We start from the raw sequence: 71,493 nt of genomic DNA, 5'->3' as shown, positions 1-71,493 counted from the left end.
TGGGCAGTGTATTGCAAATATCCAAGCAGCTGTTCTATAGAGATCACTTCTGCCATCTGGTTTATGTTGTTGTTAATTTGTTTGTTTGTTTTGTTTTTCTCTTGGGAGGAAGAGGTGGGGAGAGAGAGAATGGGTGCACCAGGGCATTCAGCCACTGCAAACAAACTCCAGATGCATGTGCTACCCATCTGGTTTTAATGGTCATATTTGTCTAGGTTGCTTTTCAGGGACTTGAGAGACACTTTGACCCTTGACTTGCTCCTTTAGACATCTACTGGGTGACTGTGGTGGGGGGTTGGAGACCTAGGAGGGATTAGATCTCTATAAAGATGCAAGAGACCCCCAGGCCCATGAACTCCAACTTCAGACGCTTGTCCAAGTTATCAAAGAATTGAAAATGCAGACTCAGTGAATTGTGAGTGTTTTTTTTTTTTCAAGGTAGTCTTAATCTAGCTCAGGCTGACCTCGAACTCTCAGTGATCCTCTTACCTCTGCCTCTCAAGTGCTGGGATTAAAGGCATGCACCACCATGCCTGGCAGTGAGATTTATTTTAGGGAGAGTTTGGAGGGAAAGCAAAGCAGGAAAGCCCCAATCAAAAGGAATTTCCCTCTTGTTATACAGGAGGGGAGACTGAGAGCCACCTCACATAGTCAGAGAGAGAGAGAGAGAGAGAGAGAGAGAGAGAGAGAGAGAGAGAGAGAGAGAGAGGGAGAGGTAAGGGGGCTGGAGGGTCAGAGGAGGCAAGTGCTTATCAAAAGGACCAAAAGCTAAGAAGCTTACATAGTTTCAGGTCCATTTATGAGTCAAAAATCCAATTAGAGTGAGCCTTGTCTTCAGACTCAGGTGTATGAGGGAGGGACCTTATTGGTTGGTGAACTCAAGAGGCAGAATTGAGAAGCCCATAGGTGTGCTGAGCCCAGGAAAAGCTGAGGAAGAAAACAGGAAGCTGTTGTTGAAGAGTTGTTTGTAGCCGCCTTGACTCAATGAGACAAGTTCTAGCCCTGCCAGGGCAGGCAAGGTGGCATCCATGTTACCGTGGGCCAGTCCCCAGCTAACTACCCACCAGATGAAAGCTATCTTGTTCCTTACCTGTACCAAGTGCAGTGGGAGGAAAGCTTGGCAACTTGTCTTCATGCTGTGTGTGTCTCCTCCACTCAGCCTCAATGTAGATGTGTTGATCATTTGAGAAATGTTGTGTCTGGAATTATAATGCAGGGTTAATTTAGACCCCTAATCTCTCTTGGCCACTCCAAGGCTAAAGATATCAAGGAGCTGCTCTGAGCAGCAAACACAGACCATGAAAGGAATGAAAGAGGCAGAACCAGACTTCCTGGAAGATCCCCACGTATTCCCAGAAAAAGCCTGATTTCTTTTTCTCCCCTTGGTTTGCCTGTTGCCCTCTCCTAACATTCTCACCCTGTGTCTGTGACTTCTCAACACCATGTTGACGTTGAAAAGCTGCTCTGCAAGCCACTCTCTCTTCCCTGTCACCTCTCTCTTGAGTCATTGACCTTTGCAGGTGGCAGAAGAGACCCTTCCCCAGTTATAATTTATAAGTGACATTCTACAAGTAAAAACTGTAGACATCTGAGAATAAAAACTACATTTTCAGCTGGGCATGATGGTGCACACCTTTAACCCCAGCACTCAGGACGCAGAAGTAGGAGGATCGCTGAAAGTCTGAGGCCACCCTAAGACTACATAAGTGAATCCCATGTCAGCCTGGGCCAGAGCAAGAACCTACCTTGAAAAAAAAAAAAAAACTTACATTTTCACCATGTCATTTGAAACAGCTTGCCCAGTGTCATCAAATCATGAGGATTTATTTGAGATGGTCCAACCTGAAAAATGGATTGTACAGATGAGACACTCCCTTTAAACCAGGGGGAACCCCTGAGGCATACCATTGTCACTAGAGTTGCTAGAACTGGCAAGGAACTGCCCAGGGTCCTTGGCATGGGCATCAAATGCAAAATTTGAATACCACAGGGACACTGGAGTTTAGAGGTGTTGATTTGGGTCCAACCACCTCATGTCCTGGGAGTCTTATTTTTTTAATTTTTTTTTGTTTATTTTTATTTATTTGAAAGTGACGGACAGAGAGAGAGAAAGAGGCAGATAGAGAGAGAGACAGAATGGGCACGCCAAGGCCTCCGGCCACTGCAAACGAACTCCAGATGCGTGCGCCCCCTTGGGCATCTGGCTAACGTGTGTTCTGGAGAATTGAGCCTTGAACTGGGATCCTTAGGCTTCACAGGCAAGTGCTTAACCACTAAGCCATCTCTCCAGCCCCTGGGAGTCTTTTTGAAGCCACTAGTAGGAGAGTTGCTATTGCAGATGTCCTGGGAAGCAGATGGGAAAGATGAAAGTGGAAGCTGTATCAGTAACTCGCTTCAGTGAGCTATTATGACAGCATGAAGCTTCTTATTTCACCACGTGTGGCCCTACACACCCTCAATCCCAGCACGTGGACGATGGATCAGGAGAATCAACAGTTCAAGGCCAGCCAAGTCACTTGGTGAGCCCAGTCCTCCAAAACTTGTTTATTTCTATTACCTTCCTTGATAATGGTAGTGTTCTTTTTGGCCAGGCTACAGCTCAATAAAATTTGGAAGTAAGTTTAACTCAGTCTCTCCAAGTCTCTTTATTGTTACTGTTGTTTTCAGAAATGAGACAAATTATCACATCTCTATTGTTCCTCTTTCTGTTTTAAGCTTTCTCTAAAAATTGCTTGTTCCAAGGGAGTGTCTCGCATTTTACATAAGAATAAAGTATGAAGGCCACTTTCTAAGTCTAGGACTATAGACCAAAAAGGGTAATTTTTTTAAAGCTTCCAACAATGTGTGAAAATATAAGCCAACAAAGTACAATAGTGGCATAATTTTTACAATGGCAACCTTCACATAATGGGAAATTTGTTGTAGAAAAAAATGCTAAGTTTTATTAGTTGTTTTTAGTCACTGATGGGAGACAGGGGCATCTTCCCTGGCTGACCCAGGAGGAGCAGCAGCCGGCCGGCCACCAGGCCGCTTTCCAGCCACCCTCATCTCACCTTACACTTGGAGACAGCCCAGGAAGTAAAAGGCTGGGAACCAGAGCGGCTAGTCAAACATCAGACACTGGACTCAAAGAGTGTGACCAGCGAAAGAGGCTCAAAGAGAATTAAGTAAAATTGGGTTAATAGACACATCAATGAGATTTGAACTGGACTCTACCTGAGAATAAGAGCTTTACTATTCACGTGACTTGTGTGTGTGTGTGTGTGTGTGTGTGTGTGTGTGTGTGTGTGTGTGTGTGTAACTGTCCCGTCTTGTAACAATGTAACAATGACTAACAAGGACCATACCACTGCCCCTTCCTGTAAGAGTCAAACAAGCAGGCCTGCCAATCACCTGGACAGGGAAAAGGTCCCAAGAACACCTGGCTGATGTAGAGACTTTAGAAACCCTGTGAAAGGCGCCTCGGATGTAGACTGGAACTTCCACTCTCACTCTTCAGTCTGTGCTCAACTTACAGTAACTTTTACTCATCTTCTACACTCTGCTCTGCGTCTCCTCTGAATTCTTCCAGCAGATGCCAGGAACAGAGGAACTGAGGAGGGCTAGGACCAGACGCTGCACGACACAATACGCCTGCTCCTTACGTGGTGATAACTACCTCTGATGGAGACCGGGGCTGCCCCAGAAGCAGGAGCTATGATCGTGATGGGACCAAACTGCCTCTCAAATGATGATGAGTTCTAGGTAGGCATGTTACAAGTCAAATTTAGTGTTGAGTTCTCTGAAACGTCTGGACTTCTGTTTTGATGAGTTTTGAGTGACCAAAGTGTCTGTTGCCATTCCCCTGGAGCAGGTGGAGGAGAGGGATGGGGGGAATTCCCCATTAGTCTCTACACACACGCTGATGACCTTCATTTCTTGCAGATCACCTCATTATGGCTTTTCTTTTCCCTTCTTTCATCACTTTACCTCCATTCTTTTCTAACGTGTAGCAGGTTTCCCACCTACCCCCAAAGCAAAATTACACACACAGTGTGTATCTGGGCTGTACCCAGCTCACATGGATGGTCAGACAAAGATGGGCACATGATAATGTTACTTGGGAGTAACAGCTTGGGAGGTGCCACATGCTAACTAAAGAGATATGGAGTGGCAATGGATTGTAATGGAGTAGCAATGGAGCAGGAATGGATTGCAATGGAGTAGCGATAGAGCAGGAATGGATTGCAATGGAGCAGGAATGGATTGCAATGGAGTAGCAATGGAGCAGGAATGGATTGCAATGGAGTAGCAATGGAGCAGGAGTGGATTATAATGAAATAGCAATGGAGCAGGAATGGATTGTAATGAAATAGCAATGGAGCAGGAGTGGATTATAATGAAATAGTAATGGAGCAGGAATGGAGTGGCAATGGAGTAGCAATGCAGCAGAGCAAAGAAAGGAAAGTTAAGTAATGCGACCTCCCACATTGAGAAGAGGACCAGATACAAGACTCCCATGACTCCAAGTCCTTCTTCAGGGCACCCGACAGTATCTGTTGGTTTAAACAGAGGAAGAATTGGGGCAGAGGGCAAGCAGTGTGACTAATTAAGGATCCTGGTCAAGATGTAATCTGGTTGATTGTCATCTCTGCTCTAGACCTGAAAGGTGGTTCGAAGATGTCTCTATTGCTTTGGGTGGGGGGTGGTGGGCAATGGCTTCTGCTCCAGGTTGCAGGCTCACCATTGATGAAAGTCCTTAGTTGGGGGTAGTCTGTCTTGTGAGGCTCACTATTGCTTGGAGGTAGTTTTGATCCCTTGTCATCAAGATATTTATTTATTGATCCTGTTGTTTCTGGAATCCAAGGTGACTTCAAGCTTGGAACAATGACTAGGAACCTTAAAATGCCTTTTGAAATTGTTAAACAGGGTATTGTAAAACTGACAGATGGTACCCAAACAAGACAGGCCCAAAACGAAGAGAGAGGGGCCAAGATTTTATGTGCCATTAGTTATCTTGTAGGCACACGGAATCAATTTGTAAGAGTAAATAAAGAGAAAATCAATTTATAAGAGTAACTCTCTCCCCGCTAGGGCTCTGGACACTTGTGTCCTTCACAGGGAGACCCCTGACAGGATTACAGTTGATAAGGTAAAATTCTAGATCACAGGGAGGATAACTTCCCTGTATATGACTGCCCTTGTTTGTGAGCTTTACAGAAACATGTTCAGTGAAGGAGTAAGGCCATACTTGAAGGTAATATACACCTAGGCCTTAAGCATGGTCCATTGCTCAAATATCTGACAGGAAGCAATTTAGGAAAAGAAAGAATTTATTCAGTCTCAGAGAGATGTAGTCCATTACGGTGGTGAAGGTGTGGGAGCAGGCGTGGGAGGCTGGCTCGCAAGTTAAGTTCAGAGTTAGGAAGCAGAGAACAAGCAGGGGGCGGGGCCAGGCTATAGGACCTCAAAGCGTCATGCAGGAGCTTGTGGTGCTGTTGACAGTGATCAGGCCTTTCTTTTTCTTTCCTTTTTTTTTTTTTTTTTTTTTTTTTTGAGGTAGGGTCTCACTCTAGCCCAGACTGACCTGGAATTCACTATGTATTCTCAGGGTGGCCTTGAACTCACAGCATCCTCCTGCCTCTGCCTCCAGAGTGCTGGGATTAAAGGTGTGCGCCACCATGCCCGGCAATAGGGACTTTCTTGGCTCTTGGTTGAGCCATAACCAGGAATTAGGGTGCAGGACATTCACAGTCACATAAAACTTACTGAGTCAGTGGCCTCCAGGTTCTTGTCTTATGTATTTAATGAATAAAATTGAGCATAGAGGGTGTAGTTTTAGAAAGATTTCATTACATAGCTCAAGGGAAGGAAGAAAGGCAGAGCTCCAGTTATTAGGCAGGAAGGCGTCTTTATGGGGGGTTTGTTAGATGGGGGCCAACTTAGTCCAGCCCCTATGCTAGGTGTTCAGGCACTTCTTGGAAGGCCATGGTTTTCTAGGAATTATTCCAGGAAAGAGAATACATCACATTTTGGGAAGGGGTGATTTTCCCTTCAAAAAAAAAGGAAATTCCTTTAGGGAAGAAGCAATAAGAAAAGTCCAACCCTTCTGACACATCTGGCCTCCAACAAGGTATAGGCTGTGAGGACTCCTTTAGGGAGAAAGAGATTAGGAAAAATCAGATTCCCCTCTACAGGGTGGGGGTATTTCTTATCTTCAGCCACTGCAGTTTACTTTCGGGGGCCCTGTTAACCCTAAGCCATCTTGCAGAGACCCACTTCCTCTAGGAAGTTTAAACCTTCTAAAAGTTCTACAACCTTACCAAACAGCACTTACAGCTGGAGACCGCAGCACTGTTCTAACATAAAATACCTTTATATAAAAGTAATGTTGGGCTGGAGAGATGGCTTAGCGGTTAAGTGCTTGCCTGTGAAGCCTAAGGACCCCAGTTCGAGGCTTGGTTCCCCAGGTCCCACGTTAGCCAGATGCACAAGCGGGGAGCACGCGTCTGGAGTTCGTTTGCAGAGGCTGGAAGCCCTGGCGTGCCCATTCTCTCTCTTTCCCTCTATCTGTCTTTCTCTCTGTGTCTGTCGCTTCAAATAAATAAATAAAAAATTTAAAAAAAAAGTAATGTTATCTGTGTCAGCAACCTCCATAGCAAAATGTTAATGTTATGACTTGTGCTGAAATTCTTGGCTCTCAAGAGACTTCAACCAGCCTCCAAGGTGAGGGGCTCATGATGGCCCTGAAGGTCCTGTTACCTCGTGGACTGCCCTGGGCCTCTCTGGCCAGGGGGAAGAGGCTGGGGAGCCTGTCAGCCTGTCAAGAGAAGCTCAGCTCCATGCCTTTGTCCTCAGAAACCTGAGAAATTTCTTAACCTTGTAGGGACCTCAGGTAAAACCAGATCCTTTGCCCAGACACAGTGAAGAATTTCCAGCTTCTACTAAAACAGGAAGATACAGCTTGATGGAAGAAATAGCTTTATTCAAATCTGGGCTTGGGAAAATAGGGAAGAGACTCTACCTCACAGAAATCCCCCATTTTCAGTAGAGGAAGTAGTTTTGGGGAGAGATGCTATAGGGCAATAGGTGGAATATTTCCATATTTGGAGACGTTTTTTCTCCAGTGAGTTATTTGAAGAGTGAAGACCAGCTCAATCCTTTAATTCTTCAAGCTAGACAACCCGCATCCCTGTCAAGGTACTAATTTTGTAAGTAAAAACATAAATTAATTAAAAACAGTGATTAAAAAAAAAAGGAAGAGGAACTTAGAGCAGCAATGAGACTATTAGTTTGGCAAGTGATAATGGTGATGGGCCAGAGAGGAGGAGGTGTTACTGAATGTCTTCTGGACCTTGCAATCAGGAGTTCGATTTGCATATCAATGCCCAGAAAAGTAAATGCTATTTCTTCCTGGTAAGGCACAGCTCCTTCTATAAAGTCATTTTTTATATGTCTCGAATTCTCAGTCTATTCTGTTGCATTTTTTCCCCACTGTCAGCTCCGCATTCCATACCCAAGGAATTTGGACAGTCACTCATCCTGTGGCTACTTCCTGCTGAGTGGGAATGATGGAGTTTTTGAATAGAAGGTTCTGACATGGTGAGAGACGTCACTTTTGTTCCTCTTGGGGTGGTGAGTCAAACCCAGAAGCTTCTTGCTGACTAAGAGACTTGTCGTAAAATTTCTGGATGATGAAGCAGTATAGGGCAGCAGTGTCTCCTGAAAGTCAAATTGAGTAAGGGAAAGCTGGTTCCTCCTTTTCTCCTTCTCCATTGCTTGCAAAGCCTGGCAGTCCTGGTTCAAATCCCTAGTATCCACATAAAGCCAGATACACAAAGTGGTGCATGTGTCTGGAGTTCATTTGTAGTTGCAAGAAACTCTGGTATGCCTGTTCTCTCTCTCTCTCTCTCTCTCTTTCTTCCTTCCTTCCTCTCTGTCTCTCTCATACTCCCTTTCTCCTTTAAAATAAATAATTAAAAAAACTTGAAATAGCAAATTATCCATTCCAGGAAGCATCTGGATATCTGGTATTGAGACTGGACTGTCCAGCTCAGCCCCATCCAGTACATGTCCATAAATGACTCTAACCAGGGTCACCAGGCAGGCTTTTCTATTTCCAGGGACCCCACCCTGCCTTACAGCAGGAGCTCTGTCTTCTTTTTTGCTCTTACACTGTATAAGAAAATTGTTCTAAACTTTACCCTTTGCAGCCTGTGGATTTCATTCATCATATTCGTAAGACAAGAGACTGGAGGCTACTGACTCAGTGGAAGTTTTGTGTGGTTATGAATGTCTGGCACCCTAACTTCTGACTTACAACCCAAACAAGAGGTAAGAAAAGCTTTATTACTCTCAAAGACACCCCAGATTCACATGTACTAACCTTATTTATAATAGCTTAAATCTTAAACAGGCTCATACCATTACCATTAAGAGCTTCCCAAGACTAAAATTCCTTTAAGAATGGACTTAATATGGGAATTTAGGGGTGCTTGTGAAGTTAGAGCCTTATCTTGGCTCTTAGGTGAGCAATAACCCAAGAGTTAGGGTGCTGGGAAATTCAATTGTCATGCAAAACTTCTACTAAGTCAGTGGCCTCTGGATTCTTCTCTTATGAATTCAAAGAAATGAAATCCATTGACCAGAGGGGAAAGTTCAGAAGGATTTTCATAAATTATAGGTAAAATTTGGGAGAAGAAAGACAGGTCTCTTGCTTCAGGAAGGAAGAAGGGGTTTCCAGATATAGGGAAGCCCACCCTCAGACCTTTGAGAGTGTCTTTTATGTGAGTCCCCTGGATGGGTAGCTGTGAGCCCCTAGCCCAGACCAATCAACTCTCACTGTGCCTCACCTGAGCCAGAAGGTAAAGCCCGCTACAGTAAGATTATAAATATGTTTACGAGGGGAGGGCAAGCTCTCTGGGCTGCCTGATCACTCATGAACCTTCAAGTTCTGGTGAGAACTAGGCTGAGACAAGGAGAGAACCCCCTGACCGCTACTTCCTGATGGGCTTTCTACCTGCTCCTGCCCTCCATATGGCAGGAGCTCTTGTGCTTTCTTTTCTCTCCTCTCTCTTTTTTTACGATTTTCCAGGCCCACCATGGGCTCTCAGACCACATGGTGGGCCTAGAAAACCTTCCGTTGGTTCTATACTTCCCTCAATAAATATAATAATTTAATAATTATCCCTCTCAATTCTTTGCTTAAATGCAAATGTGAACCCAGGGTTTGGGCTTCAAGGTCTTTCCTGAATCACCGGCACCCCGTTTCAGCTGGTCTAGTCAGCCCAGTCCTGACATCAGATGTCTGTGTATGGTGAGGATTTCTGAGCAAGGATGATCTTCCCCAAAATCTTAATTCTCCAGGAAGGACGGAAGCTTAATCCTCTACAGATCTTTCCTGGAGGCTGTAATTTTCCTGGGAAGAAAGAACTAAGAGAGAGGGTCTTCTTGCAGGCTCAATGACACTTTCCACATTTAGTCAAGGAGAAAGCTGGTCACCTGGGGTCCTGGTACCCTAAGCTGCCAAAATTACTATCTCCTATTCTTCAATACCAAATACTGTATTACAGGGTTCACTTGGAAAACAGTGTTTAATTCTTGGTTTATAACAGACTGCATTCTCAACCACCTGAGAATGGGGAAGGGCCAGATACAGTGCATGTAAGCCAATCAATCTTGGTTGAAGAAGTTTGTAATTTCTCAGAACAGTATCTAGCCAGCTATGTGTCAAAGAAAGAAAGGCATAGAGTTAGGAGCAAAGGTACAATTTAAGAGGGTTAATGCTTTTACAGTTACTCAAGAGCCCAGTGTTTGAATAGATGAGTAAGGTCTTCTCTATCAGTGTGCAAGTCCCGGCAGGAGGGCTTAGAAGTGATTTCCTGTGTGTGTCAGTGTTTGTTTTGTTTTGGAACCAGGGCTTTATTCTAACTGTGAGTCTCGGTGAGCACAGGGCTCCTCAGGCTCTTTGGTTTTTCAGTAACCCTTTGTCTCCAGGGGAGAAAAGGTCAAACACGTATATGAACTTGGAAGGAGAAAACTGATACAACGTGGTTAATATCTGACTCAGTTGCTGAACATACTGTTTAATCCTAAATTCGTTTTCCTCTAATTTAAAATGTGAGGTGCTTATCTTAAAGGTGTGGAAGGTGTCAGGTAGAGTTCTGGGGTTCTAGCGGAAGAATCTCCCATACACAATTTCAAAAGGACTGTTTGCTTCAAAGTGTCACCCTCACTTGAAGTAAGGCAACAGGCAAAACCTTATCTCACTTTTTAAAAAATTTTTATTACAACTTCCATGATTATAAAAAAATCCCATGGTAATTCCTCCCTCCCCCCCCCCCTTCCCCTTTGAAACTCCATTCTCCATCATACTGAAGGACCCAGAAACTAAACGATGCCATGACAGGCTCCAGTAGAGCGCTGCCCTGGTTAGGCCTAAGTTACAAGTTTTAGCTTAAACAGAGAAACAAAGGGGCAGCTGCCCTGTCCCCTGCCCAGGACACCTGAGACTGGCCAAAGACTTGTCCCTCCTCCCTCCCTCTCGGCCATTCAAAGTACATACAAATGTTATTTACTGCTTGTTACTTAGTTACCTAGCTCCCGCCCGCCAACCTTGCCTAAGAAATCAACCAATCATGTACCCATTCCCTACTTCTTTGTTCAAATCCCTATAAAAACCCTGCCCCCCTGTTCCTCGGGGTTCTTGTACAGACCCGCTGAGTTGGTGAAGACAAGAGACCGAGCTTAAGCCTGAAAATAAAGCTCCTTGTCCTTGCATACGCATTTGGTTCTCCTTGGTGGTCACTGGGGGTGCCGAGAACTGGGCGTAACAATATCCCCTTCCCATCTCAGTCAGTCTCTCTTTTATTTTGATGTCATGATCTTTTCCTCCTCTTATGATGGTCTTGTGTAGGTAGTGTCAGACACTGTGAGGTCATGGATGTCCAGGCCATTTTGTATCTGGAGGGAGCACGTTGTAAGGAGTCCTACCCTTCCTTTGGCTCTAACATTCTTTCTGCCACCTCTTCTGCATTAGACCCTGAACTTTGGAAGGTGTGATAGAGATATTGCAGTACTGAGCACTCCTGTCACTTCTTTCCAGCACCCCGAAGCCTTCTGAGTCATCCCACGGTCACTGCCATCTGAAAAGAGAAGATTCTCTACCAAAAGTGAGAGTAGCATTAATATAATGGTATAAACATTAAGAGGAGTGCTTACTTGGCCCTTAAGAGGAGTGCTTAGCCCACTTTTTGAGAAATTATTAGTTATTTATTTGGCAGGCAGGGAGAGAGAATGGGTACAGCAGGACCTGTCACTATTAAAAGATTTTATTTTATTAAAAGATATTAAAAGAATATCATATATTTAATGTTTCTAGCTTATATTTGTTTAGATGGGATATAATCAGTGTATCTATAAGAAATGTCAATGTACCCAGGACTACCAGTAAAGTGACAGATGTTGCACTTCCCTCCTCCGATACTGCAGCAGGGGATATTCCTCTGGTGGTAGCTGACGAGAATTCCGTGACTCTGAGCCTGACCCCTTTGGACAATATATAACCACCTGTGATGGTTTGATTTAGGTGTCCCCTATAAACTTAGGTGTTCTGAATGCTAGGCTCCCAGCTGATGGAGATTTGGGAATTACCATCTCCTGGAGGCAGTGTGTTGTTGGGGGCAGCCTTATGGGTGTTATAGCCAGTGTCCCCTTGCCAGTGTTTGGCACACTCTCCTGTTGCTGTTAGCCAGGGGTGATGTCTGCCCTCTGCCCATGCCATCATTTTCCCATGCCATGATGGAGCTTCCCCCTGAGTCTGTAAGCCAAAATTAACCCTTTTTTCCCAAAAGCTGCTCTTGGTCGGGTGATTTCTGCCAGCAATGCAAATCTGACTCAACACCACCTTATCTAAGGAGACAGCTGCCTGTATTTCATCTTGTTTGACAGAGCCCTGCCCTCACAGACGTAAATCTCTCCTCTCTAAACGCGGGAGAATTCAAAGAACTGTAAAAGTACATAGGTCCAGCACAGTCGGAGTCCAGGGCCTCTGTCAGGGTGTTTGTTTGTTTGGCATTAACCAGCGGTGGTCCATGCATGAATAAAGGCTCTCTCCCTCTCTCTGAAGTGGATTTTGCCCGCTTATTCTCATTGGCTCATTAATTCCTATAACATCACCACTGCAAATAAACTCCAGATGCATATGCCACTTTCTGTATCTGGCTTTACATGGGTACTAGGGAATCGAACTTGAGTTGACAGGATTTGCAAGCAAGGGCCTCTAAACACTGTACCACCTCTCCAGTCCCCTATCCAACTTTATTGTTAACATTTTTGTTTGTCTGTTTATTTTTATTTATTTGAGAGTGACAGAGAGAGAGAGAGAGAGAGAAAGAGGCACATAGAGAGAGAGAATGGGCGCGCCAGGGCCTCCAGCCACTGCAAACCGAACTCCAGACGCGTGCGCCCCCTTGTGCATCTGGCTAACGTGGGTCCTGGAGAATCAAGCCACGAACCGGGGTCCTCAGGCTTCATAGGCAAGCGCTTAACCGCTAAGCCATCTCTCCAGCCCCTTTATCCAACTTTAAATGGGTTTCCAGACAGTCTAGCCATGTTTTTTTCAAGGTATGGTTTGTCTTGTTTTACATGCAGATTGGGATCTCCCTGATGAACAGAGCTTCCAGATACTTGCAAAGCATTACTCGCTTTTGGAATGATCCCAGTAACAAAAGCCTATTGTCATTCTGAATAGAGCCAGCTCCTCAGTCCTAAGATGAGAATAATTTCCTTGAATACATTGGTTTCTTTCTCATTGCTATGAACAAATACCTGACCAAAAGCAAGTTAAGGCAAGAGGGGGGGTTATTTTGGCTTATAGTTCCAGGAAGATACATTCCTCCATGGCAAGGAGGGCATGATGGCAGGGATGCTGAACTGGTGACATATGTCAGGAAGCTGAAGGGGAAGCAGGAAACAAGTCTGACAGACAAGCCAGGGTTGCTAGGAAACCTCAAGGCCCACCTCCTCCAGCAAGATTCCACCTCCTAAAAGTTCCACGACCCTCCCAAGCAGCACCACCAGCTGGGCACCAAGTGTCCAAGCACAAGAGCTATAAGGAGTATTTCACAAACCATAATATTAAAAAAATTCTAATTACCTGTGTTTTACTCTCAGTCTTAAAAGGGTGTGCTTATACACAGCCTGGAACCTTATCCACAAAAACTGATAAAAATTCAAGGCTGGGGCGTGGCTCAGCAGCACCTTACTTTGCTCCTTCGTGTGTTTTAAGTCTGGAGACACTGGCGCTTCAGAGAGGCAATACATCATTAAGTTTCTGAAATGAGTCGGAGCCATCTTGCTCCGTGCAATGAGGTTGCATTTTAGCCAAGTCCAAGTGGGGTATCCAAGCCCCATTGAGTTGTTTTTCCCTGGCAGCTTGTCCTGCAGCTCTGTGGTTCCCTTTGCCACATGCAAGCCAGTCTTTTGGTGACGTGGGCAGTACCTCAGGGCTACTTGCTCTCAGGTTTGGGGTTCAAGATAGAGGCTCCAAGACAAACCATTTCTTGAGTCCAAGACAGTTTTGTATCACCAGGAGAGGCTGGTGGGGTCTGAAGCCATAGGGGAGCAGAGACAGAGAGAGAAGGGAGTGGAGAAAGAGAGAGAAGATTTTAAGGATTATTGGAAGAGGAGGCAGGAAACTGCCCTGTAAGGGAGTGGCCTTGGTGTCAGGCAGCAGAGCAGCGAGGCTGTCCTTCCAGGAGGCCACTCCCCCAGTGAGAAGCTTCAAGTCTGGTTGGAAAAATCTGGCCTGCAGGAATAAACCGGAGCCATTTCTAAGCAGTTATGTTCCAATTCAGAGTCAGTTTCTGCTGTCTGGAGTTGGGTAGCTGTGTCCATGGTTGCGGTCACTTGTGAGACATTGGCATTGTCAAGTAAAATAGTTTGGTATTTGCCCTTTTGTTCTGCCGTCATCCAGTGTCCTCTTTCTTATTCCAATAGAGTTAGCTCCTAGTAAGGCAAAAATACCACAACTCACCATCCCAGAGAAAACTTTCCTGCCTCTTGGACTGTATCACGAGGGGCTTCAACTGCTTAAGGGCAGGGCAGCAGCCTTTGGTAGTAAGTGCCAAGCATTTAGAGAAATCAGCTATAGATAAAAGAAATTCTCCAAGTCTCTGAGTAAGTACCTTAAAGCACTGCTTTGCTTCTCATGGATGCAATTTGAAGAGCTTTTGAGGGTTAGGCAGCCCCAAGGCTGGTGTTGATGTTCACTTCTCCCTAAAAGGACTGAGTGTGTTGACATTCTCTAGTCCAAATTAAGTGGCTTGCATCTAGCTTCATAAAGGGATTTCAGTGAGTCTAAAGTTGGTACCTATGTTCTGCAAACTGCAGCCACGCCTAAACACCCCCATAGCTGCTTGTCGTTACGGGCCTTTGATGTTTGCGAATGCCTGTTTTCAGCTAGCCATCACACTGCATTACCCTGGCTTTAGTTGAAATCCAAGGTAGTTTACTCTCCACTTGTAAATCTAAGCTTTGTTCCAGATAATTTAACACCATAATAGTGCTAAGTAAATATTTTCCATAATCAGAGTTGGCTACCAACATATCATAGCAAGACCTCTTCTTGCCGTCACAGGTCATAAAGTCTTTGGCTACAATTTCACCAAAGATGGTGGGAGAGTTTTTGAATCCTTGAGGCAACACACTCTAGCAACATTGGGATGTGGTTTTTGATATTGGATTTTGCCATTCAAAGGCAAATAATAATTGTGTTTCTTCTGAAGGGCTTCCCCAATGGAACGCTCTGCCTAAACAAGTGTTTCCCAAGGGTGAGCACATAGACGCTAATGTGACTGTGGTCCAAGGGGTCCAGACTCCACTCCAAGCTGGCAGCAGAATGTGGCAGTATTGTTCATGTGTTACAGGTTTTGTGAACATGAAAGATGCAAGATTGCAATGCAGTCTTCCACCATGGCTCTAGAGAGCGGTGGGATCCCTTTGCAGGATCCCTGCAAAGAAGCCCTGAGCAGCCACTGTGAGCAGCTGTGAGGTGACTTCCAAGGTGCAGTGAAGACGCCAGGTTATCTGAACAACCAGGGCCATGCCACATCCGCTGAGGAAAGCTACAGGCAAGAATGGAGCCTGCCCAGGAGAGAGGCAGCAGAGCCGGAGGGCCGCGGCCACCCAAGCCACTGGAGCCCAGATGGCACCGTGAAGACCCAGACATTGGACGTGGAGCTGCAGGATCTATGCTTGCCTTGCTGGGCTTCGGTCTGGCAATTGTCTGATGTTGTCTTGCTCTGCCTCTGTTTTTCCCTTTTGGAATAAGAATGTTTGTTTTGTTCCACTGTATATTGGAAGTGTATAATTTGTTTTTTGGTGTTATAAGGGCTCACAGTGAAGAGATTGCCTTCAGTCTCAGATGAACCCCATATCTTCAACCCCCATGACTCTGCTGCTCAGCCTCCAGGAAAACATGGAAGAGCACCCAGGAACTGGCCATGGATGCAGACAGGGGTCACCCTCGCCGTGTCTGGGCTGTGGTGCAGCCTCGCTCTTCAAACGTCCTCATCCCACAGAATCATAAACCTCAGCTGTCTGGACCTCTAACCTGTCACTGGAACTACAGACCTTCCCAGTCTCTGCACTGTTGGGCATCTCAGGAAACTCGGCTAAGCCCCTTCCTTCCCTTCCTTCCTTTCTTCCTTCTTTGCCTTCCTCCCTCCCTCCCTCCTTCCCTCTTTCCTTCCTTCCTTCCTTCTTTCCTTCCTCCCTCCCTCCCTTCCTTCCTTCCTTCCTTCCTTCCTTCCTTCCTTCCTTCCTTCCTTCCTTCCTTCCTTCCTTCCTTCCTTCCTTCCTTCCTTCCTTCCTTCCTTCCTTCTTTCCTTCCAAAACTAAGTCCTGTTGAAACACTGTAGGAAACAGCGTTCTGGTTTAGAAGGAGGAGGAAAAGAGCCCTTGACAATATAAGATGGTGGGGGGGGGGCAGTGACTCCTTCTTCCTGGCCTGGACAAATGCCCCCCACCCCCACCCCAGGCTTCTTTAGGCAGACCAGGCAGAGCAGGGGAGAGGCGCCACAAAGAGACGTCTGGGAGGGAGAACACAGGGTCACCACCTGTGCCAGACCTCATAGGCCACCAGGTGAGGTCGTCTGTGCTTATCCACTAAGGTGTGTATGTACACACGGATGTTTTTTTAAGGAACAGGCTCATGAGACTGGGGGCTGGCAGACTGCAGGGCACACTGGCAACCCAGGGAAGAGTTCACATGACAGCTCAAGTCCAAAAGCCACCTAGAGGCAGAAAATGTTCTGAAGACTATGTTTTTGTTTTGTTTTGTTTTTCAAGGTAGGGTCTCACTCTAGCCCAGGCTGACCTGGAATTCACTCTGTAGTCTCAGAGTAGCCTCAAACTCATGGCGATCCTCCTACCTCTGCCTCCCCTGAACTGGGATTAAAGGCGTGCGCCACCACTCTCGGCTTGAAGACTTTTTCTTCCTTTTTTTTTTTTTTTTTTTTTTTTTTGTTTTTCAAGGTAGGGTCTTGCTCTAGCCCAGGCCGACCTGGAATTCACTAGGGTAGTCTCAGGGAAGCCTTGAACTCATGGCAATCCTCCTACTTCTGCCTCCCGAGTGCTGGGATGAAAAGTGTGCGCCACCACTCTCGGTTTGAAGACTTTTTACTTTCTTTTTTTTTTTTTGGTTTTTCAAGGTAGGGTCTTGCTGGCCTGGGTTGACCTGGAACTCACTGGGTAGTCTCAGGGAAGCCTTGAACTCACAGTGATCCTCCTACCTCTGCCTCCCAAGTGCTGGGATTAAAGGTTTGCGCCACCACGCTGGGCTTGAAGACTTTTTTTTTTTTTTTTTTTTTTTTTTAGTAGCTTTAGTTTCACAGTAATATTGATCAGAGTACAGAGGTTCCCCACATGCCCCACTCCTGGACATGCCCCTTATCAACATCCCCACAAGAGTGGTTCCTGGGTTACAGTCAAGGAACCTAACTGTCATGTCTTCACAGCCCAGAGTCTACAGTTTACATTATGGCTCAAGCCTGGTGTTGGACAGTTTACAGATCTGAACATGGGTGTGGTGACACCCTCACCCTGAAGTAGTGTTGCAGAACTTTTCTGAAAAGATCACTACAACTCCAGCATGAGTGAAAGGAGAAGAGTTTATTTCCCAGGGACCGAAGTTGGGATCGCTCCCCAAAGTAACTTCGGTGTTGAGCTGAGATTCTACTTCATTTTATAGTGTTCATAGCTGAGGGCAGGGCAGGGGGAGCGAGCTCGCAGATAGCTGGTTTGCAGAAGCAGGACGTGACAGCTACCTTGTGCAGTCTATGTGATTAGAAACAAGTTTTTAAAACATACCTGTGAATCAACACGCATATGGATCATGTAGTCGGGTCACCCTAACCATGAGCTCTGTCTTACTCTATTGTAGCCTACACTGTCCTTCCCTCTTACCATCCCTCTGGGCCCCCTAGACAGTCCTCTTCTTGAGATTCCTTTAGCTACCGACAGGGATAAGTTCGGCTCCTCTGCAGTTGACTCTCACAGTGACTGAGGGCATCCGTCCAGCTTTCAGTCCTTCCCCACTAAGGAGCACACAGAAAGGGTCACTACTCGAAAGTCCCACCCACCCAGCCCTGGCCAACCACGGATCTCTTTGCTGTCTCTCTAGTGTTGTCTTTTTTAGAATGTCATTTCCTTTGACTTAGACAGGTCCACTCACTTGCTTAGTGGTGTGCCCATTTGGTTCCTTGAGGTCTTTCTGTGGCGTCATTTTTAGGTCATGAGTAATGTTCCACTACCTGGTTGCAGACCTCAGTCTTTTCTTCTTAAAGCCTCTACTGACATGATAAGGCCCAGTCGTATGAAGAGGAATAATCTAGTCACATACATTTTAATCATACCTACAAACACCTTTGCTGAAACATACACACCAGTGTTTGTCCAAAGAGCCGGGTATGAGAATCTAGCTGATCGATCAGTCATTGCACACGGGTTTCTCTTTCTCACGTGGTCTGCGGGGCCTCATTCAGGCATTACATGGGGGAACACCATCATCTCTGTGTCTTGGAAAGGTTCTCTGGCCACATTATGAAATGTGCATTGTGGGAGACTGCTGTCATGGAATGGTGAGGAGGAAAGGTGGTATCTGAGGTCAGGCCAAGGCAGGTGGAATACGCAGGCCTCACCCACCAGGGGTTTCCCAGTCACCTGATGGAGTTGTGGGCTCTGAGACTGAGTCTTGGAAACCACCCCCAATTTCGTGGTCACTATTCACAGCTCTGCAACTGATGCTTGGGGCGATCTGTGTCAAAGATAAAGCCAGATACCAGCTGAGGAAGTGAGGAAAGAGCTTCATTGTCGAAATGAAGAGAGGGTCTGGCATTAATGACGCAGAACTTTGCGCAGAAATGGACAGGTGCTATCAAGGGAGAGGAAGGAGGGAGGCAGCACAGGGACAGGCAGTCCGGGAACTGAAATCTACAAGGTGAAAGTTCAACTAGACCAGCTGTGTCCTAATGTCCTCATGTCAGGTGTCTGGGATCAGGGTTTCTCAAAAAGGACAATCTTGGTAGGAAGGATCCCTGTGAGTTCGAGGCCACCCCGAGACTTCATAGTGAATTCCAGGTCAGCCTGGGCTAGAGTGAGAACCTACCTCAAAAAAAAAAAAAAAAAAAAAAAAGGGACAACCTTTCCAGAAATCTTAATTTTCTAGTAAGGACTTTCTCAGAAGGGAGTGGAAGGACTCCCTCGGGGAAAGAGATAAGGAGAGACCAGACCTTTCTTCCCATACAGGTGGAGGACAATTCCCATGGGGTCCTGTCACCCTAAGCTGCTGAGCCAATTTCTATCGCCTCTAAAACCCTTATATGTAAATTATGTTCAAATGCACAGAAAAGCCACAACACCTACATTCAGTATTCATTTCCTTTGACAGCTCTCATGCTTTAGAGAAGCCACATGTTCCCAGAATGCCCCTTGTCAGGCTGCAGCACGCACCGTGGTGTGCAGCCAGGGCTGGAGTGGAGTGGGGGGAGTGGAGGTCCTGATCACGAAACCAGAGGAAGTCAGTGACATCTCAGCACGGAGTTAAGAGGCTCTACGTTTTTCTGTTGTCTGTCTGTTTGTTTACTTATTTATTTATGAGAGAGAGAGGGAGGCAGAGAGAGAGAACGGGCATGCCAGGGCCTCCAGCCACTGCAAATGAACTCCAGACACATGTACCACCTTGTGCATCTGCCTTACATGGTCCTGAGGAATTGAACCAGGGTCCTTCGACTTTGTAGGCAAATTCCTTAACTGCTAAGCCATCTCTCCAGCCCTGTCTGTTTTAAGAAAAGGTAAATTTTATTTAGAGACATTCAGTGTTTTCAACTTTTCTGATGTAGAAATTCTCTGGAAAGATCACTCCAATGCCAGAATGAGTGAAAGTAGGGGAGCTTATTACCCAGGGCACCAGGAAGTTTGAGGTCATCCTCCAAGGAAGCTCTGGCCCTGAGCAGAGATTTTATTTCCATTTTATGGTTTTCATAGCCAAAGGGGGAGGGGTAAGTGAACAAACAAGATGTAACAATTTGCTTATCAGTCATTTCTATAGTCAGGCCACCTTATCAATGGACTCCTTTTTACTTTGTTTTAGCCTAAACTGTCTTTTCTTTTTATCATCCCTTTGGGCCCTTTCTGGACAGTTCCTTCTTTGGGATTTCTCCATCTGCTCACACAGATAACTTTTAGCTACTCAGCAATTAACTCTTACGGTAACTCAGTGAATCAGTTCAACTTTTAGTATGAGAAGAATATTTACTCAAAATGTCCACAGATGGAAAAACAGCCATGATAGAAATGATGTCTGTCTAAAACAGTTACTTTAAGCAAGTATGGTAGTGTGTGCCTGGAATCTTGGCATTTGGGAGGCAGAGGCAGAAGAGAGTTTAAGAAAAGAAAGGAGGAAGGAAGAGAGGGAGGAAGGGAAGGGAAGGAAGAGAAAATTAGCATATTAAAGAATGGCATGTTGCCTGGCTGATTAAGGAAATTAAAACCTGGGGCTGGAGAGATGGTTTGGCACTTAAATATGCTTGCTTGCAAAAGCCTACCAGTATGGATTTGATTTCTCAGTACTTACTAAGCCAGACACACAAAGTGGTGAATGCATCTGGAGTTTGTTTGCAGTGGCAAGAGGTCCTGGTATGACCATTCTCTGTCATTTTCCCTCTCTCTCTAATAAATAAATGAAAGAAAAATTATTGATCAATGGATTTACAGGGGTTAAAAGTGTAGTTCAACCAAACCAGAGACCCAAAGACACAGAGGCTCCCAAGATCTCATCACTGAAGTAGACATAAAACAAACCCATCGTGGCTCAGGGAAATCTGTGGAAGAGGGGGCGGAGAGATTGTTAGAGCCACACGAGTCATTATGCACAGAGACTGCCTCTTCCCCATCACTGATGGTAACCCCACAATGCACAACCCACAGGCCCCAACGAGGAGGGTCCCTGCGGAGGGGGTAAGACAGGGAGGAGGCTAACGATGGTACCAACATGGCTGTATACACACTGTGTACATAACTAATAAAAAATGGAAAAAAAATTAGTGTAGTTCCGTGGTAGAACACATGCTTCGTGTGTAGGACCCTCGGTTCAATCCCTAGCACCAAATCAGTTAATTCAGTAAGTGGGTCTATTGTGTCTATCGCTGCCAGGTTCTTCCTTAGGCTGAGGTAACTAGTTCTGCATGTGACCACACGACTCGTGCTTTTATTCTGTATATAGGATAGATGACACTAATTTTGCCATACTGTATAGTTTGTATTCCTCGTACAAACCTTCCGAGGAAGCCGCGGATTGGTTGTCAAGACTGTGCTAACCACATGCAGGTATACTTGTCAGCTTTCTGAAAACACAACAGAATGTCACAGATAGTCAAGTTATAAAAGAAGGGTTTATTTTGGCTCATGGTCTTAGAGGTTTCAGTCCAAGGGCAGTTGGCCCCATCGCTTTGGGCCTGTAATAAGATAGCACAGCTGTCTGGAGGGAGCATAGCTCACCTTCTCCTTCAAGAACATGGGTCCCTAATAATCTAACTGCCTTTGACTAGGCCCTACCTCTTATTAGGGCCTCCTGAAGGCTCCACCACCTCCCACAGGGCCACAGGTTTTAGACTAAGCCTTTAACAATATATGGGCCTTTCAGGAACATTCCAGAACCAAGCCATAACAGTAAAAAAAGAAGTGTTACTTCTTTCTTTTCATTCTGTGCACGTGATTGGAGTGATTTGTTCCTTGACTGCCATACTCAGTATTTATGTGGAATTCTGAGCCTGAGTTCCGCCTACTGCTAGGGTTGCTGTCTCCCACATGCAAGCAACTTCAGTGGGGGAACCAGTGAAAACTGAGTGCATCCTATGCAATATAATTGGGCTTGTCATGATTCCATCCTTCTCTCCCCAGCCTAACCACTGCAGCTTCAGGAAGAATAATGCATTGCTATTGTCATGCCACCCACTATGGGGCCCTTACTAGAGCTGGCAGAAGCTGGGACCACTTAGGCTTCCAAAACCTTGAGCTAAACAAACATTTTGTGTAAAGCATCCAGATTCACATACTTCTTTGTGACAGGGTTTTGTGTAGTCCACTTTGGCCTCAAACTTGCTATGTAGCTGAGGCTGGCCTTGAGCTGTGACCTTTCTTATCTGCACCTCCCAGGTGCAGTGATTAAAGGTGTGCACCACCATGCTTGACCCCCAGTTCTGGCCTGTCACCACAGCATGGTGAAACGAGTGAAGTCACAAGGAACCCCAGATAGTAACTGCAAATAGGCCAGAAGAAGGCCTGCCCTCCATCCCTTGGAATTCTAACATGACTCCCACAAGCATTTCCAGCAAGTGACACAAGGGGCCAAAGAAACCTTAATCATCTTTTCGTTTGTAATACTTGTCATGAAATAGCAGGTCACCAGGTGTTCAATCATGCAGTTTAGTCAACTACATTCCCATGAACGTTGTATCTCTGACCTCTGGGAACAAGTGGGCCATGTGCTTCTGAAGAGACACGTGACCCACCCATGCCTAGGAAGCAGAGGCACATGGGAAAGGGAAGCTGTTGCTCACTGGTCTGACACCCTGCTCACCCGGCCCCTGTGCCCACAAATTTTAATTTTATTTATTAACTGATGTGCGTGTATGTGTATGCGTATGCACTTGTCTGTGAAGGAGTTATCTGTGCTCCACCCTGAGACAGGGTCTCTTGCCACTGCCAACAAGTCCGGCCCACAAGTAGCTTTTTGCATGGGGACTAGGAAGTTGAACCCTGGCTGGAAGGCTTCCCAAGCACCTTAACTGCTAAGCCATCTCCTCCGGCCCTGCTTCTGCCTCTGACACTATGCTTCCTGCAGAGGGTGTCTGAGGTCAGAACACCGTTCTCTCCCAGGAGGGGTGCCCTGTACAGACTTGGAGAAGCACGACCCCAGACCCTAGAGGACACCGCACATGCAGACACACACAGAAAGATGAGCTTCCAGCTGGGCCTTTATTTCTGAACTGTCACTGTATTTACTGATAAGGACACTTGGGTCACATTGCAGTGACGGGAAGAGTGTGGGTCACTGGATGAAGGGCTCGGCCACTTCCTCAAGGAGAGGACAACCGGCCACAGAACATGATCACCTTGGTCTTGCTATGCTGGATGAAGAACAGGAAGGGGCGATTGGCAATGAAGCAGGGTGTGTACCTGGCACACCTCAGCATAATGATGGCAGCCGTGGCGGCCGCGGCCTCCGTGCCCTCCTCGTTGACCTCCACAAAAGACTTGTGCACAACCTGGGAAAGATACAAGCCTCCACCGGATGCCATTCCAGAGAAGTTGGCCTTGGTTGCATCAAAGGCATCTTTCATGCCCCGACTATGAAGGACTTCATTCATGTTGTAATTCTCTTCCAGTTTAAACCGAGGCAGGTAAACCTCCACCTCCTCTTCATCCATCATGTCCGGCCTCGTCCACTCCATGAACTTCTCGTAAGTTAGCTCCTTTTCCACCTAGGAGAGAACAGGAGACTGTACACCCTAGACCGTGCAGTCCCAAGGGGCCTCCTGCGGGGATGGGGGGACTCTGCTGCATCGCCTGGGCCAGCTGGCCGTGGCCACAAGTGCTAAAGGAGGAGGGGGCTTCCACTCGGTGGTGAAGTATTTGCCTAGCATGCTCCACGCCCTGAGTTCCACCCCAGCACCACACACAAATAAATGAGAAGTAAAAACATTTGCTAATGGGTGGGGGGGAGAGACAGCTTAGTGGTTAAGGTGCTTGCCTGCAAAGCCTAAGGACCCAGGTTCGATTCTCTAGTATCCATGTAAGCCAGATGCACAAGGTAGCAGATGGGTCTGGAGTTTGTTTGCAGTGGCGAGGCCCTGGCATGTCCATTCTCTCCCTCCCTACCTTCCTCTGTCTCTCTTTCTCTCTCTCCCAAAGTAAATAAATAAAATGAAAACACAGGCTATGGGCTTGTTACCGTTCCTAAGTCCACATGCTCATCGGGAAGCAGGATAATCATGTTCAGCTCCTTGCCGACATAAGGGAGCACAAGAATCTTTGTGAATATCTCTCCTATGTAGGTCATATGAAAAGTACCACGCTTGTGCATCATTGGCACGGGTTTCTCCACATCCTGTAAAGAAAATTAATACATTCTAAATTGGAACAAGATTCGGTGACACTTTGGGCAAACTCAACAGGAGTGCACATGTCTGGAGTTCCTCTGCAGTGGCTGGACGCCCTAGTGCACCCATTCTCTCTCTCCCTCTTTCTCTGTCAAATAAAGAAAGAAAGAAATAAACAAATAAAATATTAATAAAATAAATAAATCGATAAAAATAAACACCTAATAAATTAATTAATAAAAGAATAATAAAAAACCAAGGCAAGACAACTCCTCCAAAAGTTACTCATCCCACATTGGGTGCAGTGGCGCGTGTCTTTAACCGACCTGTCCAGAAGCTAAGATGGAGAAGTGCAATGAGAAGGCCAGTCTGGGCTGCAGAGTGAGTTCCAGGTCAGCTTCCGCTACTCTGAGACCCCTCCTCAGGGAAAGAAGAAATTACTAATCCCATAGTAATGGCATCCAGTGAAAATGAATTAGACAGAAATTCCCAAGGCTGGAGAGATGGCTTAGCAGTTAAGGCACTTACCTGAAAAGTCAAAGGACATCAGTTTAATGCCCCACGACACATGTAAGGCAGATGAACAAGGTGGCGCACACGTTTGGAGTTTGTTTGCAGTGGCTGGAGGCCCTGGCGTGCCCATTCTCTCCTTCCCCCCCTCTCTTTCTCTCTCTCAAATTAATAAATAAAGCAAAACAAATCAAATTAAAAAAAATCCCCTGGTATATTTGAAATCAAAGACTGATTATAACTTTGTTCAAAAAAGTCAAAGAAAACAAAAGCCACTTGAGTGAATCCCAAAAACCCACCCACAAATAAAAACATGTTAATGGACTAAAGAGGTCAATACAAGATAGGAAAGGGTGGTAAGGAAAAATAGACTGAGGGCTGGAGAGATGGCTTAGTGGTTAAAGCCCTTTCCCTCTGAAGCCTAAGGACCTAGGTTCAACTCCCCAGAGCCCATGCAAACCAAATGTACAAGGTCATACATGAGCACAAGGCGGCACATGTGTGAAGTTCAACTGCAGTGGCTAGAGGCCCTGGCATGCCAATTCTCTGCCTCTCCCTCTCCCTCTCTCTCTCTCTCTCATAAAATAATAAAAATGTTGGGCTGGAGAGGTGGCTTAAGCGATTGCCTATGAAGCCTAAGAACACCGGTTTGAGGCTCGATTCACCAGGACCCACGTTAGCCAGATGCACAAGGGGGCACATGTGTCTGGAGTTCGTTTACAGTGGCTGGAAGCCCTGGCATGCCCATTCTCTCTCTCTCTCTCTCTCTCTCTCTCTCTCTCTCTCTCTCTATATATATATATATATATATATATATATCTCCTTCCTTCTCTCTGTTGCTCTCAAATAAACAAAAAGTTAAAAAAAATAAAAGTGTAATAAAAAAACTGAACCACTGGAAATGAAAACCATAGTAACTTAAACAAAAAAACTCTGGCAAGCCTCACTAAGAGAGCAGATCAAGAGAGGCCAGTATAGCTCGACTTGAAAACAAGGTGGGGAACTTGGAACACTCCGGTCAGGACACAGAGAATTCTTAAGCAGATAGGAGTAGGACTTTCAAGACACTGGGAACACTATGAAGAGAGCAAGTCTAAGAATTACAGGTACAGGAAGGAGAATTTCAGTCTAAAAGTAAGCATTTTCAATGAAATCACAGAAGAAAATTTCCCAAAATTAGGGAGAGAGGCCAGTACAGATACACCAAGCACATAAAGACTATAGAAGAACTTACTGCATCATATTGCACATAACCTAAACCAAAGCTCAGAGCACATGAGAAGCACTAAGCCACTCATGAAGGCAGGCCCATGGGAATCACGACAGATTCCCAGCAGAGATTAGAATGACATAACTCAAGTCCTGAGAAACAACTGCCGACCCAGACTACCATACCAATCAAAGCTGTCATTAAAAAGGAAAAAGAATGCTCCATGAAAAACACAGACTGAAGGAATGCATGAGCAGTATCCTTCTGAGGAAAGAGGACGAGCCCCCATGAGAATGCATGAGTATTATCCTTCTGAGGAAAGAGGACGAGCCCCCCATGAGAATGCATGAGTATTATCCTTCTGAGGAAAGAGGATGAGCCCCCCATGAGAATGCATGAGCAGTATCCTTCTGAGGAAAGAGGACGAGCCCCCATGAGAATGCATGAGTATTATCCTTCTGAGGAAAGAGGATGAGCCCCCCATGAGAATACATGAGCATTATCCTTCTGAGGAAAGAGGACGAGCCCCCATGAGAATGCATGAGTATTATCCTTCTGAGGAAAGAGGACGAGCCCCCATGAGAATGCATGAGCACGATCCTTCTGAGGAAAGAGGACGAGCCCCCATGAGAATACATGAGCAGTATCCTTCTGAGGAAAGAGGACAAGCCCCCATGAGAATGCATGAGCACTATCCTTCTGAGGAAAGAGGACAAGCCCCCATGAGAATGCATGAGCACGATCCTTCTGAGGAAAGAGGACAAGCCCCCATGAGAATGCATGAGCACTATCCTTCTGAGGAAAGAGGACGAGCCCCCATGAGAATGCATGAGCATTATCCTTCTGAGGAAAGAGGACGAGCCCCCATGAGAATGCATGAGCACGATCCTTCTGAGGAAAGAGGACGAGCCCCCATGAGAATGCATGAGCACTATCCTTCTGAGGAAAGAGGACAAGCCCCCATGAGAATGCATGAGCACGATCCTTCTGAGGAAAGAGGACAAGCCCCCATGAGAATGCATGAGCACTATCCTTCTGAGGAAAGAGGACGAGCCCCCATGAGAATGCATGAGCATTATCCTTCTGAGGAAAGAGGACGAGCCCCCATGAGAATGCATGAGCACGATCCTTCTGAGGAAAGAGGACGAGCCCCCATGAGAATACATGAGCAGTATCCTTCTGAGGAAAGAGGATGAGCTCCCACATGAGGCCACAGGAAAGAAGCCTTGCTGGAACTATATGAGCCACAGAGGAACACAAAACCACCACACTCTCAAACCAACAAGAACGACAGCCAGTGACACTCCTTTTAATACTTCCAAATATTAATGGTCTCAATTCCCCAATGCAAAGACACAGACTAATTGAATGGACTAAACTACAGGGCTCTCCTGGTGGTCGTCTCCAAGAAACAGACCTCACCTTCAGACAGTTATTAACTTAGGGTGATGGATGGAAAGTGGTATTTCAAGCAATCGGGGCTAAGTAAGCAAGCGGGTTTCACGGTTTAGGAAAAAAGGTCACATGTAGGCTATCCTGCTCAGGGGACAATCCATCAAAGATATTATATACCAGTGCTGCTCTCATCTTTGGCCAGAGAAGCTTTCTGTGCTGGACAGTGGTGACTGTGGAGACTCAACGCTGGTCAATTGCTGAGAGTAGTGACCACTGAATACTCAGCCCTCGATGGGTGTCTACGTCACCCCTCCCAAGCCAGAGGGTGCATGATGGAAGGAGACAGAAAGAATGGAAGAGCCAGGGCATGCGGAGGAGCGCTGTCTTCTGGACTCGGCGTGGCCTCTGCCCTCACGAGCTCACGGCAGCGGTGTTCATGTGCACCAGACCCGCCCATGACCGAGCTCCACAGCCGCCCATTGCGCCCCTTCATGGGGAGCTCCTGGCTGCCACTGTTTGCCAGAAGAGGGAAGACACTTGCTTCAGTGACACCAGACACTGGAAAGTCACTCATGCTTGAGTAAGTAACTCCTCACTCATTCCTACAAGTCACCAAACAAAACCCTTTATCTACAAAAACAGCTATGGGTTGGCATTGACCAATGTCCAGCCATCACCATGACCTCTGCTTTAGGCACTTTGCCCCCATACTCTGCCAGGGACCTAAAGCCACTAATCATATAGTAGAAAAGAATTCAATCTTATTAGTTTACTGACTCACTAAATTTTGTGTCTAAATTGAAATAAAGAACTAAAATTGAAGTCCATATCACCTCAAATTTTGTGCCTTTCAAGGCACTGCCACATACACCCCAAGGTGGCAATTGACCCTCACTGCAGACATAGTCCTGTCTTTCTCTACTGCAGAGGCAAGACATCAAGACAGTGTCTCACCACCCCTGCACCTAGCGGAAGCCATTGGACAAAAGAATTTTGTTCTCCACCTTCTGTCCTTCCCCGAGGATATGACAGGCATCATGTGTCTATGAGAAAGAAGGCCTGCACTGAGGATGGCAGACCAGGAAAGCTCTCAAAGACACAGCCCTGCGCCACGGCAGCTTGAGGCTCCAAGCACTTTCAGTCCTTCCTGGTGGAAATGAATTTGTGAGTTAAACTAAAGTGATCTGGGGTTTCCGGTGCTGGTGGCTGAATGAACCCCTAACATCTTTGTTTTGTGTTTTGAAGTGGAGTCCCACTCTACTCCAAGCTAACCTAGAACTCACTCTGTAGCCCAGACAGGCCTCAAACTCACAACAGTACTCCTACCTCAGCCTTCTGAATGCTGGAATTATAGGTATGAGTCAGCATGCTGACATCTAACATATATTTTGTCAACAAGAAATAATTTTGTCAGGGGAAACTAGAAAGTTCATTTCAGGATGAATAAAGCTTGAAATAAAGTGTACTTCTTAACAAACTGAAGGGTCAGCTGGTGTGGTGGTGCACACCTTTAATGCCAGCACTCAAGAATCTGAAGTAGGAGGACCACTGTGAGAATGAGGCCAGCCTTTGACTACAGAGTGAATTCCAGGTCAGCCTGGGCTTGAGAGATATACTACCTTAGGAAAACCAAGAAAGAAGAAGAAGAAGGTAAAGAAGATGAAGAAAAGAAGACAAAGACGAAGACGAAAAAGAGGAAGAAAGAAAGAAATAAACTAACTAACTAAAGGTTCAAATTCACATTGGCCTGGAAGGTCTATGGTATGGGTTATGACCAATGATCCAGAACATTTAATTAATCTGTTCTCTTTGTGTAGGGGTTAAACTTGGGGTCTATTGGGTGTACACATCCCTTTGCTTGTTTATAACAAATCAGTGGAGATCATTCATGGGTTCAGTGTTCACTGAACGACAGCCACATGCCAGACACTTACAAGCATGCCTTCACCCGGTTTCAGCGGGGCAAAAGAGGCTGTCTTATGCACTCCCAGCTGCAGAGCTGCCCATAGCCATATGAAGCACAGGCTACCTGAGGAAGGGTTCTTGTGTGCTTCAGACACCAGTAAGGACACGGGGCCGTTCCCAGGGATCTCTGTGTTCCTGCGTGACATTTACCTTGCTGACTTTGAATGGCATCTCCTGGGTGTCTTCTTTGACAAATGGCTTCTCCCACCTCCCTTTGAAGTAGATGGCATTCACAAGAACTAGAATACTGGCTTCAGTCAATAACCCGGGGGTCAGCAACTCTGTAATTTTATCTGAAAGGAAAAGTTAAAGAGCTAGTTAGCTAAAAGAGTTGGCCAATGCATACCTCCAATGCACAGGGGCCATCTCTTCGTAGGTCAGATATGTGGATAAGGGGTTTCATCACTGTATCCTAGAAACAGAGGATATAGAAAGGTATTTGTCCTTAAGGCAGCAGCCCCCAGCACCACAAAAAAACTTGAATAAACATAAAATGTATGTACAGATGCTAATATGTGCTGCAGGAATTAAAAACACAAAAAGTAGAGACAACTGGTACCTACAACTTAGAGAAAGACATTTAAAGAACTGTTTTAAAAATGGACTAATAGGGCTGGAGGGATGGTTTAGCTGTTAAGGCATTTGCCTGCAAAGCCAAAGGACCCAGGTTCGATTCCCCAGGACCCACATTAGCCAGATGCATAAGGGGCACACGTGTCTGGAGTTTGTTTGCAGTGGCTGAAGGCCCTGGCATGCCCATTCTCACTCTCTCTCTCTCTCTCTCAACTTCTTTCTCTGTCAAATACATAAATAAACAAAATTTTTAAAAAAACTTAATGGACTAATAAAAAATAATTTTTTGAAAGGGATAGGGCAGGATTAGGATACCATCCAGTGAGTTGTTGGCCAGGAAGGTCCCTGTTGCCCCCAAAACATTACAGGCCATTGCCAAGGCCCTTGGTTTTCCACCAGGAGTAGATGGTAAGACCCTATTGCTGAAGACTCCACATGCTTGGGCTGCAAGGTCACTGAGGAACCTTGCTAGAGCTGAACTGAAAACCTCCTGCCTATAGACCAGCTGACAGAAAGCTGGAAGAAGCCATTCTGCATGCAGTTCAATGGCAGAGAGGAAATCACCAGTGGAGATACTCAATAGTGGACACTGCAAGCCTTAAATTTGGCCAGCCAGGCCAAATGAGCTAACAGGTACAATAGTGGCATGTCTGTTATGAAGGAAACCAACTGCTTTCTAATTGGACTGAAGGCCCACTCCATGGGAGGGAATATATCCCTGATAATGAGAACCTAAACAGGGGTAGTTATGAGCCTTAGGAGTGTAATATCTGCTTATGTCTGGCTAACTGTATATACTGTGCTCACCAAAATGCCCAGTAAGCACTTCTCTTAATGTTCATACCTATATATTAATGCTACTCTCATTTTTGGTTAAAGAAGCTTCTCTTTTCAGATGGCAGCAGCCTTGGGAAGAGTAAGAAGGCACCATGGTGCCGAAAAGAAGTGACAGAGGAGTGCTCAGCACTGAAATATCTCTATCACAACCTCCAGGGCTCATGGTCCATTGAGGAAGAGGTGGCGGAAAGAATGTAAGAGCCAAAGGAAGGATAGGACTCCTTACAATGAAACTGTCCAGACAGAAATTGGCCTCGATATCCACGACCTCACAGTGCCTAGCAATACATTCACAAGACCCTCATAAGAGGAGGAAAAGACAAAGACTTTAAAATAAAAGAGACTAAAAGGAGGGGATATGATGGAGTGAAGTTGTGAAGGGAAAAGTGAGGGAGGGGAGGGAATTATCATGGTTTATTGTCTATAAGTACAGAAGTTGTCGATAAAAAATTATATACTAAAAAAAAAAAGGAAGCTGAGTGTGGTAGCACATGCCTTTAATCTCAGCACTTGGGAGGCAGAGGGAGGACTGCCATGAGTTCAAGGCCAGCCTGAAACTACATAATGAGTTCCAGGTTAGCCTGGGCTAGAGTGAGACTTTACCTTGAAAAACAAAGCAAAAAAAAAAAAAAAAAAAGGTTGGGGGAGAGTGAGGTCGTGACTGGAAATACTGGAGAATCCTTGATATAGGGCTGTGGTATAGCTCAGAGGTAGCATGCATGAGGCCCTGGGTTCAATCCCCAACATGGCAAAATAAATACATACGCAGCTTTGATTTAGAGAGCTAAAAGTCCTTCCTGTTTACATGATGTTCTCATGAAAGGAACAACAAGAAGACTGATTAAACTACTGTTAAAAACAGACTTACCTAGCTAGTAGGGACTGAGGGTACATTTCAGGGTAGAGAGCGTGTCAGCAGGCTTGAGGCCCTGGGTTCAGCCCCCAGCACCAGAAACAAGCAGGACAGAGCGAGCGTGCTCACCTTCTGTGGTTTTGGCCACCCAGGAGTTGATGTGTTTCCGGGACTCTTCCACAGCGGATCTGAAGTTGAGCTCTTCCATCTCTGCTTGGTAGAATTTTCGGCAAGCATCTTTGAAAGACTAAGATGGGAAGCAAGATGGCAGTTATGACAGCTTCTTCGGCTAACACACCAAAGCATACAATCAAGAATGCCATTAGCTGGGCGTGGTGGCACATGCCTTTAATCCCAGCACTCAGGAGGCAGAGGTAAGAGGATCACCATGAGTTTGAGGCTACTCTGAGACTCCACAGTAAATTCCAGGTCATCCTGAGCCACAGTGAGACCCTACCTCGAAAACCCCCCCCAAAAAAAAATAATGTCATGATTTACAGATGCAATCCACAAGCAAATACGAGGAAAGGGCCCCCCATTCTAACCTCTCCATTCTCAGTTCTCCTTAATCTTACTTTATGAACTAAGTATGATGGCAGCCTGGATATCAATGAGGCATCACAAACTGCTGGAGCCTTGAGGGCGTCGCTGAGGTTGCAGGAGGTGACTAGAAAGATCCTGAGAGGAATTACCCACGGCGAGTGCTACTCTGACAAGCCACCTTATGGGCAGTGTGAGGGTCAACCCCACAAAGCTACGGCACCCCGGCCCTGAGCAATGGCAGACAGGACACAGCACACAGGCACGGGAATGACCGCTCTGCACCAGCCCTTCCACCACCACTTCCTGTGATGACAGGGACACAAACCGCACCTTTCAAACAGTGCCACCTACGGTCACAGGATGCCCGGGTCGGAGCTGGTGTAGCTACGGAGCCAAGTACTTTGTTTAATTTAGTTGATTACATGGAACGTGAGTAGCACGTGTCCAGTTTCTCACGCTGGCTGGCTGTTTCCGATGGAGAGCAGCTCACACGGAGCCATCAGAGCTGGGGTACAGTTCAGGGCGCGGCTCAGCGGTACAGTACTGCCCTAGCTTGCACAAGGCTCTCGGTTTCATCTCCAGCAGCTCAAGAAAACAAAGTTCAAACAACTTTGCTGATTTAGTCCAGAAAATGACAATGGAAGTAATGGTTCCACCATGTTAAAATAAAGATTTAGACAGGAGAGGTAGCTCAGTGGTTAAGAACGCTTGTCACTTAAACACAGCAGAGAAGCTCAGCTTCTCAAAGCCCACATTTGTAAAAAGGCTGTGTGTGGTCACATGTGTTTGTAACCCCGGCCCATGGGGCAGGAGTGGGGAGAGACCAGAGAATCACTGGGGCTCATGGCCCAAAAGAGCAGCTCCAGGTTGAGGGGGAGACCCTGTCTTAAGAGTACACAGAAAGCCGGGCGTGGTGGCGCACGCCTTTAATCCCAGCACTCAGAAGGCAGAGATAGGAGGATCGCCATGAGTTCAAAGCCACCCTGAGATGACAGAGTTAATTCCAGGTCAGCCTGGACCAGAATGAGACCCTACCTTGAAAAAAAACAAAACAAAACAAAAAAGAGTACACGGTCGAGCGGTACAGGAGGACACTCTGAGCTCTCCTGTGGCCTCTGCAAGCACACACACATCTGCACACTCACGTGCATACACCACACCACAGTCCACATACTTTCCAAACACCGCAATTCACACCAAGACAAAATTAAGATTTGATGCAACATAAACATGCAGACTGAGGTAGGAGGATTACTGTGAGTTTGAGCCCAGTCTGAGACTACAGAGTGAATTCCAGGTGAGCCTGGGCTAGAGCGAGACCCTACCTCAAAGAAACAAAACAAACAAACAAACAAAGAAACAAAAGGGCATGATTAATTGGATAATCACCTGAGCATTTATGAGATATTCTAAATTCCTGGTTATGTATTATTAGGAATTGTTGCTTAAATCTACCTCCAGATGTATTTCCTCTCCTAATTTGTAATGCTACTGGAAGTGTATTGTGGGACTCTCCTTTTGTACATTTAACTGTTTCCATTGACTTTCATTTCTAATTTTTAGTTTTTTTATTTATTTATTTGCAAGCACAGAGAGAGATGAAAGAGAGACAGACAGAATGGGCGCACTAGGGCCTCTAGCCACTGCAAACAAACTCCAGATAAATGTGCTACTTTGTGCACCTGGCTTTATGTGGGTACTGGGGAATCAAACCTGGGTTGTTAGGCTCCACAGACAAGTGCCTTAACTGCTGAGCCACTGCTTCATCCCTCATTTTCATTTCATCTTCCATTAGTTCTCATTATATAGATTTGAATCATCTGATTTTTTTTTTTCAAAAGAATACACAAGCTGGGTGTGGTGGCGCACACCTTTAATCCCAGCACTCGGGAGGCAGAGGTAGGTGGACTGCTGTAGGTTAGAGGCCAGTTTGAGAGTATATAGTGAATTCCAGGTCAGCCTGGGCTACAGCAAGACCGTAGCTCAAAAAAACAAAACAAATGTCTGTGTAGGTGGGGAGACCACACAACTCTGTGAAAGCTCTTGTCCCTGCAGGGACGGTGGGGAGCAGAAGCGAAGGAGGGCTCTTGCTTTGTGATTTTATTTGCAGTCTGTACAAGAACCTACTCATTTACGACTCAAAAGCACGTGTACAAATACAGAAAGTACAAGCGTGAGCAGAGGGTGGGGTGAATCCACTTGATCCCTCCTTTCCACCACATGGCTTCTAGAAGCAGAGCAAGCCTGACTTACCGAGAGGATTTCATAAGACTTTTCCCCAAAGAGCCTGTTGGCCGTTCTAAGCAAGTACTGTTTGTCAGTCTTATTCACTTCGCTGAGAAGCAAGTGCAAGCTCTGGTGGACATCTCCACCTCCATCACCACTGTATTTATTAAAAGAGAGTGCCTAAAATCAGAAAAAAAGAAAAAAAAACATAACTTCAGTCAGCTCCAACTACAGGACATGAGCAAACAGAATGGCACAGACTGCTGCTGCCACTCAAATGAACTGTCTGATCAGAGATGGAAAGTACCTTTAATTAATTTATTTACTTCTGCATGTTGGAAGAAGATAAACACCACAGTCTCTTGCCACTGCAAACTGTGCCTTTTGTGTCCAGCTTTAGATGGGTGCTTGGGAATTGAACTGGGGCCTGCAGCCTTTGCAAGCGATCACTTTTAATTTCTGAGCCACCCCCACCTCCAGCCCCCAAAAGTATCTTGACAGCTCTCTCTCCAGGGTCTTCCCCAGCACACGGGCAGTGCCGGACTTAGCAGGTGGCCCATCACCAGCACTGGCCCTTCATGTTCCCAACCTGGCTACGAATATGGTGCCTGAGTGTCCTCTCAAGCTGAGGCGGCTCCTGCCCTGGCATGGAGCACTCTCCCCTCCCTGGGCTCTCACTGCCTCACCAACAGAACCCAGCCAAGGTGACCCTGGCCTGGGACTTAAAAGACCCAGCAAGTGCCACATGTTTGCTCTTGTACCAGCCACCATGATGCAGAGAAGCCCAAAGCTATCCAGCTGCAGGCCACATGCAGTGTCCTGGAGCCAGCAGTGCCGCCACAAGGAAAAGGAGGCTTGTCCCAGCAGTGGGCACCTAGGCCCCAGGCATGAGCAATGCGTTCTTGGCCCTTCCAGCTCTACTGAAACTACTGCATGAGTGACCCAGCTGCTCCCACAGGAGAACTGCCTGTCAGCCAGCACAGGTGAGAAGTTGTCCACTCATCGGTGTTCCCTCACCCACGGAAGACAAAATGGAAGACACAGTGCTGGCTTTAGACAGTGAAGCAAAGACTACTGGGGAATGGAGAACGGGGACCTGCGATATGGTACTGGCAGCAGCTCAGAGTCACTGCAGTGCCTGGAAAGATTGGACATTTTCCCAGAACCTCCCACCTATGTTTCAGGTGACTCAGAAGCATGTGGCTTCTTTCAGCTACCTAGGCTGAGGTAGGGAGAGAAAGGAGCGTGCTAAAGAAGATGTGTTGGGCTTAAGAGATGGCTTAGTGGTTAAGCCATTTGCCTGCAAAGCCAAAGGACCTATGTTCGATTCCCCAGGACCCACCTAAGCCAGATGCACAAGAGGCACATGTGTCTGGAGTTTGTTTGCCCTGGCTAGAGGCCCTAGCATGCCCATTGTCTCTATATCTATCTCTCTGTGCTTGCAAATAAATAATATATTTTTTTAAAAGCTAGGCGTGGTGGTGCATACCTTTAATCCCAGAACTTGGGAGGCAGAGGTAGGAGGACTGCCATGAGTTTGAGGCCACACTGAGACTACATAGTGAATTCCAGGTCAACCTGGGTCAGAGTGAGACACTACCTCAAAAAACAAAAACAAAAAAAAAGGAGATGTGGCCAGGTGTGGTGGCACACGCCTATAACCCTAACACTCAAGATAATGGAGGCAGGAGGATCAGAAGTTCAAGGCCATCCTTAGCTACATAGTGAGCCTGGGGTTAGCCTGGTCTGTTCAGACCTCTCTCTCAAAAAAGAAAAGGGCAAGAGGAAATGTTTCATTTCGAAGCAGAACTTAAAGGGACCATTTTAAACTGAGGTCTCATCAGAAAATTCCCAACTTCTCTACCTGGCAAATGATTTCAAAAGGAGAAAATAGCTTTATAATCAATTATATGATGTCAGGAATGAGGTCAAGGGCCACTTTACTAAAACCTTAAGATGAATGCAGTCCCTTGTAGACCCTCTTGACAAATGGACTTCTAAAGACTCAAGGACGCCATCCCATGCTTTCCAACCCAATGCTGTCTCAAATATCTGTGCTTGTGGCATTTTTCTGACAGAGTAGACTATAGGTAAAATGATATATGGAAAGGGTTTTAAAGGAGTTGTAATAGCTTGAAATGAGAAGGGGGAGACGTTAAAGTGAGGGCAGCCCGTTCCTGGCCTGCTGGCTGAGCTTGACCCCATGGCAGAGAGACTTTGGGGTCTTGGGAAGACTGAGAACTCTCAGGGGCCAGTGAGCTAACAGTGGGGGGGGGGTCATGAGTTCCCCTTGATATGCCTGCCCTCAGTACTCTTGCTCCAAGTACCCTACCCTTGCTATGACCAGCAGTCCATCAGGATGCTCCTGCTCTGTGTAACATGTCCTTCTAGTCACCTCTCCAGCCACACTCCATGTCACCTGTAGTTGTCTTGTCAGTCAAGAGCAGCCTTTTTGGGATTTGAGATGTGAACAGCCAGCTCAAATGGCAGTCAATGGTGTTACCGTTTACTGTGTAATGGCGCCAGTTACGCCAGCAGTCAATGGTGTTACCATTTACTGTGTAATGGCGACAGTTACCCCGGGAGTCAATGGTGTTACTGTTTACTGTGTAATGGCGACAGTTACCCCGGGAGTCAATGGTGTTACTGTTTACTGTGTAATGGCGCCAGTTACCCCGGCAGTCAATGGTGTTACCGTTTACTGTATGATGGCACCAGTTACCCCGGGAGTCAATGGTGTTACCGTTTACTGTGTAATGGCGACAGTTACCCCGGGAGTCAATGGTGTTACCGTTTACTGTGTAATGGCGCCAGTTACCCCGGCAGTCAATGGTGTTACCGTTTACTGTGTAATGGCACCAGTTACCCCAGCAGTCAATGGTGTTACCATTTAGTGTGTAATGGCATTAGTCAATGGTATTCTATTGCTTTGTAATGGTGCTAGTTACCTTAGCTATCTGGCTTTGAGTGCATCCCCTTGCTCCAAGTAGGACCATGGCTAGGGATGAAGAGATGCTAAAGGGTGAGTAAAATACATTTTTTGATTTGTCTTCACCCAGTTTTTCCAGAAGGTTTAGGGCAAAGGTGACATTTGCTTCCAACAGAGGATCCATGATGGCAAGTCTGAAATGAGAAGAACAGGTTAATAGAGGTGAAAAGGCCTAAGTGAGGTCAGGGAAGAGACTGAGTAAAGGAAAGGTAGGGGAGGGCTAATCAAAATCTAAGAGGGTATAAATAAGTCATATGGAAACCTGCTTTTTTGGACAATAGCACACCCAGAAGCCATAGATTGTTACTAGAAAATTTTTAGTGCCAGGGATGAGATATCTTCTACTGAGTTGTTGGCCAGGGAGGCCCCCAAAACATTGGCTATTGCCAAGGCTCTTGGTTTCCCACCAGGAATAGCTGGTAAGACCCTACTGCTGAAGACTCCACATGCTTGAGCTGCAAAATCACTGAGAAATCCTGCTGTGGAGCTGAGCTGAAAACTTCTTCCATATAGACCAGCTGACAGAAAGCTGGAAAAAGCCATGCTGCATGCAGTTCAATGGGAGAAAGAGAAATCACCAGTGGAGATAAACAACAGTGGACACTGCAAGCCTTAAATTTGGCCAGCTAGGCCAAATGAGTCAATGGAAACAACAGGGGCATGTCTGTTATGGGGGAAGACAACCACTATCTAATTGGGCCAGAGGCCTACTCCATGGAGAGAATACATCCATGATACTGAAAACCTATGATGAGGGAGGTCATGAGCCCTAGGGGTGTAACGTCAGCTGGTATCTGGCTAGATGTATATACTATGCTCGCCAAACTGCCTGGTGAACATTTCTCTTAATGTTCATACCCATATATTAATGCTACTCTCACTTTTGGTTAGAGAAACTTCTCTTTTCAGTTGGTGGTAACCTTGTAATGACTCACAAGGCATCATAGTGCTCAGATGAATTGACAGAGGAGTACTCAACACTGAATCATCTCTATCACACCCTCCAAGGCTCAGAGTCCATTGTGGAAGAGGTGGCAGAAAGAATGTAAGAGCCAAAGGAAGGGGACTACTCCTTACAATGCACTCTTCTACACACAAAGTGGCCTGGATGTCCATGGCCTCGCAGCACTTGACACTACCTACACAGGACCATCACAGTAGGAGAAAGATGATGACATTAGAATAAAAGAGAGACTGATTGAGAGGGGGAGGGGATATGATGGAGAGAGGAGTTGCAAAGAGGAAATAGGGGGATGAAATTACCATGGTTTATTGTCTATGATTATGGAAGCTGTCAGTAAAAAATGAAATCAAAAAAATCAGTATCATATAAATACAGGTGATATGTAACCTGGATCTGCACAGTCGTTCACACCACAAAACTTTGTCTCAGTGAGAAAACAGGAACACACACACACCCCCAAATGCACACACATATGTACACGTGCAGTTACCAAACCTCCCCAGCCAGACAATGCTACCATGTAAGACACTCCCAAGGACTCCACTGAGCAGCGAGCGCCTTTAATCCCTGAGCCATCTACCCAGTGCCACTCCGTTATTTTAATGGATCAAACTGTCCAATCGCTTTCTAAGGCAGAAATGCAGGTGTTTTAATGGCTTGTATGTCTGAAAGTACTCTACCACTCCCTGAGACTGAGAGCCTCACAGGGTGTGTAGCAGACGCCACACAATTTCACTCCGGAAGATTCTGATCTAGTAGGAAGGAGCGGTACACACATGCATGTGCCATTCTGCAGTTTATGTGGGTGGGTGCCTGAGAATCAAACCCAGGCTACAGGCTATGTAAGCAAGCACCTTTAACCACTGAGCCATCTACCCAGAATTTCTCTGAATTGTGAACTGCTTCCCAGCCCCTTAGCTGTTGTGAACTTTGGTGACAATCTGACCCAGACCCATCTACTAGCCCCCTCAAATCCTTAAGACATCTATGAAGTCTTGCTCTTATCTCTGAAATTCAGAAATATCCTCATGGTATGTCCCTCACTGGGCCAGGTTATTCATTGTGCTGGGTACTTGGAGGGCTCTTTCAGTCAACTCAAGAAAATTTCCTAAGCCAGAAGTGGTGGCTCATGCTTATAACCTTAGCACTTGACTTAGGAGGGAAGATTAAAAATTCAAAGCAATGCTGTCAGCAAAAATAAATAAATAAATTCAAAGCACAGCCTGGCGTGGTGGTGTATGCCTTTAATCCCAGCACTTGGGAGGCAGAGGCAGAGTTTGATGCCATCCTGAGAGACTATAAAGTGAATTCCAGGTCAGCCTGGGCTAGAGTAAAACACTACCTCAGGCAAAAAAAAAAAGTTTAAAGCAAGAGCTATGATGCCCTTAATTCCAGAGAGAGACATGAGGTAGGAGGATCACTGTGAGTTTGAGGCTACCCTGAGATTACATAATTGGAACCCATCTCAGAGAAAACCCAATAAACGAAGAAAACGGCCTTTCCACTCTGGGAAAATGACTTAAGTACTCACCGCTCAGCACTCACGGGCCAAGTCCGCTCTTAGCGCCGGTACAAGCCCATGTGCCAAGTGCTAATGGCCGTGGACTGACCTCACCTGCCAGCCTTCTCCATGCCGGGGCTCACACGGAGGGCAAGGCTACTGGCTGCAGAGGCGAGCTGAGCGCCGCAGCTGGGCTAGGAGATGGCTATCTTGCAAGGCAGCTACGCTACTCAGCACACCAGCAACACTGTACCCTGACCCGTCCGTGAGCCTGCTCCAGCGTGACACTCACTTGCACACTTGGACGGCCTGCTCAGACCTTCTAGCTTCTCTTGCGCTTCCATCACAATGACATCTTGTCCCATTTGCTAGAAGACACTCCTAACTTTACCTTCTAATCTCTCTGTTGATTTTTCGAGTTCATTTCGCTGTGTGCTTTCGGGTTCTAAGGACTCTACTTTCTTTGGTGACTGTTTCCGCTCTTTGGTCCTAGTTCCTTGCAGAACAGCGATCACAGTTTTGTTGCATTCTTGTCAGCTTCGCCCCTAGTCTTTCTCAGAGGTCTTCTGAGTGGTGACTGCTTTACGTAATCACCAAAAGCACCTGACGTCAGTTCACGGTGAAGGTGAAGCCGCAACTCATTGCTGGAAATTCTATCGTATGTCAGCTAGGGACCCCACCCCCGCCCCTGCAGTGTGGTCCGGGCTCACTACTTGCTCTGGCTTCTGATGGTGAAGTGGGGACTACAGCGTGCTTTCTCTGGGCTCATACAATGCCCTCACTTTGGCCCAGGGCCTGGCCCAGAACTCAGAGCCCAGGGGCACCCTCTGGGTGGGAGTATTGGTTCTTATGGGGGAGGGACTGCTCTATCAACTGGGAGGGAGGATTGTTTGATTGACAGGAGGGCATCTGTGGGTCAGACAGCTCTGTGACAGCCTTTCCACTAGTGTGGCTCATTCTGCCCTCCACCTCACTCTGGTCTCTGCTGGAACTTGTAGCTATCAGCCTACCTCAGCTCTCCCCTAAGCCCACCCCACTGCCCTTGGGACCCTTCCCCTACCCTTCTTCTGCTCCAAAAATCTGCCCAGCAGCTCTTGTCCACTGTTCCTTTCTCATAATTTAAAAAGCTCCTATGGGCTAGAGAGATGGCTCAGCAGCTAAGGCGCCTGCCTGCAAAGCCCAAGGACCCAGGTTCGATTTCCCAGGACCCACATAAGCCAGATGCACAAGGTGGTACGTGTGAATATTTGCCGTGGCTGCAGGCCCCTATTCTCTCTATCTGCCGCTCTCTCTATCTGCTTCTCTCTTTCTCTCTCAAATAAATAAATAAATAACTTCAACAATATGAAAAAGGCTCCTTTGCTGTTGGGTTGCCAGAGCTTTATGAGAACAAGGAGATGAATCCATACCCAGAATGAAATAATCCCATGATGACTACAGCCCTCTTTTTAACATTGTGAATGTACCTAAGCCTTGGGTTCCATTGCCTAAAATCTTGCTTCTAAGACATTAATTTGAACATAACTTATTACATAACCAGAAAACCCATTTTCATTTTCACTTTGTAATGCTATATGAACCCTTACATAAAGGGATTATAAACCCACTATAAAAAGATTTTAAAAATCCAATGAATATACACACACATATACAATTCATTATATATTTCAGAAGTGCCATTGCCTTAAACATAGAATTCTTGGGCTGGAAGGGTTGCTCAGTGGTTAAAGGTGTTTGCTTGCAAAGCCTAATGGGCCAGGTTCAATTCCCCAGTACCTACATAAAGCCAGATGCAGACAGTGGTATGTGTACCTGGAGTTCACTGGCTGCTGTAGCAAGAGGCCCTAGTGCACTCATTCTCTTTTTCAGTGTGTTTCGGCACTCTCCCTTGCTCTCTACGTGTGTCTCTCCTCTTCTCTCTCTCTTTCTGTCTGTCTCTTTCTCCCCCTCTCTCTCCTGTTGCCTACCTAGCAGTCTCTGGATACAGTCTTGCAAATATGGGAGCCCACTATTCCTGGCTTACCCGGCAATGTATGGTCCAAATATGTACACTTTCCTTGTGATGACACAAGTCACAGTGGCTGCAATGACTCAGAGAAGGGACACTCCCACATGCACTGATAACATTGTTTTATCACCACAGTACTAAAAAGCCCAGGCACGACAATGCCGGCTAACATGATCCGCTCCAAAGGTTACAGGATACATCAGATCCCACACAGCAATCTTAAACCACAGCGGAAAGGAAGCCTTGGAATATTCCTACCACAAGTACAGCTGCCTCCCAGACAACCAGAACAGTACTGAACCTCACTCCGCTTCTCCTCACACCCCAGTGTTTCCGACTCCAAATCAATGTTCCCTTTCCATTCTTTTGGTTCTCCAAAGAGCTTAAAAGGGAAAAGGGAGAGGGGCAGGCCTGTGGGCCAGGGACAGACCACTTGCTCAGCAGTCCAAGGCCGCGGGTTCCACGGGCAAAACAATCAGGAGGGGGAATGGATTTCAAGAAACTAACTCACGTGCCCATTTCATCTAGCCCAGGCGGCCCATCCCAACTTTCCCCCGGAACTCTGGGCCGCGAAGACATCAAATCGCCCAGCGCCTTAATTAAAGAAATAAAATAAAATAAACCACCAACTGTCTACTCTTGCAGGCCTCAGGGCACGGAAAGTGCCGCCCACCTGGCCTTGCTCCAGAGGCACCGGGCTTGGCAGGCACAGTCCCGGGAGCTGCGGCCGGCGGGTCCCTCGGCCCCACCCCGGACCGCAACGCCCGGCGCCCCGCGTCGCGAGCGCGCGTCCTCCGGCCGCCCCGGCGGGGTCACCTGTGGCCCGGGCTCCCGGCGCGGCTCCGGCTCGCCCCCATCTCGGGCCGCTCCTCGACCCCGGCGGCCCGAGCCCGCGCGCTGCTCCCCGGCCGCCGCGGAAGCCGAGCCGAGCCGCGGGAGTCAGGTCCCCGCGCCCGCCCCGCAGCCGCTCCGCCTACCCGGCCGCCCGCGCCTCCGCCGGCCCGAGCTGCGCGCACCGGGACTGCACGGACCGCGCCGCGCCGCGCTAAGGAACCTCGAGGGGCGGGGTGGGGGGCGGGGCCGGGGCCGGGGGGGAGGCGGGGGCCGGGGGAAGCGGAGGGCGGGGGAAGCGGGGGGCGGGGCCTCGGAGCTGAGCCCCGAACCCCGGGCATCCCCGCCCGCCCCAGGAACTGTCTTCCAGCTCCCGAAACCCGCTGCTTTCACTGGGGCGCAGCGCGCGGGCCCCACCAGCCTGCCCACTGTTGCACCGAGTGGGCACCGCAGAACTTTAAGGAGCGAGGGGAAAGAAAGGCTGGCACCAGGGCGGAGGCAGAGCGCTGGTCAGTTAGGCACAAACCGAAGCAAGGGCGGAGTGGGGGCTGGGAAGAAGGGTCAGAGGTTAAAGGCGCGTGCATGTAAAACCTGCTGGCCCAGGTTCGATTCCCCAGTACTCACGTAAAGCCAGATGCACAGTGTTTGCACCCATGCATTCATTCTCTCTCTCATACATTAATTAACTAATTAAATTAAACAGGAACAGGGACTGGGGAGATGGTTAAAGGCGCTTGAGTTCCCCAGTACCCTTGTAAAGCCAGATGAACAAAACGACCACGTGCATGTGGAGTCCGTTTGCAGTGGCAGGAGGCCCCAGGGCATCCATCCATTCTCACTCACAAACAAATTTTCAAAAAACAGCCAAATGATCATGGCCTTGTTACAAAACCTCATTTGAACTCTTGAAGGCCAGTAAGAATTAGAGCACCAAGCACCACAGATTGTGTAAATGAGAATGAAACCATGTTTGCCATCTCTCGTGGGGAACAGCACCCTGGAGGTGGGGAGGATCTTGGCCAGGTTTAGAGGTGCCCTCAACCTTGCAGACCTCAGATGTCTTCTCACCCTATACTGAGGTTACTCATCACAGCCCACGTTGACACTGGAGCTGAGTGCTGACACTGTAGAAGGGTTATCAGGGTCCTCCTGGCCCCTCTACCTAGCGGTCAGTGGCAAACCAGGACCGCAGCCCAGCTGTTACTTTTTGCTTTTGAAGTATTTAAGCATAAACGGATGCTCAGAGGCTCGAGGCCTCTTCACTGCTTTTCACTCCAGTGTTCCCGCTTCAGGTTTATCCTCCCCGCATGTCCTTCGCACAAATATATGCATGTGAGAATTCTATAGTTAATTCCTATTTCACCTGCTTACCTATTGTTCTGCAAGTTCCTTTTTTTGAACTGTTTGGAAAATCCCCCTAGCAGGACACAAGCCCTGCTTTATGCTCTCCTGGTTGTACAGGGCTCCTGGGTGGATTCCTACTCTCCACCCGGAGGATGGCCAAAGTGCAGCTTCCAACTCGGGATGAGAGTGGGCTTTCTAACAAGCTGTGCTGCTGCTAGCCCTGTTAACTGACAGGCCACGCTTTGGGGAGCAAGAACTTAGTGAGAATATTGTGTATTTGTGGAGAAATGTCCATTAACACAGATTCCTAGATTTCCTAAAGGAGGCACATCAAAAGATAAATACACAGATTTTGGGGTTTTTTAAATTTATTTTTATTTATTTATTTATTAGAAAGGGAGAGCATGGGTGTGCCAGGGCCTCTAGCCACTGCAAATGAACTCCAGGCACATGTGCTACCGAATGCATCTGGCTTACGTGGGACCTGTAGAATTGAACCTGGGTCTTTAGGCTTCGCAGGCATGCGCCTTAACTATCAAGCCATCTCTCCCGCCCCTCTTGTTTTTTTGTTTTTTTTTTTTTGTCAAATCTGCCCCCTCCACACACACACATATGCACACATAGGAATTGTGTCATCTTGTCTCTAATGAAAGTTCTCTGCTTATTCCACCTCAGTCTTCTCCCAAGCCGTTATCTGAATTTCCTGGTAAAATCTAGGTGGTTTTTTTTTTTTTTTTTGAGTTGTTTTGTTTGTGCTGAGTTGAAGTCTAACTGTGTAGCCCAGACTATTCCCAAATTTTCCATCCTCCTGCCTCCACCACATGCATTGCTGATGTACCACCATGCCTGGCTGTAAAATCCAACTTTCACAAAAATCATATGAAAAGGAAGTTTAGCCAGAAATCCCCATCCTATGTTAGCCTTGATACCTGATCAGTTCTCTTATACCTCCAGTGCCATCTGGCCTGTCCTCAGCAAGAATCCTACAGGTGGGTATAGCCAGAATATCCCTCACTCTGATGTTTCCCCTAAGTAATTTTCCATACATCAAAACCCCCTTGCTCCTTGGCTACAAGCCGCATGCTGTACAGGATCTATTGAGAACTGAGCTGCAATTTCTGACTCCCATGGTGCAGTTCCATTGTAGTGATCCTCAATACCTATCACGTCCATCCCTAGTAATGTTTCCCCTACGATGCTTTTGTTAAAAAATTTTAGAGCAAAGACCCTAAGCATCCCAAAGCTCAGCCACTTGTCCCAATTATTAATTAAAAAGACAAGTGAACTGGCTGGGCGACACACGCTTTCAACCCCAGCACTTAGGAGGCTGCAGTAGGAGGATCACCATGAGTTTAAAACCAGTCTGGGGCTACAGAGTGAGTTCCAGGTCAGCCTGGGCTAGAGTAAGACCCTACCTCAAAAAAAAGACAAAAAGACAAAAAGGACAAGTAATGTCGAAAAGCTGAGAAAGGAGAGTCAATCAACACATGTGGGAAAGGGACAGATAAAGGGTCCATGACCCAAGTTCATCTTCAAGGGCCTGAACTTTACACGTAAATAGGGGAAGAACTGGGGGAGTGGGCTGAGGCAGTCCTGGTCATAGAGTGGTCTCGCTGACCAGGGGCTCAGTTCTGGGCCTGAAAGGTGATCCAAAGAGTTCTGAGTGCTAGAGGGGTGAGCTGTTCTCAGGAGATGGTTATTTCTGTCACAGCTATGATCTTTCGGACATAGGGATAATTATCCTCATCTGGCACATGGTTTGTCCTTCAAGGCCAATGTGACTGACTGCAGGTTGAGGACAATGACTGGAGGGACGTCTTTATGAACCCTTTAGGAGTCCGAAAGAGGACATTGTAAAAGGTGACAGCAAGATGCTCCAGTTGCTCTTTCTTTTGTACCTTCAGCTTAAAGAGGGATGAGATAGGTTAGGTATGTTGTTCCAGAAGCATCTAAGCAAAGCCAGTACCACTCGACAGCTGGAGGAAGTAATGCCCTTATGAAAGCGCCCCCAACAGAGGACAGCAAGGGGGCCCCAGTCTCTGCGCACTGCTGCATGCACGCACAGTTGCTGGTCAGTGGTATTCAGTGGTAAAAGAGTATGTAATATGTAGAAAGTTCACCGTAAACATAATGATGTCAGAATGACCAGAGCCAGAAAAAGTCTTTATTTTTCTGGGCCAGGCTTAATTGGTCCCTGCTGCTACCCATGCCTGGAAACAGATGGCTCTTATTTAATAATGTAAGAGAATTTCTGAGGAAATTCCTTAGAAGTTCTCTTATAAATTTAGACATCAGAACTTGTGATAAAAACAGACAAAGCCCTCTTAGTGCTGGAAGGCCATCTGAATTTCCAATCAGGAAACTGGAAGCTAGGCATGGTGGTATAACCCCAAGTACCAGGACTTGGATGTACAAACAGGCCAATCCAAAGTTCAACAGCAAGCTGGGCGTGGTGGTGCATGCCTTTAATCCCAGTGCTCAGGAGGCAGAGATAGAAGGATCACGGTGAGTTCGAGGCTACCCTGCTACTACATAGTGAATTCCAGGTCGGCCTGAGCTAGAGTGAGACCCTACCTCGAAAAAACAAAAACAAAAGTTCAAACAGCAACATAGGGAGAAACTGCCTCCAAGAAAGAAAAGACTTTGCACAAATCTTGGTCATTAGAACCAAACAGAGCTGATTTTACTCATGTATGTGGCATTCTTTTTTCTAGTAAATATTTTGTTTTGTTGTGTTCTATTTGGAGTGAGGGATGCTAGGGAGTGAACCGAGGCTTTGCACATACTAAACACGTACTCAGCCACTGAGCTCCATCCCCAGACCTGAAGGGTTCTATGTATGAGGAAAAATTCCTTTTAAAGTGATGAATAGAATAGATTGACACAAGCACACTCAGAAAGAATGCTGCCAGGGCTGGAGGGATGGCTTGGTGGTTATGGCGCTTGCCTGCAAAGCCAAAGGACCCAGGTTCGATTCCCTATGACCCACATAAGCCTGATGCACAAGATGGCACATGCATCTAGAGTTTGTTTGCAGTAGCTGGAGGCCCTGTCACACCCATTCCCTCTCTCTCTGACTCTCTGACTCTCTCATAAATAAATAAATAAATAGCAGATCCTGAGGAGAGACTCAGCCCATCGCACCTCACCAGGGCCCCAACTGAAACCAAGAGTAATTGGGGAAATGAGCAAGAGTGCTGCTTTCTTGGTGAACCTGGTACCAGCACAAGGGTGAAGGAGATAGACACAGAGAACACTCAACTCCCACCAAACCAGAGATGCAGAGACACAGAGGCTCCGAGACCTGATCACTGAAGCAGACCTAAAATGAACCCAACATGGCTCACGGAAATTCACAGAAGAGGGGGCGGGAAGATTGTTAGAGCCACACGGGTCATTATGCACAAAGACATTGCCTCTTACCCATAACTGAGGGCTAACTCCACAATGCACAACCCACATTCCCCAACGAGGAGGGTCCCTGCAGAGGGGGGAGGACAGGGAGGAGGCTAACAATGGTAGCCACGTGGCTGTATACACACTGTGTACATAACTAATAAATCAATTTTTAAAATTTTTAAAAAAGAATGCTGCCATTGAATGCAGAGCACAGAAAACTATAAAGCTATCCTGTATGGTGTATATTCTGTCCTGCTGGCACAGAAAGAATAAAAATATTCTCTCAATAGCTGTATTTCATCCTTACACACATTTTGTCATTGAATAACAGTATTTGCTCTGTGTGAATTTTTCAAAATAATGTATACTGAGTAACTTGGAAAACCTGACAAGCATATATACCTTGACATCATCAGTGGTAAAGGTGGGTTTATATTGATTTAGCAATACTTCTTATGAACCAGGGCAGAGTGAATGGATCCAAGTCAAGCTAAGTGTCTAAATAATGAACTGGAACCTTGAGAGAATATAAACTTACCCAGGGAATTAAGCCACCCATGATTAGTTCAGTTGCTCGGTTGACCCGACTTGCTTGAATGCATGCTTGCCACACATCTGTAATGTGAAACTGAGATTAGTCTGAGGTAGAATAACTCCCCTTCTGGAGGGTACATAAGTTCCCAGAAATCCTGTGTTTCCCATGAACAACAGAGAAGTTATCTAACTGGCATCAGCAAGACCTCACAGCAATGTCACAATCCTTGCCAGCTCTTCATGTCAAGTATTCCAACAGTTATTCTAATCCCATGACAGTGGTCACTCCCAGTAACTCATCCAAGAAGCCTGGTTGTATCATGAATCACTTCTAGGACACAGAGAAGGCAGACAGAAGAGAACATTACAAGGCCATAAACATGGGCAAAATGTATGTTACATTTGATTAAAAAAAAAAAAAAGGGCTGGAGGGATGGCTTAGCAGTTAAGGTGTTTGCCTGCAAAGCCAAAGGACCCAGGTTCAATTCCCCAAGACCCACGTTAGCCAGTTGCACAAGGGGTCGTGTGCATCTGGAGTTTGTTTGCAATGGTTGGAGGCCCTGGCATGCCCATTTTCTCTCTCTCTCTCTGTCAAATGAATAAATAAATAAATAATAACATTTTTGCTTAAAAAAAAAAAAAAAGGTACTCAGAAGGACAGTTTGAAACAAAACCCTGTTCACGTTAGCAATATGCTGTAACGAGAGCGTTGAACCTCCCACTGCTCCAGAGACAGCGAAGAGGAAAGAAAGTGTTTTAGTGACAAGCTGACATGTTGGAAGATGCATGGATACCTGTAAATTTTATACAACCTCTCTTTTAGGAATGTTACCTCTGCCTCAGGCAAGTAGGCCCTTAGGGTCTTGAGAAATGGCCAGTTCTGGAATGTAGCTTGCAAGTAACTTGCTCAGCTGCAAAGTCACTGTGTCATCCAAGACCTGTGACAAAGAAAGCTTAAGGTCTGTATATCTGGTTCTATCACAAGAAGGCTACACTTTTCACAACCACCTTTTAATTGGTGGACTTGCTAGCTGGCTGTTCTTTGCTTCTACCAGCCACAGGGACCCCCTATTCCAAGTGGACCCCAGGCTTCTCCGCATTTCTTCTGGAAGGATGCTGGAATGGGCCCTAAACTCCAGCCCAAAACCACTCCACCTGCACTGTCTGTGAGGCTAGGCCAGGCCAGGGACTGTGGCTCCCATGCTAAGTTCTCTATAGAGTTTAGATTCTTTCCAATTCCTCGCTAATGCCAAGCACACACACCACCTTGTTTCCTTAAATAGCTTTGTCAAAAAGAGGCTTCAAGCTGGGCGTGGTAGTACATGCCTTTCATCCCAGCACTTGGTAGGCAGAGGTAGGAAGATTGTGAGTTCCAGGCCAGCCTGAGACTGCATAGTGACTTCTAGGTCAGCCTGGGCTAGAGCAAGACCCTACCTCAAAAAACCACACACACACAAAAAGGCTTTACTTGGGTTCCCCTTTCCTTCTCTGTTGCAGTGTGTGCTTGACTCAGTTCCCCACAATGTCCTCTCACACCATTTTAGGATCAAGTGATTGTGGCTGGGAAACTCATCAGTAGGTTTGGATAAACGCTGGTAATGAAATCGGGAACAAGAGGCTACACAGTTCAATAGTAAGTGTTTGTTCACCATATATACGACCCTAGGTCCAATCCTCAGTACCACATACACACAAAAAAAGTAAACTGGACTTAATGAAAATCAAAAAACCTTAAAATAATCAGGTACAGGGATGGACAGATGGCTTAGTGGTCAAGGCCCTTGCCTATGAACCTAAGGACCGAGGTTCAATTCCCCAGGACCTATGTAAGCCAGATGCACAAGTGGTGTATTCTTCAGGAGTTCATTTGCAGTGGCTGGAGGACTTGGTGTGCCCATTCTTTCTCTCTGTAATAAATAAACAGTATTTAAAAATAATAATAATCAGGTACAACTCCAAGAGGTGACACTGCAGTGGATCAAGTGGGATGTGTAAGGAATGCACAGGAGATGGCACACATATAATGGGGTGTCAGTATCATGGTTTGAATATAAACTATCTCTTCAAGATTAATGGGGAAGAAGAAAGGTGTTAGAAAGAAGCTGAACTGTATATGAGGGGAGAGGGAGAAGAAGAGATGACTGGAGGGAATGGGCTCCTCCCAAAGCTCATGTGTTGAAGGCTTGGTCCCTGGATGGCTGATTCAGTCCCGGGGCCATGAATGGATCAAATGGCCTTTCTTCTAAGCAGTGGGTTCATGCTTTGACAAATCTGTGGTGTGGTGTAATAGATTTATTATAACAGTGGTAGTAGAATGTAGGAGTGGGGCCTGATTAGGAGGAATCTGGGGGTGTCTTTGAAGAGCATATGCTAGCTTAGACCCTTCCTGTCTCCCCCTCCCCCAGGTGTGCTTCCTGGGTACTGAACAGCCGTCTTCAGCCATGCTCTTATCCATGATGTTTCCGCCTTGTTACAAGTCTGAAAGCAGGGAGGCTGTCCTCCCAGGCTGGCCTTGAAATCCTGATCCAGGCGTGCACCAACACACCCAGCTAGCTTCCCTGTAGATAGCACATCTACCTCAAAGACAGCACCTATGGGCAGGTGATTACTCAGCTGTGAGTGACCTACTTCCCCAAAGACAGAAGGCAGCATAGGGAAGAATTCAGCCTCCAGGGACATTGCTTGGCTTGAGCAATAAACACACCCTTCTCCTAACAATGTGCCTTGCAGCCTGTGGGAAGCCTGGGTCTCTCCTGCACATCCGCACCCAGCTCCACACAGTGAACTTGTTTTCTCCTCCCCTTTGGCCAGTGGTTAATCCTGTTCAATGCACATTCCAGTATGTTCTTAGGTAGATCAGGGTCAGAACAGCAAGACAAATGGTGTCCTGTAAGAGAACTTTAGGGAGCAACCCCTATGTGCCATCTTATGCCTATGTATAATAGAGTACATTTGATTAAAATCAGATGCATCATGGGAAGGAACATGCACAGTACAGAAAACATTATATAACCCAAACCTGTCAATCAAACCAGGGGGCCACCCAAACTATGCCCTAGCAACTGATTCATCCTCCCCTGAGCACCCTACAAAGACAAGCCCCAGACCTCTTCCAAGGTCCCTTCCAAGGTCCCTGAGTGCTCTCCGTCCAAGTGGCCCACTGCCCCTTTGGAGTTCATTCAAACCTTTGCTGTTGCTTTGATCTTAATATGGTGCCTGCTGCTTAAGTGCTTGTGTGTGCCTTTCTCCAATTCTTTGAGTAAGACACCAAGAACCTGGAAAGACCAAGAAAGAGAGTCAGAGAGACACTGTGGGGCTCCGATCTGGTTGTCTCACCAGACCTTACTTCCTGAGGACTAAGTTTTCAATGTCGGTTGTCTCTTCTTGGAACTGGCTATCTGGGTAAGGTAGGCCTGGCTCACTAGGGATCAAAATCCTCAGTCTCAGCCTGCTCATTTAAGAGTGGTATTCTCCACAGTGGCGCCAGATGGGCCTCTGATGAATGTGGCCAGGGCTACTTAAGGTGAACTCTTTCTGGTCCTGCTCAGAGGGCAGCAGTGGCTTTGCTCTGAGCCTAGCCTGCTCAGAGGCAAAAGCACCCTTGTTATGAGGTCAGATAAGCACAGTGCAGCCATCCATGCATGACTGGGTCTGTGGTCTGCTGTGTGGGTCATGACGAGAGAAGAGTCACAGTTCCTTAGGTTACCTTCAGGGCCTTGCTTTTCCTTTTCCCACTCTGGAGATCAAACCTAGGTCCTCACACATACAAGGCAAGCACTGTGCCATCAGGTGCATCCCAACACTATACTTTTTATTTTTTAATTTATTTATTTGAGAAAGAAGGAGGGTGAAAGAGAGAAAGAGAGTGAGCGAGAGAATGGGTGCTCCAGGGCCTCCAGCCACTGCAAACGAACTCCAGATGCATGCCCTTGTGTATCTGGCTTACATGGGTCCTGGAGAATTGACCCGGGATCCTTTGGCTTTGCAGGCAAAGGCCTCAACCACTAAGCAATCTCTCCAGTCCTATACTTTTTATTTTGAGAGAGAGGTCCGCTACATTGCCCAGGCTGGCCTTAAATTCATTCTGTAGTCCAGAAAGGCCTTGAACTTTCCATCTTCCTGCCTCAGCCTCCTGAGTAGCTGGGAATATAGGCCTTACATTAGTCAGGATTCTCCAGAGGACCAGAACAGACAGAATGAAAATATGTCATAAAGGGGATTTATTAGACAGGGGTGGGCAGTCCAACATGGCTGTCTAGATGCTGTAAAACTGGAGCGGGAACCCAGTGGGAACTCGGTCCATGGGACTGGATGCCTCAGCAGTCGCAACCTGGTGCTAAAGGCCTGGAGGATTCTTGGAGAATGCTTGGTCTTCAGTCTGCATGAGAGGGTTGATGGAGCTGGCTCCCGATGTCCAAGGTTAACAGCTACAGGGTAGACACATGCACCAGAGAGCGTCAAAGGCAGCCGGCAGAGGCTCAGTGCTCTCTCGGAGCTTCTTTCTACAGAGCCCACCACCAGAAGGACCCCCGCTATGGAAAAAGGATTCCTCTCTCAGCTAATCTTTCCTGGAAACACCCTCACAGACCCACCCAAGCTTCCGAATCCGACCAAGTTAACAGCGGAACTCCACAGGCCTGTACCGACAGACCCAAGCCAATCTTGTGGAAAACACCAATGCCATTTGAGACTGTACAGGTGTCTGCTAGTAAACTTTGACACCAAGGGGTGAAAACACTGCACTTAAACCCAGCCAACATCACCGTTTTCTGAACATCACCTCATGAAGAGCCGTGAATGTGGTAGAAGAGATTTACCAAAGAAAACAGACCCTTATGATACTCTAAAACATAATTTCTTTTTTTTAATTAATTAATTTATTTGAGAGAGAAAGAGGCAGAAAAAGAGAATGGGTACACCAGGGCATCCAGCCACTGCAAACGAACTCCAGATGCATGTGCCACCTGCTGTATCTAGGTTACATGGGTGCTGGGGAATTGAACCAAGGTCCTTTGGCTTTGCAGGCAAACGCCTTAATGGCTAAACCATCTCTCCAGCTCCCAAAACACAATTTCTATTGTCCAAGCTTTACTAGGGAGACAACATGACACTGAGTCTCTTCCCTATACATGCATCTTCACACTGCTTGTACCTTGCTAGTGCAGCCGTGGGCACAAATACCCCTGAACAAACAGCTTTCTGATCTGCATTTGTACTTTTGTTGTTGTTGTTGTTTTTGAGGTAGGGTCTCACTCTAGCCCAGGCTGACCTAGAATTCACTATGTAGTCTCAGGGGGCCTTAAACTCTTGGTGATCCTCCTATCTCTGCCTGGGATTAAAGGTATGTGCCACCACACCTGGCACTTTTTAAAATTTGTTATTGTTTATTTTATTTGAGCATGAAAGAGAAAGAGGCAGATATAAAATGGATGCGCCAAGGCCTTCAGCCACTGCAAATGAACTCCAGATGCATGCACTACCCTGAACATCTGGCTTACATGGGTCCTGGGGAATAGAACCTGGATCCTTGGGCTTTGCAGGTAAGCACCTTAACCTTTAAACCATTTCTCCAGCTCCCCACTTTTATTAGAGAGAGAGAGAATCAGCATGCTAGGGCCTCTAGCCACTGCAATCAAACTCCAGATGTGTCTACCACCTTGTACACATGTGTGACCTTGTGCACATGTATCACCTTGTGCTTCTGGCTTGTGTGAGTCTGGGGAGTCGAAACTGAGTCCTTAGGCTTCACAGGCAAGTGCCTTAACTGCTATGCCATTTTTCCAGCCCCCTGCTTTTTGTTTTTTAAATCACTGATTAATTGCTAATGAAATTTCTGTTTGTGTCCCAAATCATGTAACCTTAGAAACTTGTAACCCACCAATAGTGTAAAGAATTCAGGATGGAGCCGGGCGTGGTGGCGCATGCCTTTAATCCCAGCACTCGGGAGGCAGAGGTAGGAGGATCTCTGAGAGTTCGAGGCCACCCTGAGACTACATAGTGAATTCCAGGTCAGTCTGAGCCAGAGTGAGACCCTACCTCGAAAAACAAAACAAAACAAAAAAAAAAAAAAGAATTCAGGATGATGTCAGACTGCCTGTTGTATATGAGAGCTCAGGACCCAGGCTTTGGAAGTTGTCCCCGAGTCCGTGTTGACATGAATTCATTTTCTGATGCTCCACTGTGCCATCACTGAGTGACTCAGAGTCCGGTAACATGAAGACAGGCGGAATATTGTCACAGGCAGCCATCTTTCCTTTCCCCCTGTTGTCCCTATCTCACAAATATGTGAAAGCCCTGCCCCTGAGGAAGGCACTTGGAGCTCCTGCCCATAATCAGCAGCTTTGTGAAGAGACTCTCTTCCATGGCTGCTAGGTCACTCTGGAAACAAACTTTTTCAAAATCTGTCTGAAAGATCAGCTGCCTGAGCAGGCCTGGCTCCCTGATATGTTTCTCAGCCTTTTCTTTTTTTTTTTTCCATAACAAAAGTTCACTTTCCTATCAGTTATCACATCTTCTGGGATCCATTTCAAAATGCAAATGAAGAGCACCGGGTGGGGACAGGGTGCAGCTGACTGGGCCTCGAGGCCTTGAGATTCCAGGCTGTTTCTGAAGGGAGCTGAGCCTTCTGCATGGAGAAGCCCAGCAAGCTTCCCTCAAAGGAGAGTCAGAGAGACTTAGCAAGCTTGACCATGCTAGTGACAATGAATATTTAAAAAGAGATGAATAGAAGGAAACAAAGCTGTCATAAAGAGATGAGCAGGGCAATGCCATCACTTGCTGCCCTGGCACTGGAGGTGCTCTGGGCAACAGAGACTACAATTAGGGTTAGCATTAGAGTCAAGTACCTCCCTGGTCAAATTGAGTGTTCCTGTTGGATGTAAAATGTCCCCCATGGCCTTGCTTAATCCCCAGCAGGTGGTGCCTCGTTCAGAAAGTTTGGGGAGCCTTTGGGAATGGAATCTTGCTGGAGGAAGTGCATCACTGGTGGGGGCCTTGCGGTTTTATAGTCCAGCCCTGCTTGTTCCTCTCTACTGACAAGAAGATGTGATGCCTGCTGCCTGCCCCTCATGCCCTCCACTATGATGACGTTGCCCTTGAGACTTAATTTCCTCCAGTAAGCTACTGGTTGGATGTTTTTCCCCAGCAACGGGGTGATAAGTGCTACAGATTCCCCTCAAGGCCAATTTGGATTACCCACAAAGGGGTTTAATTCCAAAATGCCAGGTTGGACATCCTAGAATGAATGCAAAGGGAGTACAAGATATCCCTGTGGTTTACCTCCTTCACGAAGCTGGCAAGAACATCATCATCCTGTTTGAACGAAAGGAGGACACTCACTCTCTCCGTGTCCTAGTCTGTTTTCTGTTGCTATAATTGAATACCCAAGACCACAGATCTTATAAAGAACACAGCTGTATTTGGCTCAGGATTCTAGAGGCTGGGAAGTTCAAGGTTGAGGTTGAGGGACCGCATCTAGTGAGGGATTTTTCCTTGCTGGTGGGGACTCTGCAGAGTCCTGACATGGTGCCAGGGATGGTACTAGGAGAGGGATGCGCGTGGTCACATGACACTAGAAGTCAAATGTGTTTATGGGGATTTTTGGTTTTGGTTTTGGTTTTTCAAGGTCTCACTCTAGCCCAGGCTGACCTGGAATTCACTATGTAGTCTCAGAGTGTCCTCAAACTCATGGCAATCCTCCTACCTCTGCCTCCTGAGTGCTGGGAATAAAGGGATGTGCCACCACGCCCAGCTCTGTACAACATTTGAGATAGTGCATTAACCCATTAATCGGTTGGTCCACAAATGGTTTACCCCACTTGTGGTCAAGCCATCATGGATAATCTACTCTCAAAGGCCCCACCTCTTTAACACCACGCATGAGAGGTTGATATTGTTTTCAAAATATTTTTTAGTTATTTATTTGCAAGCAGAGACAGGTAGAGAGAAGAGAGCCAAAGAGAATGAATGCAGCAGAGCCTCCAGCTGCTGCAAATAAACTCCAGGTACATGCACCATCTGTGCATCTGTCTTTTCATGGGTACTGGGGAAGCAAGCACTTTAACAGCTGAGCCATCTCTCCAGCCCTGATTCTTTTTTTTTTAAAGAAGGGTCGATTTTGTTTTGTTGGACTCATTCAAAACATCATACCACTCCACCTGCAGTAAAGAACCCAGCCTCGGCTGGAGAGATAGCTTAGTGGTTAAGGTGCTTGCCTGCAAAGCCAAAGGACCCAGGTTCAATCTCCAGGACCCACTTAAGTCAGATGCATAAGGTGGCTCATGTGTCTGGAGTTTATTTGCAGTGGCAGGATGCCCTGGCACGCCCATCCTCTCTCTCTTTGTCTCTCTCTCCCTCTTTCTGCCTCTTTCTCTGAAATAAATAGTTTTTTTTTTTAATTAATAAAAAAAGGACCCCAGCCTCATGTGAGGAAGGACTCTGTTTCCTGAGCTCAAGGCAAAAGCCAGGAGGGTGGACTTGACCGTTTGATCACTCCCGGGGCATTCCTCCATGACTTTTCCCCTGTTCCTCCCCCAAACTCTCCTCCCCCCAAACTCACAGTCTCTTCTGTTTCCCAAGGCCAAAAGCATGTCTAAAGGCAATAAAAGACTTTCACAAGGACTGGGGGATTTCTTATCCTGTGAGTTATCTGAGCAATCGCACAGGGCAAAGTCTTCAGATCATTTTAAGTCCTGTGATAGTTTGATGTTTACCCATTGGCTCTCACAGCTTCATTATGTGAACTCCCTGGTATTGAGGAAGTGATATCCATGACCAACTCCCCCCACCACCCCGGGCCAAGTGTGAGGCTGTTTTGCTCATGGCAGACTTTCTGAGCACTTGCTGCACATAGGCCAAGAGCCATACAAGGGGCTGGCAACAGGAAGAGAGACGACATCATCCCAGCCTCAACACTAGACAGATGTGCAAACAAATAAAATATGGTTCAATATGTGCTACAAGAAGATATACCATGGGAGCTGAAATACAGGAAGAGCCACAGGTTGGGAAGGAATCTCCAGAGGCATGGCCCCCATCCCCACAATGACTGACTGTTGCTCTCACAGCTCATAACCCACAACCCCACAGGGAATACCAGCACTCCCACTGTGGAGGACCCTCAATGGAATGGGGACAGGAAGGAGGGAAATGATGGTACATGATGTGTCCATACAAATATATACTTAATAAAAACTAATAATAATAAAAGATGTACCTTCAGGCCAAATGAGCCAATGGGTGCAATAGTGGCACATCTGTCATGGTGGAGACCAACTGCCCTCTAATTGGACTAGGGTCACACTCCATAGGAGGGAATACAATCTTGATACTGAACACTTAAAACAGGGGTAGTCATGAGCCCTGCGGGTGTAATGTCTGCTGGTGTCTAGCTAAATGTATATATTATGCTTATCAAACTGCCCAGTAAGCACTTCTCTTAATGTTCATACCCTTATATTAATGCTACTCTCACTTTTGGTAGAGAATCTTCCCTTTCAGATGGCAATGACCTTGGGATGACTCAGAAGGCACCATGGTGCTGGGAAGAAGTGACAGGAGTGCTCAGTACTGCAATATCTCTATCATACTTTCCAAGGCTCAGGGTTGATTGTGGAAGAGGTGGTAGAAAGAATGTAAGAGCTAAAGGAAGGGTAGGACTCCTTACAATGTGCTCCCCCCAGACACAAAATGGCCTGAGTATCCATGACCTCACAGTGTCTGACACTACCTACACAAGACCAGCATAATAGGAGAAAGAGATCATGACATCAAAATAAAAGAGAGACTGACTGAGATGGGGAGGGGATATGATGGCAAATCATATTTCAAAGGGGAAAGTGGGGGAGAGAGAGTATTATCATGGGATACTTTTTATAATCATGGAAGTTGTTAATAAAAAAAATTGGAAAAAGATGTACAAATAATAAGCCTACTGAGGGAGAGAGGGGGCCAAGAAATGTATCACACAGTACTTAACACTTATACTGAGACCTGAATAAATGACATGTGAAAGGGAGATATTTCAGCCTACAAACCTGAGAGACATGCAAATGTATGTATATTTGAAGAAACCAATAGTTTACCAGTACTGAGTAGTTAAATATGAGGCACTTTAGTGTAGACACTTGAAAGGTCTTCTGTGGTGAACTCGTGCCCATAAGTTTTCCTCGACCTCTCAAACAGGGAAGTGACTATGCAGTCTTCTAACAGAGCTGGTGGCCATTTACGTCGTCAGTGAGATATGGAGTGTGTGCTCCACGCTGATGCTGCTGAGTGCTGGGAGTGGACCTCAGGCACGGAGACCAAGGCTGCCATTCTTTAGATTAAAGGTGCGAAGACGGACACCAGAAGAGCTATCTACAAAACAGGTTAAGTGGGCTTCAAGCTTGTGGGACAGGTGGGTAAGGCAGGAAGAATGTAGCCTGACCTCAGGCCTCTGACTTGTCCCAGCAGGTGAATGGCAGTGACGACCAGCAAAGATGGAAAAGCAAGAAGGTGAATGAATTTGAAGGGGAAACTTTTCTTTCTTTCCTTCCTTCTTTCTTTCTTTCTTTTTTTCTTTTGTAATGCCAATTCCTAATTGAACCCAGAGTCTCCTGCTTGTTACAAGTGCTCTACCACTGAGCTAAATGCCCAGCCCTCTTTTTACTTTTTGAGACAAGTTCTCACTAAGTCACCCAGGTTGTCCTTAAACTTGGTCGCTGCCCAAGCTGGCCTCGAATTTGAAATCTCTCTACCTCACAAGTAACAGAGACGACAAGTCTGTGCCACCAGACCTGGCTTCAGTTTCACTTTTTTGTGCACGTTGTGCGTGTGAGCACGTGCAGTATGCGTGGTGCATACACCCGTCTACAGATGTGTGTGTCGGTCGCCTGAATACAGAGGCCAGAGGAGAATGTCAGTGTCTCCCTGTACTGCTCATCCAAGTGTCTCCCTAAGACACGTTTCTCACTGAACCCAGAGCTGTTTTCCATCAGGCAGGCTGACCAGTGAGCCCCAGAGATTGTCCAGTCTTCACTCGCTACAGATGTTTCTCTGGGTGCTATTGAATCAAACTCAGGGCCAACCAGGCTTCCATTCAGCAAGAACTTTTACCCACTGGGTCATTTCTCCAGCTCCTGGGATTTTTTAAAAAAATATGTATTTTCTTTATTTATTTGAGAAAGAGGGAGAGAGAGAGAAAGAATGGGCACTCCAGGGCCATCAGCCACTGCAAACGAACTCCAAACACTTGCGCCACCTAGTGCTTCTGGCTTACGTGGATCCTTGAGAATTGAACCAGGGTCCTTTGGATTTGCAGGCAAGATCTTTAATCGCTAAACCCTGAATTTCATTTTTGACATGGAAAGGTGGAGGTTCCATGGAAGGTTCAGAAGAGAGGTCTGGGCACCAGGTGTCAATGTGATGGTCACATGAACATAGCTTAACGTGATAGGCCTCACTGAGATTTTCTTAAGGCGAGGGGGAACCCCCAGGAATGCCAATAATAAGATAAATAGAGAGAAAAGAACCAGAAATAAACCGGGAGAACACAGAAGGGTGTAAACACACTCAGGAAGAAATTATTAAGGATAAGCAGGAGTGGCAGTTTTAAAGGGGCTGAAAGATTTGGGGAGCATGATCAGCCCCCATAGGCCAGAAGGAGTGGCCCTGGTTTAGCGCACAGCCCTTCGAAGTGGGCAGTATCAGGGATTACCTTGGTCCTGTCCAAGGACAGTGAGGGCTGCGGAGGTGGACCAGGATAGAGGCAGAAGCTAGAATCCTCCAGGAACCGCCCGGAAGCCAGCGGGCTTGGAGAAAAGGCGGAAGGCCCGCTGCGGCTGGGGTGGCCTGGCCTGCAAGGCCCGGCGAGCGGGGGCGTGCTCGGGCGGGGCTGGAGGAAATCCCCGGGGGACCGAGCGCGTGGCCTGGGGGACCGCGCGGCAGGGGCGGGGCGGGGAGGTAGCGTGCAGCCCGCAGCCCGACACCCGCGTGAGTCAGGGGGCGGGGAGTGACGAGTCTCCGAGGGCGGGCAGTTCCCGGCTGCAGGACCGGGGAGAACGGCCCTGGAGGGGCCCCGCGCGGTGGGGACGTCCCTGGGCTCGGACCGCAGAGCTCAAAGCACACCTCCTGAGGTCCCAGGCCACCTCCACCCGGTCCCAGCCTGTCCCTGCTCGCTCGGTGCCCGGACTCCACATTCCTGGGACAGGCCCTCCCACCCTCTGGTGTTCACCAAGTCGGAGAGGAGCCCCAGGAGAATGGGGCTAGGAGACCTTGGGCCTGGGCTGCAGGATGGGCACAGGGGTCAGATTAAAGTGGGCGCGCCTAGGGGGCTGAAGGAGCTGAGGCCCAAGGGGACCTTGCTGGCGCCCAGGTGAGGGTTGGAGACTGGGTTTGAAACCCTGGACGTTTGAAAGGATTCCTTGAGTTGAGGAGGGGGTGTGTAGAAGAGTGTCAGGAGACACTTGGCACACCCATGGTGACCCATGCGCTGCTTCCTATCCCGGCGACATTATTTCCCTTCACAGACACAAGGAGGGAGGATGTCAGTCCCAGGAAGCAGTAACAAGTGTGCAGAGAGAGGGGGGACCTTACTGTGCACTGTGCAGTTACTCAAGCAGCGTCACTGGGGTTCGGGCAGAGGTCCAGCAGGTAGACTGTAACCACCGGATGCTCCTAGATGCCACTCAAAACACTACCCAGGTCCTGGCTTTCCCAAGGTAGCACCCTCAGACCAGGGGCATCACAGCAAGCCACACTGAACCTGGGCGGATTTCTGGCTTGTACTTGCTGAGCCTGTATCCCTGCTTTCTGCTGTCACTCATCTTTCATTGACTATTTGTCATCTTCCCTCCACCTTAGCACGTTTTTTAAATTTTGTATTATTTATTTTATTTGCAAGCAGAGAGAGGGAGGGAGAATACATGCACCAAAGCCTCTAGCCATTAATTCCAGATGCCTGAGCCACTTTGTGCATCTGCCTTTACATGGGCGCTGGGGAATCAACCCCTAGTCACTGGGCTTTGCAGGCAAGCACCTTAACCGCTGAGCCATCTCCCCAGCCCCACCTTCAAACATTTTTATAGCAGTTTCTAAAATAACACAAACTGCAAATAAGCTAATGTCAATGGAAAAGTACCTTTCAGTTATCCTGTGCAGATTCTTAAAACACCACATGCATTGGAACTAAACAAACACGGTAAAGTTTTGGTATTTGCTTTGATGGAGCAGAACTCAAACCCTGTTGGTGCCTGCTGGGTTTCCTGGGCACAATGAATGGAGCAGAGGGGGTGTTTACCGCAGCAGAACTGATATTCAAGTTGTAATAAAGAACATATGGGGGCTGGAGAGATGGCTGTGCAGTTAAGACACTTTCCTGCAAAGCCAAAGGACCCTAGTTTGATTCCCCAGGACCCTTGTAAAGCCAGATGCACAAGGTGGTACATGCATCTAAAGTTCGTGACCAGTGGCTAGAGGCCCTGGCTCACCCATTCTCTTTCTCTCTATCTGTGTCTTTCTCTCTCTCAAATAAATAAATATGTCTTTTAAAAAAAGAACATAAGGGAGCTGGAGAAATTGCTCAGTGGTTAAGGCACTTGCTTGCAAAGCCTAACTACCCAGGTTCGATTCCCCAATACCTACCCACATAAAAGCCAGATGCACAAGATGGTGCATACATAGGGAGTTCATTTGCAGTGGCTGGTGGCCCAAGTATGCACATTCATTCACACACACTCTCTCTCTTTCTCTCCCCCAATCTCTCTCTCCTCTCTCTGTGTGTGTCTCTGCCTCTCCTTGCAATGAAAGAGCGAAAGAAACAATATATAGTCTGGGAGAGATAGGAACAGTAGGTGAATTCTCAGAGAAACAACTTGCTGAGGGGGAATAGGGTCTTTTTACAGCGGTTGGAAAATTATTTGGTCTTCTCTGTGGGCCATTTGTGTGGGATCTATCTGGATAATGAAGTGGGCGTCTTGGTCAGGTATGATGGCATACACCTTTAATCTCAGCATTTGTGAGGCTGAGATAAGAGGACCACTGTGATTTTGAGGCCAGGCAGAGCTGCAGGGTGAGTTACAGGTCAGCCTGGACTAGGCCCTGCATTCAAGAATAAATAATAGGACTGGAGAGATGGCTTAGCGGTTAAGCGCTTGCCTGTGAAGCCTAAGGACCCCGGTTCGAGGCTCGGTTCCCCAGGTCCCACGTTAGCCAGATGCACAAGGGGGCGCACGCGTCTGGAGTTCGTTTGCAGAGGCTGGAAGCCCTGGCGCGCCCACTCTCTCTCTCTCCCTCTATCTGTCTTTCTCTCTGTGTCTGTTGCTCTCAAATAAATAAATTTTAAAAAAAGGAATAAATAATAGCCAGGCATGGTGGCGCACGCCTTTAATCCCAGCACTCGCAAGGCAGAGGTAGGAGGATTGCCATGAGTTCGAGGCCGCACTGAGAAGACAGAGTGAATTCCAGGTCAGCCTGGGCTAGAGTGAGACCCTACCTTGAAAAATCAATAATACTAATGATAAGTAAATAAGTAAATAAATGTATGTGGGCCTCTTGCTGTCTTGTTAAGGCACATTTTTCAGCACTATTTGTCCTTCCCGAGACTGGACATATTTGTGGTGAGGCGTCATGGGTTACTAGGACTAAGGCTGTAAATGTTTGTATAAGGTGTCCCACGAGACTGGGTCAGGTTCCAAGCAGGCAGGTTGTGACTGTTAAAAGTTTGGAGATTTTTGCTTTTCTTTTTGGCCTTTTTTCTCTCTTAGCTCCCACCCCTTACACACAGATCTGTAAGGTCAAGCCATGCCAAGAGACTAAAGGTTCAAGTCACATTTTGGAGCTAGGAGGAGTTGGCTCGCCTTTGCAAGAAAGAGGGACATTCACCCTTCCAGCGGGTCCCCACTGTGACACGATCTGTAACCTGGTGGCTTTAGGCACTCTTGGCTGAAGGGTCCTGGAGTCATGACTGGACAGGAAAGAGTCCAGATGACCACCAGGTGGCGCACAAGAGCTTCCATGAGATAGGCAGTGACTCAGGACTCAATTCCTACTGGAAGGGGTTGTCTAGTAACAGCCTGGAGTTGCCACTTTAGTGTTGTTTTTAAAGTATTGCCCGATATCTAGAGAGTCTTGGCTTATAAAATGTACAGCTGACATGCCACAGCCCCCTGGACTGTTGGGACCCATGATAGTATCTTGCGCTCACGTGATTTCAGCTGGTTGATAGTGAAAGAAAGGGGCTTTCAGCACTCCCTTAAGTGGCCTCCCAAACTTACTAAAGGTAATGGGTTTGATAATGACCTTTTTCATTCCCTCTAATAATCAGCTCATCACATAGCTTTGGCAAGTCTGGCCTTCATTATTCGTATGTCAATGAGTATGCCATCATTATTATTCTATTATATTCTTATGTTATTATTACATGTCATCAATATTCATATGTCAATGGCCTGAGCTTCCTCTCAGGCTTGGCAGCAGAGCCTGGCCAAGCTGTAGATTCCCCAGCCCAGGCACACTCTGAGACCAGTATAGGACTTCTCGTGTGTCCAGCAGGTGGTTAGGGTGACACAGATGTCCTGCTAGGTTATGTCAGTGGCCACAGTGAGCCCCTGGACTTCTTTAATGGAGGTTGCAGTATCCTGGGTCAATGGCCCTTCTTAGAACTATATTTGGGAGAGGTCAGACGTGGGGAAGGGGACAAGTGCCCAAATGGTGCCAGTATCCTCATTAGCCACCTTGCAAAGGGGAAGGTTGTTTTCTAAGGGAGAAAGAATAGTTTGTGTCACCCAAGTTCCCTGTATGAAGATCCTAAGCAAGTGGGTGAGGTGGGGAGTGGCTGGGTAAGGAGGAGAGCAGCTGAAGAGAGAGGAAGGAGGAGGGAGAGAAGGAGAGGTTGAAGAGAGGTAGCAATAGAGTTAAGTTGCTGGTGTCTACTGTGGGAAGAAAGATGTTGGGCAGAGGCTCGTGTGCACACCAAGGAAGGACCATCAAAGCTGTCAAGGATCTGGGACAGAGGTTAAGGGAGACGAGCATTGTAACCGAATCTCGTAAGCACACGTGGCATGTCTTTTGCAGCTAAGAGTCTTGTGGCAAGGCCATGAAGACTTGCCTATAAGGAATGTCCAAATCCTTTCCTAAATTACGTCAAAAGAGGTCCAGCTGAAAGTTCTGAGTATATGTTGGTGTGCTGTGGGGCAGCCAGTGCTCTTGATCTGGGAACAGGGTTTAAAGGTCATATTTTGTTATAAGGATTTTTTCTTTTTCTTTTTGACAGTTTGAGGTGCAAACTTACATATATTTTGAGAATACATCCCAGGGCTGAGCTGGAGACCATGTGACCCATTGAGTGGGTCCCACTGGAAGTGTAATATCGATCTCAAAGATGTCACTTGGGGCAACGGACCTCAGGAGTTTGGGGGGTTAGCCCAAGCCTCAGACACACTGACTTGGGGGCTGCAGATGGCTCAGTGGTTAGAGGTGCTTGCTTCCAAACACACTGACTCATGAGGCATGCCTTAGTATGGGCGCCTTCAAGAAATCATACCCATACCCTCAGCCAGCAGAGGTGAAACCTGGCTTCACTCCAGAGCTAAACTTGCCTGGCAGTCATGATGGCCCAAGCTTCAAGGGAAACTTAACAAATGAAAACTGAAGTAAGGAGGAGTGGACACACATCCTGAAGAAAGTGGCAGTCTAGTCATGTACAGGACTCCTGGATCAGGAGGTCTGGCCAGAAGTGGAGAACAGTGGGCACAAACAGTGACAGCTGCTCTTCTGTTACCAGCGTTTTCACCACCAAAGCCAGGGCAGCACTAAGAAACTGGGCACCAACACCGACCCTCAGTAGACCAGTTAGAGACCAGTGATCGGGAAAATGGAGAAAGGAGATTTACTCAGTGTGTCCACAGTGGGAAGAACAGAAATGAGGTCCAGAGACGCGCCCCATGCTTGTTCCAGGTCCATCTTCAAGGTACTGACATGTTTTGATTTGGCTTTGGTTTGGTTTTTTAAAGTAAGGTTTCACTCTAGCCCAGGCTGACCTGGAATTCACTCTGTAGTCTTAGGATAGCTTCCAACTTGCGGTGATCCTCCTACCTCTGCCTCCCAAGTGCTGGGATTAAAGGCATATGCCACCACACCCAACTCTGTTTTTTGGTATTTTATTTTATTTTATTTTATAGAGCAAGAAATAAAGACAGAGAATGGGTGCACCAGGGTTTCCAGCCATTGCAAACTAATTCCAGACCCATGTGCCACCTTGTGCATGGGTCCTGGAGAATCGAACTGAGGTCCTTTGGCTTTGCAGGCAAGCACCCTAACCGCTAAGCTATCTCTCCAGCCCCCTGTTTTTTGGTATTTTTGACACAGAACCTCACTAGCCCTGCTTTCCAGGCACTTACAGGTTAGACCAAGCTGACCTTGAACTTGTGGTGATCCTCTTGCTTCTACTTCCAGAGTCCTGAAATTACAGGCATATGCCACTATGCCCAGCTGAGATTCAGGATTAAGTAGAGGACAAGAGGCATTCATAAACAGTCAGTCTTGGTCAAGATGTGGTCCCACCAATCATTGGCCAATCATTGTCTTAGAAGATGCAGTCTGTCCTGCACAGTGATTGGATAAGGCAAATGCCTGGGAGGCAAGTTTGTTCTCTGATTGGCACCATGGCTTCAGCCTTTCCCTTCCCCCAGCAGGAGAAATTTCTGGAGAAATTTCAATTCCTTGGAGTCCATTGTCTCAATAGTCTGATAGCCAAAGGCAGAGGCATAACCACCTGTGCTTCTGTTAGGACAGTGACAATTATCCACTCTGCTGTAGGACCTCAGCTTTGAGGGATTGAGTATGACAATTCCTGAAGTACGCCCATGTCTCAAACAAACATAATAAGCAAAATACAATTCGGAGCCAAGGCTAGAAGAACTGCATTTCGTGCCAGATAACCATGCATGAGAACCATGTCTTCATAACCTACTTTTCTTCTTTTGTTTGAGGTAGGTTTCGCTCTAGCCCAGGCAGACCTGGAATTCACTATATAGTCTCAGGCTGGCCTTGAACTCACAGCAGTCCTCCTACCCCTGCTTCCTCAGTGCTGGGATTAAGGTGTGTGCCACCATGCCTGGCTCATAACCTACTTTTGGAAGGGCTGCAACAAGTGACTTTGAAACAGAGTCTTGCTGTAAAGCCCAGACTGGCCTCAAACTCATGATCCTCCAAGCTGCCCCAGTTCTAGGACTCTAGGCCAGTGCTATCATGCCCAGCATGACTTTAATCCCAATCTCATCCCCCTTGTCTCTGAATGATGTTCGCTGAAGACATCACTGACTAGCCAAGCCATCCGGTGGCTTGATCCTGACTATTTGTCACTGCAGGATGAGATCAGTCCCATTGGTCTGATCTGATCTCACAGTGGGGAGGGGAGGTAAGTGGTGCGTGTCAAGGAGTTAGTGAGTTGAAAACTCTTCTTAGCCAAATTTTAAGCAACTAAGAAGTGTAGAAGTTGAGGCTGTTAGACAGAGCCCGCCCAGCAGAGCGCATACACACAGGCAGCACAACTAACGATTCTAGTTGTAGGATGCCAGCCTGACAAAATGCTGCGTTTAGAAAGACATAAACACGTTTAACATACGGGTTTGGTGAAATGGCTCAGTGGTTAAAGAGCTTGTTTGCAAAGCTATCTGGCCCAGGTTCAATTCCTTAGCACCTACATAAAGCCAGATGTAAAATGGTACACACATCCATGCTTCCAAGATGCCAATTGTTTGTTGGCATTTTATTTCCCATAATTTCTACTATGAAAAGGAAATTTAACATAATGATAAATGACAAAATACACCTCCATTGTTTCCCGTGTATCACAATCTTATGTTTATCACTTACATATTAAAAATATTCCTGAAAAAGAATTCCATAGCAGTAATTTAATAAAAGGAGTTTTAAAGTTTTTTTATTTTTATTTATTTATTTGAGAGTGACAGAGACAGAAAGAGGGAGAGAGAGAGAGAGAGAGAGAGAGAGAGAGAGAGAGAATGGGCGCGCACCAGGGCATCCAGCCACTGCAAACGAACTCCAGATGCGTGTGCCCCCTTGTGCATCTGGCTAACTTGGGTCCTGGGGAATTGAGCCTTGAACCCGGGTCTTTAGGCTTCGCATGAAAGGGCTTAACCGCTAAGCCGTCTCTCCAGCCCTAAAAGGAGTTTTTAGCCTGTTTCCAGAACTAACATGTAAAAGTGGCATACTAAAATGATTCCACTAGCTAACATTTAAACACACCAAACTAAACCCATTCTACCAGGAAGAAGGTGAAAATTAACATTCAATGAGATAGCATTTTAGGTAGGCCTGATTTAAGTAAAGTCCTTGTTTATCCAGTTTTTATTCAGTCCTAAATTCTATAGTTCTGCTAAATTGCTGCTTTTTAAAGTCAGGGAAAAAAGACAGAGGCAACAGCTCCCATATATTAATGTAGTCCAAAAATTTTCCCAAAACAAATTCACATTTTATAAATTATGCATGGCAGAATAGTAATTTTAGCATGCAATAAGCTAAAAAATTAGTGAAGCCACCAGAGATATGCTACTCAATTATTTTTAGGAGCTCCAGGGTAAAATTAAGTTTTGTCCTGCACTGTTTTAGACACAAGATGACAGAAAAACAATTTAAAATGCACTCTGATTATCATGAATTTACCAAAGGCTAGTCAGTTAGAATTATCCTTGGGAAGAACCAATATTTTTATCATTTTTCATGGTTACACATCGCAATAGCAGTGTCCTCAACCCTCATCTTTCTGTGTCCCAGAATGGTTCAATAGATAAGTCCCAAAGGATTGCCATGAGTTTGAGGCCACCCTGAGGCTAGAGTGAATTCCAGGTCAGCCTGGGCTACAGCAAGACCCCTCCTCGAAAAACAACAATCGAAACAAACAACAACAACAACAAAAAAGACTTCAACTTACTTCAGCCTTTCTTGTTATATGGCAAATGCCCAAATAGCTTAACAGAACTCCAAACGGGGTGGAGACAGAATTGCTGGAGCTCCTTGGTCAGGGATTCTGAGCTGAAAACCACAGCGCCAGGTTCAGCCAGAGACTTTTTCAAGGAAACAACATGAAACAGCATTTTGACATTTTGAAAACAAATTGTCTTTGGAAACTTAATTTGTTCTTGAACAGTGAAGAAAAATGTAATGCAAAGCATAGCCCCACCCTTTGTACTGTATGCAGTGATCAATGTAAAATCTCTCAGGCTGGAGAGATGGCTCAGCAGCTAAGGCTCTTGCCTACAAAGCCAAACAATGCAGGTTTGATTCCCCAGTGCCCATGAAAAGCCAGATGCACCAGGTGGCACATGCATCTGGAGATCATTTGCAGTAGCTAGAAACCATAGCATGCCCATTCTTTCTCTCTCTCTCTCCCCCTCTCTGTCTCTATCTGCCTTTCTCTCAAATAAATAAATTAAATTAAAAATAATTTTTCAAAAATCTTCCAAGCCAGGAATGGTGGCACATGCCTTTAATCCTAGCACTTGGGAGGCAGAGACAGGAGGATCACCATGAGTTCAAGGCAACCCTGAGACTACATAGTGAATTCCAGGTCAGCCTGGACTAGAGTAAGACCATACCTTGAAAAAAAAAATCTTCCATTTAAGTAGCAAGGTTTCACTGTTTTTGGATCTTATAAATTCAATTAAAACCATTATCTTTTAAAAAAAAAATCTTATCTTCTTTCAAAGTGTATTCTTTTCTATTTGAATGGGTAAATGTACAAACTATTAGATAATACTGCATCACTTCACCATAAAACTTAGGTATTGAAGCTGGGAGAGGTGGTGCATGCCTTTAATCCCAGCACTCAGGAGGTAGGAGGATTACCATGAGTTTGAGGCCAGCCTGAGACTACATAGTGAATTCCAGGTCGGCCTGGGCTACATACAGTGAGACCCCACCTTGAAAAAAAAAACTTATGTAGAAATGAAAAAAATTAAATTTCTTGAAATCATTTGTCTGGATTTTTATGTTTTAAATATTCATTTTCAGGAGGAGGAGTTATGCATATATTAAAATGGACCACAGTTATCACCATACCTGATTTTAACCTATACTACAGAGCCATAGTAACAAAAACAGCGTGGTACTGGCACAAAAACAGACATGTAGATCAGTGGAACAGAATAGAGGACCCAGATGTAAGCCCAAGTAGCTATAGCCACCTGATATTCGACAAAAATGCCCAAAATACTCATTGGAGAAAAGACAGCCTCTTCAGCAAATGGTGTTGGGAAAACTGGATATATATCTGCAGAAGGATGAAAATAGATTCTTCTCTCTCGCCATGCACAAGAATTAAGTCCAAATGGATTAAAGACCTTAACATCAGACCTGAAACTCAGAAACTGTTAGAGGAAAAAGTAGGGGAAACTCTTCAACATATTCGTCTTGGCAAGGACTTTCTGAATACAACCCCAATTGCTCAGGCAATAAAACCACAGATTAATCACTGGGACCTCATGAAATTACAAAGATTTTGTACTGCAAAGGACACAGTGAAAAAAGCAAAGAGGCAACCTACAGAATGGGAAAAAATCTTCGCCAGCTATATATCTGAAAGAGGATTAATATCTAGGATATACAAAGAACTCAAAAAGTTAAATAATAAGGAATCAAACAAGCCAATCAAAAAATGGGCTATGGGCTGGAGAGATGGCTTAGCGGTTAAGCGCTTGCCTGTGAAGCCTAAGGACCCGGGTTGGAAGCTCGGTTCCCCAGGTCCCACGTTAGCCAGATGCACAAGGGGGCGCATGCGTCTGGAGTTCGTTTGCAGTGGCTGGAAGCCCTGGCACGCCCATTCTTTCTCCCTCCCTCTATCTGTCTTTCTCTCTGTGTCTGTTGCTCTCAAATAAATAAATAAATAATGAACAACATTTAAAAAAAATGGGCTATGGAGCTAAATAGAGCATTCTCAAAGGAAGAAATACGAATGGCATATAAGCATCTAAAAAAATGTTCTACATCACTAGCCATCAGGGAAATGCAGATTAAAACTACATTGAAATTCCATTTCACTCCTGTCAGATTGGCCACCATCATGAAAACAAATGATCATAAATGTTGGCAGGGATGTGGAAAAAGAGGAACCCTTCTACACTGCTGGTGGGAATGCAATCTGGTCCAGCCATTGTGGAAATCAGTGTGGAGGTTCCTAAAACAGCTAAACATTGATCTGTCATATGACCCAGCTATAGCACTCCTAGGCATATATCCGAAGGAATCGTCTCATTTCCTTAGAAGTACGTGCTCAACCATGTTTATTGCTGCTCAATTTATAATAGCTGGGAAATGGAACCAGCCTAGATGTCCCTCAACAGATGAGTGGATAATGAAGATGTGGCACACTTATACAATGGAGTTCTACTCAGCAGTAAAGAAAAATGAAGTTATGAAATTTGCAGAAAAATGGATGGACCTGGAAAGGATTATACTAAGTGAGGTAACCCAGGCCCAGAAAGCCAAGTGCCACATGTTCTCTCTTATATGTGAATCCTAGCTACAGATGATTGGGCTTCTGTGTGAGACTGAAAATACTTAGTAGCAGAGGCCAGTAAGTTAAAAAGGAGACATAAAGGGAAGAGAAAGGAAGGGAGGAGGGTACTTAATAGGTTGATATTGTATATATGTAAGTACAATGGTTGAGATGGGGAGGTAATATGATGGAGATGGAATTTCAAAGGGGAAAGTGTGGGGGAGGAGGGAGGGAATTACCATGGGATATTTTTTTTATAATCATGGAAAATGCTAATAAAATTTTTTTAAAAATGGACCACAGTTACTTCTTTTTCATTTTAAAAATATTTTTAGGGGGCTAGAGAGATAGCTTAGAAATTAAGGCACTTGTCTGTGAAGCCTGAGGACTCAGGTTTGATTTCCCAGAACCCATGTAAGCCAGATGCATATGGTGGCACATACATCTAGAGATTTTTTTAAACATATTTTTATTTAATATTTATTTGAGAAATACATGGAGAGAGGCAGATAGAGAGAATGAATGGGTGTGCCAGGGCCTGTAGCCACTGCAAACAAACTCTAGATGCATATGCCACCCTGCACATCTGGTTTACATGGGTCCTGTGGAATCAAATCTCCATCCTTTGGCTTTGCAGGCAAGCCTGAGACTACATAGTAAATTCCAGGTCAGCCTGGGTTACAGAGAGACCCTACCTTGAAAAAAAAAATTGTTGAGAAGGCAGACTTTTTTTCAGTTCCACTATTTAGCCCTTAGGACACGGTCCTTGACATGCACTGAAATGGCATGTTTTTCTTATAATGCCTTTTCAAATGATAGTCTTTGAAATCTTGCACAAACTTCCTATAAGTTAAGCAGAGTGCCTTGTTATTTGTCTCAACAAAAAGTCATCATCTACTTTTTATGAAACAATCTTCCTTCATCTGGATTTTTCTTTTGAGGCGTTGTAGAAGTCATGCTTCGCACTGCTGGAATGAACATCTAACAGAAGCAGCTACAGGAGGAAAGGGCTTACTTCAGGCTAGGAGTTTCGAGCCGAGGTGCACTAAAGAGGAAACTTGAACATTACCGCTCGAGGCTGTGAGCGCCACTTCATTCAAGCCACCACAGCATGCACACGCATGGTGTAGCAGACAGCATCAGGTTCACTGAGAGGAACGTCCAGACCAGGGACAGTTATGAAGGAGGGATATTTATTGAAGCTTACAGATCCAGGGGAAGTTCCATAAATGGCAGCAGAAGCTGGCCTGCCTTCACAGGATAAGGCAGAGAGAGAAGTACAAGCCTAAAGCCAAAAGCCATAGCACACTTCAGGAACTCCAACTTGGCACACTTTGCATATCTTTAGATTGAAATCTGAAACCCACCACCACACCTTAAGATCCACCCAGTGACACTGACTTCAGCCAAATGGCTGCAGATACAAACTACAAACAAATAAATAACTGAATATATTGGGGCCCATCTACTCAAACCAGCACACATGTTCATACAATATGCACGCATTTCATACACGAACATATAAACACATATGCACAGAGAGACATAGCTTCAAGATGACTCTTGTACATTGGAGGCAGGAATGTTAAATGTTGCAGCCACTGGCTATTCCTGGAAAGGCTACAGAGAATAACCTTGTGACCAACACTTACATTCCTAGGTATGTGATCAAATGAAGTG

General features: G+C 46.4%; 1 protein-coding gene across 3 annotated transcripts; it reads right to left on the bottom strand.

Annotated features, from left to right (window-relative positions):
* Positions 1 to 22,496: 22,496 nt before the first annotated feature.
* Serpinb6 (serpin family B member 6) lies at positions 22,497 to 59,178 on the bottom strand. Of its 3 annotated transcripts, none has more exons than XM_045136619.1 (7): positions 59,017 to 59,178; positions 36,700 to 36,874; positions 33,779 to 33,931; positions 31,112 to 31,229; positions 28,870 to 29,012; positions 23,492 to 23,647; positions 22,497 to 23,021 (listed from the first exon to the last, which is right to left on the bottom strand). In XM_045136619.1, exons 2-7 carry the CDS (start codon positions 36,862 to 36,864, stop codon positions 22,617 to 22,619), a joined length of 1,140 nt encoding a protein of 379 aa, XP_044992554.1. In that variant the 5' UTR covers positions 36,865 to 36,874; positions 59,017 to 59,178; the 3' UTR covers positions 22,497 to 22,616. The 3 variants fall into 3 exon arrangements, with proteins under 3 accessions (XP_044992554.1, XP_044992553.1, XP_044992552.1); XM_045136618.1 differs by lacking the exon at positions 59,017 to 59,178 and adding an exon at positions 42,191 to 42,245; XM_045136617.1 differs by lacking the exon at positions 59,017 to 59,178 and adding an exon at positions 42,030 to 42,094.
* Between the last annotated feature and the right edge of the window lie 12,315 nt (positions 59,179 to 71,493).

The sequence above is a fragment of the Jaculus jaculus genome, chromosome 17 (genome assembly GCF_020740685.1).
Source record: "Jaculus jaculus isolate mJacJac1 chromosome 17, mJacJac1.mat.Y.cur, whole genome shotgun sequence".
NCBI lineage: Eukaryota > Metazoa > Chordata > Mammalia > Rodentia > Dipodidae > Jaculus > Jaculus jaculus.
The sequence above is the reverse complement of the archived record's forward strand: the minus strand, read 5'-3'. Positions and strand labels throughout refer to the sequence as shown.

Coding starts and splice junctions, on each gene's coding strand:
- Serpinb6 (XM_045136617.1), bottom strand. CDS start 42,070: ATGGGGGCGAGCCGGAGCCGCGCCGGGAGCCCGGGCCACAG. Junction 33,932..36,699: donor CTCAAAGCCAGATAGCTAAG/GTAACTAGCACC, acceptor TTCTGATTTTAG/GCACTCTCTTTTAATAAATA. Junction 23,648..28,869: donor TGCCATTCAAAGTCAGCAAG/GTAAATGTCACG, acceptor TTTTCTTTACAG/GATGTGGAGAAACCCGTGCC.